Source organism: Lynx canadensis, chromosome C2 (assembly GCF_007474595.2).
Source record: "Lynx canadensis isolate LIC74 chromosome C2, mLynCan4.pri.v2, whole genome shotgun sequence".
Classification (NCBI taxonomy): domain Eukaryota; kingdom Metazoa; phylum Chordata; class Mammalia; order Carnivora; family Felidae; genus Lynx; species Lynx canadensis.
In genome coordinates this window covers 45241373-45313461 of record NC_044311.2, presented here as the reverse complement: position 1 = coordinate 45313461, position 72089 = coordinate 45241373, and the positions used below count along the sequence as shown (strand labels likewise).

Genomic DNA, 72089 nt, shown 5'->3' with positions numbered 1-72089 from the left:
AGGTGAGTTCCAGTTGCTGAGATAAATGAGACCAGGGAAAGAACTGGTTTAGGGGAGAATCTAGAGAGTCACAGGCAGTTGGTTGAATCTGGCTCTGGTGGGAGGGGCGGGGGGAGGCCAAGCTGGAGGTGTCACTTTGGGGGCTACCACCATATTTATGGTGTCTAAGCTGTGAGAGGACGAGATGACTTGGGGAGATAATCTAGACAGAGCAGGAGAGTGGGACTCAGACCTATGTCCCACAACAGCAGCATGAGGAACCAGAGCCCAGAAGTGAGACTTCTAAGAGTGGCCGCCAAGATGGGGGAAACCCTAGAGGATCTGGTATCACAAGCCCCCCACAAAAATATCAGGTTCAAGTAGAACAGAGGGGTCAGCTACTGAACATCACTGGCATGACTGTCCATTTCCATTTGCCTGACCAACCCTTAGTACTGCCCCAGTTACTGACTCCGCTCCCTGGGACAGTGATATCAAGTAAGAGGCATGCTACAGCCCAAAGGCAGAGTTTCCATTACAGCGGACAAGTGTGTGGGGCTGCTTGAGTCCTAGAGTTACAGAGGCTTCTGCTGACAAGAAGTCATGTCCCATCCAGAATGTGACACACTTGCTGCCCTTCTCCCTAGCCAACCCACCCTCCTCCCTTGTCCCCTAAGAGACTGGAGGGCATACTTCTGAGTATGTACTTTCCTCTCTCTCATCTTTTCAGCTATGCTAATGTTACTCACCTTTCAAGGCCTAACCTGGTCCTTCTCATTCAATACACATCAATCAATTGTTCTGTGCTCAGTTCTGTGCTCTACATCTGTGATATCATTTAATTCTCATAAACACCTTGAGGTGAACATCATTTTCATTAACAAATGAAAAAGGGAAACTCAGAGAGGCTAAGTCACTTGCTTAAAGTCACACAGCTGTCAAGTGGTGAACATGGGATTCAAGTCCAAGACTGTGGCCCTTCCAACATACCTGCCTGCTTGCAAATGTGGCTGGAAAACAGACTCTACAGTCTAGCACAAGTCCGTGAGCAGAAGACAAAGAGGTAAATTATTAATAACAAAATGTGCAATTACCACGACGACATAAACTATGTCATTATAAAGCAAATTACAGGGTGGCTGAGTCTGGTGAAGCCTCTGACGTTGGTTCAGGTCACGATCTCACAGTCATGAGTTCGAGCCCCACATCAGGCCCTGTGCTGACAGCTCAGAACCTGGAGCCTGCTTCAGAGTCTGTGTCTCCCTTTCTCTCTGCCCCTCCCCTGCTTGCACGTTCTCTCTCTCTCAAAAATAAATAAACATTAAAAAGTAATAAAGCAAAGTACAGTCAGAGGCTATACACATTGCTACAGAGTTCAAAGGGAGATGAGAAATGCTTCTTGGAAGAAGCAGAGTGTGCAAGGGGCCTTGAGAGTTAGGTCGGATTTTGCAGGGCTGAGGCAGTTGGGAGGATGTGCAAAGAGAAAGGAGCAGCCTGTCTCTGACCAGCCCCAATGCACTCAGTGCCTAAACCCAGCCTCGTCCACCTCCCCATCCCCGTTACAGGTTTTCTATCTCAATTTCCTTTATCCCTCCGTCCCCAGCACCTAGCCCAAGGTCATGCACCAAGAAGGTGCCTAGTGCATATTAGTTGAGCTCAAAGATGTTCTGTCTGATCTCCTAATTCTAGTCTCTCCTTTACCCAACCATCCCTGTACCAGCTAGGTTTCACGGCTAACCCTGCCCACCATTAAACCTACTCCTTCTAGAGAATTTGCCCAGTTTCTGGAAAACTCCATGCGACCGCCCAAGAACTCACACCCCCACAAACTCACAAGCTTGCCTCAGTTGATATGACCTAACCCAAGGCCAGCCCATTCACTGGCTGAGTGGCAACCGATCAGATCCTCTTGAGAGAGTAGGATACTGTCAGTGGTGTGGGCAATGTACCCACACACCCCTGGGAAGTTGGGGCTGTGCCAAGGTGAGCGTAGTAAGAGAAGCAGAGACATGGAAGCAGAGGGAGTGGCTGAGAGGTGGAGGGAGGAGCCGCACTGCCCAGCCTTCCAGGCCTAGTCCTCAGCGCCAGGAGGCCCAGCAACTCCTTTTCCAGTTTTGAGCTACCTAGGGGACAGCCTGCTATGCCTTCCAAATTAATCCCGCGTCCCTTGTTACTTTTTTCCCTTTCTCAATTTTAGACTGTATTTATTGACGCCCCCCCCCCCACTGTTACAGAAAGTGACACAGTTTCTTGCTCTGATTTTAATTCTATGATTGTTGTTGTGGAGATTTATAATGTTTTTAAAATCTTTTATTATGTCCATTTTCAAAATAAGGAAGGGAGAATAATGCGGTGAATTTGATGTACCATCACCAGCTCCAACAATTACCAACCCCTGGCCAATGTTGCTTCATCTATACCCTCACCTACACCCACAGGCGGATTTTTAAAATCAAAGCTCAGGTATCTATATCATTTCATCTCTCCTTCAGTACAGAATATCTGAAGATTGCAATTTTTATATGACAATACTGTTGTCACACCTATTAAAATTAATAACTCCGTAATAGAATCACATGCCCAGATTTCATATTTCTCTGGTTGATGTATTCTGTTTGATTTGGAATCCATGTGAGATCCTGCATCATTACTGATGAAAGGTTACATCTCTCTTAACCTATAGATTCTCTCTCCATTTTTCTTTCTCTGAAATTATTTATTCAAGAATCCAGGTTTCTTATAGTTTCATTGCGTCTTCACACTATCATTTAACATAATCTTCTGTGCCTTGTATTTCTTTTAAATCCGAGTTAAGACAAGAGGCTTGATCGAATTCAGATTTGATTTTTTTTTAATTAAGGCTGCTTCATAGGTGGTGGGGGTATTGTGTACTTCCATAACAGGAAGGACAAAATCAATCTCTCTCCCTCTCTTTCTCTCTCTCTCTCTTTCTCTCTCTCTCTCATCAGCCACTGAGCCACTTATTGGGTATTACAGAATCAGATTTCAAATCCATCACTCCATCTTTATTAGCTGGAAAATTTCTGTAGTTAGGAACGTCCCCTTTTCAACTATTTGAAGGTACATTTTAGAAGGGCAATGTAAGATATATGCTTATTTTCCTTCATGAGTTTACAAAACAGTGAGATGATTTTTTTGTCATCCTCCGAAGTAACCAGTGAGGGAACATTTTTTAAAAATATCATTATGGATCATGAATTTAAGTATTTTGTATGTATTTCAACCCATTACCATTATTATCCTTACTGACATTCATACCATTCCATCTCGGTCTGCTGAAAGCTTATTCTGCTTGATTCCTGGGTCCTTTTCATATGACTGAAATAGTAGTCTTGGATGTTCCAGACTTATCCCATTCTTTTCCTGTCCTCAACCTAGAATCAACTATTTCACCAAGGAATCTTCATTTCTTTTAATGGGAAATAATATTTCAAGATCACAGTCTAATGTACACTATACTGTAGTCTGTTAAGCATGCAATAGCCTGGTATTTAAAAAAAACAATGTACCTAACTTAATTCAAAATAGTTTATTGCCAGGGGCACCTGGGTGACTCAGTCAGACAAGCATCTGACTCTTGATATTGGCTCAGGTCATGATCTCACAGTTCATGAGTTCGAGCCCCACATTGGGCTCTGCACTGCGTAAGCATGGAGCCTGCTTAGAAGTCTTTCTCCCTCGGAGGAGCCAAGATGGCGGAACAGCATGGAAGTTTTTTATGTGTCTCGCGTCCATGAAATACAGCCATCCTGCACACCTAGAAAACTGACCTGAGGATTAACACAACAATCTGCACAACCTGAACCACAGAATTCAGCAGAAAGAGAAAAAATTCATTTTTATTTTTAATTTTTATTAAAAATATTTTTAATTTTTTTTTGCTATATTTTTTACTTTTGTGTAAATTTTTTCAGATTCTATTTTAGTTCCATCATTTCATTTTAGTCTACTTTAGTGTATTCATTTTTCCAAATTTTCAAATGATTTCCTTTTTTTTCTTTTTCTTTTCTTTTTTTCCCCTTTTTCTCTTATCTGTCAAGCCACTCTCAACACCCAGACCAAAATACACCTAGAATCTAGCATCATTTATTCGATTTGTGTATGTGTGTGTGTGTGTGTTTAATTTTTTTAAATTTTAATATTTTTTAATTTTTTCTACCTCATTAATTCCTTTTCTCCATTCAGGAGTCTTTCTCCCTCTCTCTCTGTCCCTATCCTGTGTGTGCGTGCTCTCTCTCTCAAAATAAATAACCTTAAAAATAGTTTTTTTCTTATTAAAATTTTTTTTTAACATTTATTGATTTTTGAGAGAGAGAGAGAGAGAATCTTAGCTGGGGAGGCACAGAGAGAGAGGGAGACACAGAATCCAAAGCAGACTCCAGTCTCTGAGCTGTCAGCACAGAGCCCAACACGGGGCTCAAACTCCCTGACCAGGAGATCATGACCTGAGTCAAAGTCGGAGGCTTAACGGACTGAGCCACCCAAGCGCCCCCCAAAAATAGTTTATTGCTAACAAATGCTAATTATCATCTAATCTTTCAACAAATGCTAACTATCCTCTGATCTTTCAACAAGTCATAATTACTGATCACAGATCACCATAATAATAATGAAAAAGTTTGAAATATCACAAGAATTACCAAAATGTAACACAGATACATGTATGAGCAAGTGCTATTGGGAAAATGCCACCAGAAGAGTTGCTTGATGCAGGGTTACTACAAACTTTCAACTTGTAAAAAATGCAGTATCTTCAAAACACAATAAAATGAAGCCAATAAAATGAGGTGTGCCTATCTTTACAATAGCCAAGACATGGAAACAACCTAAATGTCCATCGATGGATGAATGGATAGAGGAAATGTGGTATATCTATATACAATGAAATATTCATTCAGCCATAAAAAGAAATCAAATGTTGCCATTTGCAACAACATGGATGGACCTTGAGGGCATTATGCTAAATAAAACACAACGTATAGAGAGAAGCAAATACTGCATGATCTCATTTATATGTAGAACCTTAAAAAAAGGAAAAAAAAAAAAAGCTCATGCATACAGAGAGAAGATCAGTGGTTGCCAGAGATGGGGGTAAAGTGGGTGAAAAGGGTGAAAGGTATGCATTTCCAGTTATAAAATAAATAAGTCATGGGAATGTAATGTATAGCATAGTGACTATAGTTAACATTACTGTATTACATATTTGAAAGTTACTGAGAGAGTAAATCTTAAAAGTTCTATTTACAAAGAAAACATAATTATATATAACTATGTATGGTAACAGATTAGTTAACTAGACATAGTGGTGATCATTTTGCAACACATACAAATATCAAAACATTACATTGTATACCTAAGACTAATATGTTATATACCAATTATACCTCAATAATAATTTTTAAAAAGTAAAATGTTAAATAAAAATCACAATCTGGGAAGTAGGAGCATTCCCTTTATTCTTGAACTGGTTTGAATGGATTTTATGCCAAATACTCTTTAACTAGAATTTTCGATGCTTCCAACAAAATTAATCACAAAAAACCAAATTAGATCACACACATCTGATTTACAATCTTCCCTTGTTTTTGGACAATGATATCAAGACAATTCAATAGGGACAGTACAGCTTTTTCAATAAATGGTGCTGGGATGATTAGAGATTTACATGCAAAAGAATGAAGCTGGATCCCTACCTCACACCACATGTTAAAATTAACTCAAAATGGATCAAAGACCTAAAATGTAAGAGCTAAGACTATAAAACTCTTGAAGAAAACCTAGGTATAAATCTTTATGAGTCTGGATGAGGGGACTGTTTCCTAGATATGACATCAAAAGAACAAGCAACAAAAGAAAATCGAGGTAAACTGGACATCATCAAAGTAAAATGTTTTTGCTTCACAAGATACCCTCAAGAGAATGAAATATAGCTCACAACTTTTTTTCACAAATCTAACATCTGATAATGGTCTAGAATTCAAAATATGTAAATAATTCTTATAACACAAAAAAAAGACAACCCAACAATTTAAAAATTTAAAAACCCAAAGAATCTAAATAGATATTTCTCCAAAGTAGATATACAAATGGACAATAAGCACATGAAAAGATGTTCAGCATCATTAGCCATCAAAGAACTGCAAATCAAAGCCACAAACAGATGTCATTTCATACCTCTTAAGATGGCTATAACAAAAAAGACAGATATGAATGAGTATTGATGAGGATGTGGAGAAATTTGAAATCTCATACACTGCTAGTGGGCAGTTCTCCAAAATGTTAAACATAGAATATCACATGACCAAGCAATTCTACTCTTAGACATATATCCAAGAGAAATGAAAACATATGCCCACACAAACATGAATGTTCCCAGCAGCGTTATTCATTATAGCCAAAAAGTGGGAAAACTCAAATGTACATCAACTGATGAATGAGTAAATTAAATGTGGTTTATTCATAGAATGGATTATTATACATCAGTATAAAGAAATAAAGTATTAATACATGTTATAACATAGATGAATCTTGAAAATGTTATACTAATTGAAGGCCAGATATAAAAGGTCACATATTGTATGATTCCACTTAAATGAACTATACAGGATAGGCAAATCTACAGAGACAGAAAATAAATTAATGGTTGCCTAGGGCTGGGGATACTGAGAACCAGAGACGAGTGACTGTTAATGACCATGGGGTTCTTTCTGGAGTGATGAAAATGTTCTAAAATTGATATTAGTGATGACTACACGTCTCTGAAGACACTAAAAACCACTGAATTGTATATTTCAAATGAGTGAATTATATGGCATATGAATTATATCTTAATAAAGCTGTTATATCTATGGATATATTATATACGTGTATATGTTATATATATGTGTGTGTATATGTTATATATATATATATATATATATATATATATATATATATAACAGCTTGATATATATAAATAGATCAATATTGATCTATACATAAGTGTATCAATATCTATATTTTCACATCTCCCCCTGGTAACTTTGTGCCTCTAGGACTTGAAGCAATATTCATTCATTCATCTGTTTATTCAATACATATTTCCCAGGCAACCACTATTGAATCATTCATTTATTCAACAAATATATAGACTACCTACCTTGTGCTAGGCACTGTTTCATACACAGAAGATTCAGCAAAACATACAAAAACGCCTAGCCTTTGTGTTGCTTCCATTGTCATGAATTAAAATAGGCAATAAACAAAATATACAGGAGGATTTTATACAGCTCAATATACGGAAGTAATTGATGCTATGGAGAAAAATAAAGCAAGGAAGACATATTTTTATGGCATGGTCAGTGGGGGAATGGTAAAGGGGAGGGTTTGCAGTTGTAACTAGGTGGTCGGGGAGGGCTTCACTGAGAAGATGACATTTGAGTAAAGATTTGATGGAGGTGAGGGAGTGAACCATGCACACATCTAGAGGAAGAACGTTCTAGGCAAGGAAAATAGCAAGTGCCAAGGTCCTGGGGTGGATATGCCTGGTATGTTCGAGGAATATCTGGGGGCAGAGTCAATGAGAGGGAAGATGGAGGGGGCAGTGCCTGGGTGGCTCAGTTCGTTACAACTTTGGCTCAGGTCATGATCTCACGGTTCATGAGTTCAGGCCCTGTGTCAGGCTCTGTGCTGACAACTCAGAGACTGAAGCCTACTTTGGATCCTGTGTCTCCCTCTCTCTCTGCCCCTCTTCTGCTCATGCTCTGTCCCTTTGTCTCACAAATAAACTTTGAAAAATTAAAAAAAAAAAAAAAAAGAAGGAAAGTAGAGGATACAAAGTTAGAGAAATAAGGTGAGAGACAAACTCTGCTATTCTTTTGAGGTAGAGCCAAATGGAGTGTGTACATCAAAGGAGAGCAGAGATTATTCTGGATACTGGTCCTCTGAGGGGTGCATAGGCAGCTTGCCTGTTTTCAAGATAAGGCTACAATTACTAAACTTACAATCACCAGTTTACTGAAACTGACACGGTTGGGAGCAAATGTTTGGGGAGTCCAGAGATCCAGTTGATAAACAGCCTTTATTAAAAACCAATTCATATAAAATTACAATTAAATAAATTGTATTAAAAACAAAAGCATTATGGGAATGCAAGCTGGTGCAGCCACTCTGGAAAACAGTATGGAGGTTCCTCAAAAAACTAAAAATAGAACTACCCTACGATCCAGCAATTGCACTACTAGGCATTTATCCACAGGATACGGGTGTGCTGTTTCGAAGGGACACATGCACCCCCATGTTTATAGCAGCACTATCAACAATAGCCAAAGAATGGAAAGAGCCCAAATGTCCATCGATGGATGAATGGATAAAGAGGATGTGGTATATATACACAATGGAATACTACTCAGCAAAGAAAAACAATGAAATCTTGCCATTTGCAACTACGTGGATGGAACTGGAGAGTATTATGCTAAGTGAAATTAGTCAGTCAGAGAAAGACAAAAATCTTATGGCTTCACTCATATGAGGAGTTTAAGAGACAAAACAGATGAACCTAAGGGAAGGGAAACAAAAATAATATAAAAACAGGGAGGAGGACAAAACAGAAGAGACTCATAAATATGGAGAACAAACTGAGGGTTACTGGAGGGGTTGTGGGAGGGGGGATGGGCTAAATGGGTAAGGGGCACTAAGGATCTACTCCTGAAATCATTGTTTCACTATATGCTAATTTGGATGTAAATTTAAAAAAATTTTAAAAAGTAAAAATTAAAAAAAAATTTTTAAAAAGCATTAAATACTCCCACCTTTCAAATTATTTTGCTACATTAACTAGCACCCAGGTTGCTGAGGTTATTTGTGTCTATTGTGTCTGTATGGTGGAAATCCCAGAAAGGGTGAGCTGGGGTACGTCTCTCAACTCTACGTCACGTTCAGTGTGATGGCGCATAGGTAATTTGAAATGGGTCGTGGTCGGAGTATTTACACCACAGAAATCAGCAAATGCTCCAAATTGCCCCTTGACTTATAGTTTTGTTTTGTCTAGGCTTAAAGAAGTGAAGAAAAAATACTAGTCATATCGGTTTAACTAAAAAGTGTGTCATATCTGGAATCATTGCATCGTAAATACAGCAAAATAGGAAATATTTTTCCAGTACTTGAAAACTATTACGCAATTTGGCAAAGAAGTCACTCACATCATTTGTGACATTGATAAACTAGTGAAATGCTGCCAAATGTCTTTGTTTCTTCACTTTGACCTTGCTAGTATCAACCAAGGTTTGTGTTGTAACTACACTTGTTCGTCAATTACAACCTCAGGTTGGTACAGATAAGTGAGTGCATCAAAAAGCAATGAAAACATTCTGAGGGAATCAACGGACTATATAGAATTTACAATGAAAAGTATTACAAACATTTTTATTTGTAAATTGTATGCCACAGGTCATTGGTAACGGTAAGATGTGTACTAAGTGTATGTGTGTGTGTGTTTATATTTATTTTTGGAGAGTTGGTTGTTAAGCATTTACCAGCTCCCAGCACCCCTCTGGCTCCAATCCAACTTCGAATCAGTGATTACGGATCATAGGGACCAACAGATAGAAGGGAGAGAGGTTTCTCAGGACAGCCAATCAGCTGAAAGGGATGGAGTTATTTTGAAATCATTCTGCTCTAAAATTCAGTTAGCCAGGCTGGACCCCAGGAATTTCTTTGCATTTCTACGGATGGTAACTTTATGGTAGGTGAGTCTAGCTCTCCATTTATGGTAATGATACAGTTTCCTTTTCAAACACAAATCGTTTGAAGTACCCCCAAAAAGGTTAGTTTCCAAAAGAAAACCATTCAGTGAAGGATACAGGTAAAACACAGAAGGGGCAACAATCCAAATGGTGGGCTGCAGTGACTTAACCACTTTGGGCAACACTAACTCAGTGACTAAGAACACAGGCTGTGAAAACATGCACCTGGGCTCCAATTCAGGCATTCCAAATGACCACTGGCTTTTTGAATTTACAGCCTCGGTGTTGGCAGGGACCTGAGTCAGTGAGATTAGGGAAGCCCAGGGCCTGGCACCAAAGCCATAGCCTCCAGAGGGGACCCAGGGAGGAGCCTGGGCTGGTCTCGGCCTCCTCCCCCACCCAAACCAGGCAACGCCTTCAACCTCCTCTCTCCGACTTGTGTAATGTAAATGCTATATTCACACACACGCACCGAATTTTTGCTTCAGTAAATCAGCCCAGCAGCCAGCGCCCTCTCGCAGTGACTCAGCGTTCCCAGTGCAAGCTGCCTCTCCACTCCTATCTGCCGGAGGCCCCGACAGAGCAGAATAAAAATCCCACTGCCACAGTTTGACTTTTGCTTTTCATCTTTTTTTTTAACTTCCCAAAGTGGGGGATTAAAGGGTACTTTTTGAGTGGGTAAAATCAACTTTGAAAGATAAGTACAGTCAGACATTGGTTGTAAGAGTTTTCATCCCTCTGTATTGGCTTTGAGGGTGAATCAGAGAGCTTGTGGTTTAAATAAAACGTCCTGATGCTTCTCCCAGTTTCCTTCAGGTAGGGCCCATCAGAGTGCCTGGTGACATGTGCCTGGTCCTGTGTTATGCACTGAAGTCATAAAGCCAAAAGGCCTCTGGCCTTGCCTGCAGAGTTTTGACCAACTAGTGAGGGGAGCAGCTGTCAACAGCAGTGTGCGTTGTGATCGCCACCAGACCAGGTGGCCCCATAGGCCTCGCCGTTTGTTTTCTGATGGTGCTGGGCTGTTTGGCTTGCAAGGAACAGAAATCAGTTGAGTTCTCAGGCGACAGGCATTTACTGCAATCATCACAACAGCAGTGTTTGTGTCAGTGGGCATTTGTGCCGAAGAGACTCCACGGGCCGTGCATCCTCTCCCCACCCTTCACCACCTGCTCTGGGTCCCGGCAGGTGGATTTCCGCGTTGTGCATCCGCCGAAATGCCTTGCACTTTGGCTTCCAATTGGATTGGTCTTTGAGTGGCATGGGCTGGAGCTCAGAGTGAAGGAGGAGAGGGCTTGGGGGTCTGTGACCCCTCCGCTTCTTCCCCGTAGGGCCAACTGGCCCAGCCGCACCCTTGTCCGGAGCCCACAGTTCCTGTCCCGCCATCGTCTTGAGAGATTGCTGGGTGTCTTGTCCCTCCCCCACCCCATCAAGCCAGGAATGGTAAAGGCCCCCTGCAGGCACTAGCCCCAGGCTGCTCCACCATCCTTTGTTGGTACCCCCCCCCCCCGCCCCCCCCCCCCCCCCCTCTCCCCCCCCCCCCCCCGTCTCACCCACGCCCATTTGTAAATGGTCCCTCACACTCTCAGTTAGCCAAATGAGGGTCCAGTCCAGACCCAGACTGCTACCTGGTTAGAGAGCGTTCAACATGGGCCTGTCTGCTTTCTGCCTTTTCTATCCGTTAACTCATTCAGTCATCATCACAGTCCCATGAGGCACATACCAATACCAATATTAGCCTGGTTCACAAAAGAGGAAACTGAGGCACAGAGAGAGCAATTAATTGCCCAAGTGCACCCAGGAGTAAGCGGCAGGGCCAGCATCACACTCAGGCAGTTTAACTCCTGATGCTCTTCTGTGTTAGGGTATGTAAGGGAATAGGAACATATGTGTCTGTTTTTGCTGAGAGCACAGGCCCAGCCATACACATAGGCTTCTGGAGTCTGGAGTGTCGTTCAGAAACAGAAAGACCCTCCAGGCCACTTTGAGGATCCTTCCCTATCTCATAGCTCCCAGTACTGCCGCATCACCGTGACTCAGCCACATTGTCTCTGCCCCTCCTGTCACCAGCACCCTGCCCCTCTCTGCTCTCCTCTTCCCCTCAGCACTTCTGCCCAGAGCCTTCTCTGCGTGCCCTTTAATTTCTAACCTCCACCACCTGCTGCTGATACAACTGCCCCCCCCCCCACCCCCGCCACTGCCCGCCGCAACAGGGGGCCTGCTTGATTGGGCCAGCCACCAATCAGGTGGTCTGTTCCACTCTGAAAGTCACTGGCCTGGCCCTGGGTCAGGAGCTGCATGGTCACCACAAAGGGATGGGGGTCAGTGGAAAGCCACCATCAGCTGCGCTGCGGGATTGTTTCGTGGCTGAGAAAACAGAAACCTACACGAGCCCGTCTGCCAGGGCAGAGATATGGGCATTCCCGTGGGAGATGAAGGATAGACCTTCTTACCACTTCTAACAGTTCTGGAGACACTGGTCATGTGCTGGCTCTCCTTGAGAGCGAGAAGCCGATACTAAATAACTCCCATATACTACCACGAGCTAGGTGAGGCCAGACTTAGTTTCTCAGGAGCATGGTGGCAGACTCGGGCCTCAGGCCTGTCCCAAGTCCATCCCTGTAGATGTCCACCTCAGGCAGTAGCTATGGCCAGAGTGGATGGGCCAGCTGTACAGAAGGACGAAACCAGGCTGGTGACAGACAAGAAGCCACTCAGACCTTCTCTTCTCTGTACCTTCTCTGACCTCTCTGGGTGTCGCAAGCCCCCAGATTCTGAGACACTCTTCTGTGAACATTCCTCATGCGCCCTCCACTCCGGTGTCTCTGAACTTTCCACAGGTTCCAAACATAAAGCATTCATAACGTTCCCTCAGCCTAGAAAGTTTTTCTCCACTTTCCTCCAGCAAATTACTTTCCACTCAAGAAAACCTCCCCAGATACTCCAAACTGGATCACTTGTCCCTCGCCTGTGCCCCGACTTCTTGGTTTTCTGGAACAATACTCACCATGTCCCACCGCCAGTTTTTAGCTGTCTGTCTCCTCTTAAACCGCAAGCTCCTCACGAACAAGGCTAGTGACTGATTCCTTTTTATATTTTAGGGCCCTTCCCCAGACCAGGAACATATTAGATGGTCCCCAAGTGCTATTAAAGAAATGAATAGATGAAGATCTAGGAACATAACCAGAAAGTAGCAGATAGATAGGAGGGTGACTGTTGTTTCCCACAGGGAATAGAGGGGAGGGGGGAACAGGCAAGGAGAGAAAGCCAGCACAAGGGTGTGATATCAGCTGGTCACCGTGGGGATATCTGGGGCCTAATCCCACTGGAGGCTTCTGAGGAGTCATGTAGAAGGACCTGAAAATTACCCACCTGACAGACAGAAGAGGGGGGACTTCGCCCTTCAGTTCCCATCCCTCATTGACCAAAGTTTGCCCCGCAGCATGGTGAGTCCCTCACATACCCAGAGGGCAACCAGGAGGCAAGCGTGTCCACCCTGCAGGGTCAGGCAGCAAGTGTGTGATTCTCAGCGCGGTTCAAGTGAGAGCTGTTGGGCCGCACGTGCACAGAGCTGTTGGCCACAACAGTGGCTAGAGTGGCAACTGCCAAAAAGGATGCCAAGCATCCATGCGTGTCTACAGAAGGCATAGATATTAAGGCTAGAAAAGCAGGGCAAAGGTTATCCTGCGGAGAGTCTGGAAAATCAGCCTACGGTGTAACAAGGTAGGTTTCCCAGAGCCGTTACGAGTTTCTATACAACGCAGTAATGTATATGGCAGCACCAAGGGGTGGCCTGAGTTAGCTGTGGTCTGGTCCCTCCATGAACTAATAAGCCCTCTCCCCAGACCTCTTCAAATGAACAGAATTTAGCGAGAACCCGCGCAACTGCTATACTCCTCTTCCCATCGATCCACAGCCACGCCCAGACAGGCCCCTTGAGTCAGAAATACTAAGCGCCAGTTTGTACGGCCATCTCTCTCTCCCTCCCTCCCTCCTCCCATCACAAAATCCCCATAAACATACTTTTTAAATATTTCGTTCTTTGTGTTGTGCATCTTTAAGATCTAAAGAAAGAGGAGCTTGGGAAGCTTTACGAAAAAAGTCAGTCACGAGAGGCTTCCTTGTTGCAACCCAGCAGGGTCTTTGGCTACTGAGGAAGTAATTCTATTCTCATTTCCAAAAAGGTTTAGAAAAACATGATAGGAAAAAGAAAAAAAAAGAAAAAAGAAAACACCTTCCAACTGGTAAAGAATCAAGCAGAATACACCTGGCAAATGCCATGATCCTACTCTTTCAATTTCTTAAGCAATTCTATCAGGACAATGAGAGCTGGCTTTGGGGGGCACGGAACGCTTACACTCTGTGTTCGCGGTGTTTCTTTATTTTACCTCCTGACTCTGGTGGCACATTCATATGAATCTCCTCCAGAGTTGCTTTCTTTGTTCTTTTGACATAAATTGGATTCTTTTGAATAGTCCAAGATCAAAGGCAAGAGGAAAGATTAAGATTTTTTTTTTTTTTTTTTGGAACATGAGTTCTAGCCTGGAGTTCACCAAATGTTTTCAGTGGTGATGACACTATGCAGACAAGATTATAGAGTTCTGGTGTGACGTTTAATCAAAACTTTGTATCTGATCAAGGGCACGGTCACCGTTGGTGACAATGGAAGTTACCCATCACCCAGAAAGTCTGCTTCTGGGAATTTATCCTGAGGAACTAATCAAGAATCTGGGGTAAGATTTAGCTGTAAGGATATTCACCAGAGTGCTCTTTAAAAGAAAATTTAGAAGCAACATAGATTCCCAAAAGAAGGGGATTAGCTAAAGATAGTATCACCATACAATGGAATACTATATTCCATGCTGCCATAAATGTAAACACTGTGTGTTTACACGCACACACACACGCGCGCACACACACACATGCCCGGACATGAAGTGAAAACTAAACAATCTGTGGTATTCCTCAGATTTGGGGAGATGGGATTGAGTAGTTTAGATGTTCTCTTTGGTTCCTTTTCCCATTCTGAGCACAAACTGCTTTTGTACTATAGAAAGAATAATTAAAGAATAGTCCTACTGGGGGGGAGTCCCATGGCTCATGTACAAGCTGATCAGCATTTCTCTCTTTTTCCAGGCTCCGCTCATGGAATAGTTTAGTCCAGTAGACATCCAGCTTCCCTAGGACATGCCAAATACAAATTTCTGGGCACACAACAGTGATGGTGCGGTATGGTTCCGGGTCTTGAAGAACTCGTGTCAAGTGGGAACACACATACCTTAACAACAAGTCATCAAAAATCCAAGGGAAGCCTACGATTTCAAGCACAACTGTCCCTATCCCCCAAGATCAGATACTACAGTAAAGTGTTTGACAGGCAGCTCTAGGGGCGCCTGGGTGGCTCAGTCGGTTGAGCGTCCGACTTCGGCTCGGGTCACGGTCTCGCGGTCTGTGGGTTCGAGCCCCACGTCAGGCTCTGTGCTGACGGCTTGGAGCCTGGAGCCTGCTTCGGATTCTGTGTCTCCCTCTCTCTCTGCCCCTCCCCTGCTCATGTTCTCTCTCTGTCAAAAATGAATAAACATTAAAAAAAAAAAAAAGAAAGAAATACAAAAGGCAGCTCTATACTAACATAGGCTCCCAAATGCCTCCCGTCATAGCCTCCCCTCAGAGGGGCCAGCTCACAGGAAAAGCTAAGTCTTCTCACGAAGGCCAGCCAGCATATAGAGTGTACAGCATGGGAGAAAATGTCTAGAAGCTTCTTTATGGCAGACACATGTAGGTGGAATCTGAGTAATGCTGCGGTCAGCCTTCTAGCGGCAATACTCTTCTGATACAGTAATATTTCCCTCCTGTAGAAGAATACTACAAGACACTCTATTAAAGAAAGATGTTTCACTTTCCTTTATACTAGATGGTTTAGATCTGGTCTGCCTTTCAAGTGTGCCTTTTTTTTTTTTTTTTTAATTGCAATTACATGTTGCCCCCTCGTGTTCATTGATATTATTGCACCCTGCTGTAACAGGGCAAGGAGGAGATGGAGGGAGGTCTGGGCCCTTGACTTCCCCAGAAGGGGAAAAATGAATGTAGTGGATATGTGATAGGACTTGCCAAGGTACACAAATAACAGCCATTTATATTTAAGCAAAATATAAGCCATGGCTCTATTTTTTTTTTCTGTAACAATGTTAAATCTTTTAGTTTTTGACCCGGATAATAACAGGTAATATTTAGCGTGCACTTACCATGTGCCAGGCACGATGCTAAGTGTACTGCATATATTAACTCACTTAATGCTCACAACAATCCTAAGAGGGGAAAACTATTAGCTGCTCTGAGCTTGTGCAGTACCTCACAATTCAAGGGAGGATATACGCATGAAATGTCACATCAAAACAAAGCAAACAAAGCCGAAGGGCCCAGGACGTGCAGAGAGAGTACAGGAATGAAGAGCCACATACAGATGGCCGGGGCTGTGTTCCATAATCTCGTCACATTCGTTGTCGCTGATGCTACCTGGATGATGTGCTTTCCGTTTACCCGCAAAAGTAAGCCATCTGTTTCTTCTTAACAGCTTATTGAGATATGATCCACATATCGTACAATTCACCCACTTCAAGGGCTGCCCGTTAGCGGGCACTCCCCATCTCCCCAGCCCCCGCTGATCCTAGACAACCACTAATCTACTTTTTGTCTCTGTAAAATTGCCTATTGTGCATTTTCTAACAGTGGAGTCACATACTACATGGTCTTCTGTGACTGGCTTCTTTCACTCAGCACGTTTTCAAGGTTCATCCACGTCATAGCATTGCGTAGCTACTTCATTCCTTTTTGCCGGCAAATAATATTTCATTGTATGGATATACCGCACATTGATCACGCATTTACCAGTTTATAAACATTTGGGTTACTGGGACGCCTGGCTGGCTTCGTTGGTTAAGCGTCCGTCCAGCTCTCGATCTCAGCTCAGGTCATGATCTCACAGTTCCTGGGTTCCAGCCCCGTGCCAGGCTCTGCGCTGACAGCAGGGAGCTTGCTTGGGATCCTCTCTCACCTGCTCTCCCTGCCCCTACCCCACTGGTGTCCTCTCCCTCTTCAAATCAATACATAAAACTTTAAATAAAAGTAAACATTTGGATTATTTTCACTTTTCGACTATTATGAATAATGCTGATACAGACATTCATGCACAAGCTTTCATATGGACATGTTTTCATTTCTCTTAGGCCTATGTCTAGAAGTGGAATTGCTGGGATGTATGGTGACTCTGTGTTTAACCTATCAAGGAACTGCCGGACTGTTTTCCAAAGTGACAGCACCATTTTGCTTTCCCACCAGTAGTATAGAAGAGTTCCAACTTCTCCATTCTCCCAACACGTGTTTTTTTGACTGCAGCCATCTCAGTGAGTGTGAAATAGTATCTCATCGTGGTTTTGTTTTGCATGTCTCTGATGGCTAATGATGTTGAATGTATAAAACCATCTCTTTTTTTTTTTCAGTTTATTTATTATTTTTTGAGAGAGAGAGCACGAGCGTGAGCAAAGGAAGGACAGAGAGAGAGGGAGAGCAAGCATCCCAAGCAGGCTCTGCACTGTCAGCACAGAACCTGATGTGGAGCTCCAAGTGACAAATTGCGAGATCGTAACCTGAGCCGAAATCAAGAGTTGGATGCTTAACCGACTGAGCCACGCAGGTGCCCCTAAAACCATCTGGTTTTGATACTGGTGGTACAGTAGCCACACAGGCCAAATTCACACAATCTAGTCTGATTTTTATGAACAGCCTAAACATATTGATAAAATAGGAGTAAGGAACAATCAGGAGAGATGGAGTCGAAAATTCTTAAGATGACAGGTCATTCATTTACTTATTCATTTATTTGAGCCCGTTGGAGGTAAGAGACCATTTGGGGTGCTGGAAACAAGGCCGGCAGCCACACCCAGAATAATTACTGCCCTTTTGGAGCTTAACATTCTATCAGGGGACACTAGCCAAGCAACTATTTACATAATGAAGTAATTATAGTCATGAACGGCTCTGTGAAAGACAAGTAGGGGAGGCTCTGAGACATTACAGAGGGTCCTGACTTTGTCTGAGGGCTCAGGGAAGGCTTCTCAGAGGAAGTGAAGTTTGAGTGGAGATCTGCAGGATGAGTTCATGGTCACAAGAGAGGGTGCTGGCATAGAAGGTGCTGAAGAGGTGGGGGCCATGTGGGGCAAGGAAGCTGAACAAGTGTGAGGGACTGAGAGCTGGCAGTGTGGCCACAGTATAGACACTGAGGAAGGAGGCCAGAGGCACAAGCCAGATCATATGAGGTATGACAACTTGTGTTCAGGGTTTCGACCTTTCTCCCAGAAAGCAATAAGAAGCCACTGTTTGAAGGGTGTTAAGTTGGGGAGCTGAGTGATAGGATTGGATCTGCACTTTTAAATGATCACTCTGGCTGCCATTTAAAGAATGCAAAGATAAGAAGGAATGCAAGCCAACCTTTCAGGAAGTGATTTTAACTAATCCAGGTCAGAGATAAAGGTAACTCGAGCCCAGAATTGGGGACAGTGGAGATATTTGAGAAGTAACTAGGAGAAATTTTGAAGAAACCTAGTCAATGATTAGACTCGGGGGCCAGGAAGTGGAAGATGTCAAGGATGACTGTGCAGTTGGATAAATAGTGGCGCCATAGACTTGATAATGGGATTCTGAGGGAAGGAGCAGGTTGCAGATGGGAGAGCTCATGAGTTTATTCCAGAGAAGCTAAAGTTAGGTGCCCAGGAAGCACCAAGTGGAGAGGTGGAGTGGACAGTCTGATATACAAGTTTTGAACTCAGAGGAAAGATCCAAGCTAGATCTCAGGGAGAGACCCACGTGGGACACTCAAGGTACAGATGGTAAAGGTGGAGCCTTGGGTGGAGATGAGCTGATTTAGGGGAAAGGTGTGGAATTAGAAGAGAAGGATCCCACTGATGAGGCAAGAGTCACTGCAATATTCAAAGTCACACGGAAGAGGACTCACCAGCAGAAGAGGCTGAGGAGAGATTAAAGAGGTAGGATGAGAACTGGGAAAGTTGCTTGAGTCATGAAATAAGAGTCTCAAGAGAGAATGATCAACAATATTAGAAACAACACGATGACCACTGGATTTAGCAACACAGAGGTCACCGGTGACCTTAGCAGGATTCAATATGTTAAGTGGTAGGGGCTGAAGTCAGGCTGGAGTGAGGTGAGGAACCTGAGAGGAGACAAGCAGGCAACTCCTTCAAGAACGAAGGGGGTGAAAGGCAGAAGAGAGGGGACAGCTCAAAGGAGATGTGTGGTCATGGAGGGTCGCATTTAAGATGGCAAGCTGAGGCATATTTAAATGTGGATGAGAAGGACCCACCCTACTGACAGAGACAGGAGGATGATGGCACAGAGGTGACAAAGCTGAGCGACGAAGAGTTCGGTTTCTGAAGCCAGACCTCTTGAATTCAATTCTGGCTCCTCTATCTGCTGCCTGTGTGGCTTTGAGTGGTATTTTGGCTTCTCTGTGCCTCAGTTTCCTCATTTCTAAAATGTAGGGGGGACAAAACGGAACTACCGTTGGGAGGGTTAAATAAGAGCACTTACGGAGAGGGATGAGATTTGGGTAGAGTCACTTTGCCAACGCAGGATGTCGGAACCACACTGACCATCTTCACCAGTCACCTGAGCTTTGCTCTTAGAGACCCCCATTTGCTCCCTCAGAAATTCCGACAGCAACTACCAGATAATTCCTGATCCAAAGGGGGTGATGGTAAACTGTTTCTACAATTAAAAATAAAGCACCAACAGAACGTGAGCGTATGCTCACCAGAAGTCACAAACTAGAACGTTCAGAGAAGCAAGATTCATAACCTCCTCAGATTGGAAACTACTCAAATACCCATCAACAGAATAACCAATAAATAAGCTGGTATATTCAGACAATGAATACCGTAAGGCAACGACAATACATAATCCACCACTACACACAGCAGTGAGCATGAAGCCAGATGCAAAAGAATGTATGTTGTATGGTTCTATTTATATAAAGGACAAAACCAGACAAAACTAATCAACACTGTTAGCTACCAGGACAGGGATTTCTGCTGGGGGTGGGTAGTGACCAGAAGTGGGGGAGGTTTAGACAAAAGGGGGTTTCCTGGGGGGATGCTAGCATGCACTGTAATCCTAATTTTTAAGAAAACATTAAATAAAGGACCTATTTGGAAAAAATACTGCTGGATATGCTCTATAGGCATCTTTCAAGTTCAAGTTCCTTTATCGGGTTGGTGAAATAAATATGTACATTCTGAAACGCAAAGCGGTAACAGTTTTTGCATTGTTCCCACAAAGGCAATGACCCCAGACGCTATGAAAGGTGTTTAAGAGCCGCCACTTTGCAGAGGGAAAATCTCTCATGTTTTCTGAGGATTTGAGGTCTTTCATTTACTCCGGACATTCTGGCTGGGTAGCTTTAAAGGAAGCGTCTTCCTGACTCAGCCTCAGGGAGAGTCACAGTGGAAGCCCCGCAGTCTCACCTACTTGTTTGAACCAGCCTCTAACTGCTGACCCTCTCACTATGGCATGCTTGACTGACAGTCACTTCTCGTCGCTCGTGGAAATCCCTGAATGTTTCTGAGACAAAGCTGAGGAGCAGTCATAGCCCCACCTCACCTTCTCCTGCCCGGGTCTCTTGACCTTATTTTTCTCTTCATTCAGAGCTTTTGCCTGATTTCTGACAGAATGATTGGAGTGACCTAGCTCTGAACCTAATATCAAGATACTTACCAAATTTTCTCTCAAATTGTTCCTTCAGCTTGTTTCCACCATACTGGAACCCCTATGATCTCAGAAAATAAGAACTGCACTGCATGGGGGGGGGGGGGGGCGCCTGGGTGGTTCGGTCAGTTAAGTGTCTGATGCTTGATCTCAGCTCAGGTCATGATCTCATGGTTTGTGTGTTTGAGCCCTGCACTGGGCTCTGTGCTGACAGTGCGAAGCCTGTTTGGGATTCTGTATCTTCCTTTCTCTGGCCTTCCACCCCCACCCCCAACCTTCTCTCTCTCTGTCTCTAAATGAATGAATGAATGAATGAATGAACACTAAAAAAAAACCAAAAACTGCACTGGCTGAGTCACATGCTGCCTGGGACTTGACTTGAGGGGTGGCCTCCTCCCTGGGTCTTGATTCTGTCTCTCCTGATCCCTCATTTCTTGTACTCTTTATATTTGCTCTCCTTCCCATTTTCCGAGGTGCGTCTTCTCATGTCCTGCTTGGGGCCGACTGTGACACTACAGGGTTAAAAATGTCCCCTCTCTCTTTCCCCTGCGTGCCTGCTAAATGCCACTTGGAACTGGAAAGAAAACAATCCACACTCAGCTAAGCTGCACCTACCTATCAATCATCAAAAACAAAGCCGCTAAGGGGCACCTGGGTGGTGCAGTTGGTTAAGCATCTGACTCTTGATCTCAGCTCAGGTAATGGTCTCACAGTTCGTGAGTTCAAGCCCCACATCGGGCTCTGTGCTGATACTGCAGAGTCTGCTTGGGATTCTGTCTCTACTTCTCTCTGACCCTCCCTTACTTGTGCTTTCTCTCTCTCTTTCTCAAAATAAATAAACTTAAAAAAAATAAAATAAAAAATAAAGCCTATAAATAGGTTCCTTCCAGTTTTTGGTAATTTCCTCAGGAAACAATTATTTTCAAATTGATATGCCTTTGTTTTTTATTTCATTCTGTAAATTGGTATGTAGAAATTCAGCTACCTCAAGAAAGGGAGGAAGCAAATAAATCAGCCATGTTCCTTTTTGTCCTGAAGAACCCAGTCCTCTATTCATAAAATTCTCACTAAAATATAAACAGCTATAAAAATAACACACTGCACGTATCTTTGTGAAATAAACAGACAGTGAAATCTGCTTATCAGAGATACTTCAAGTGAAGGGGTTTAAATGGCTTTCCAAGATATTCTACTGGAATTAGCCTGGAGAAAGAAAAAGAGTATTAGGAAATCAAAAGTAAAGGGGTTACGCTCATCTTTGTTAAGGAGTTGAACGAGTCGAAACTACAATTATCTCCAAAGTAATACAACGGTGAAGGATTCCAGAACTTGACAACTGAAAACGTAGGGCTCAATTATATTATTATTGCTATACACACTTGTCTTTGTCAATTCTTACAAACAAAACCAATCCAAGCGTGTTGGCACAGATAGAGCGTTCTCAATGTTTAATTCCTGGACCAGTAACATCAGCGTCATCCAGCAAATTGTTAGAAACAAAAATTCTTGGAACCACCTCGGACCCACAGAATCAAAGCTCTAGGGGTAATGTCCAACAATCTAGATTCTGACAAGCTTTCTAGGTAATTCTGATGCATACTCAAGTTTGACTTGAATTCATTTTCCCCTAACACACAGAAACACCAGGTACCCCTACTTTTGTGTGAAGTCATACTGGTATATCTCCTCCTTGTCCCATTAGCCCTACCTGGGTATGAGATGTCATTCTCTGCCTCTCTTAACTAGGACCATGACAGAAATTGCTAACAGTTCCTCAGGATCCATTCCTTCCTTATGCCTCTTACTATTACAGTCATCGCCCACCCCATTCCACCACAACTTTTAACCAGCCAAAGGGCTTTCCAACAAGAACTTACATATCTGATCCTCTCTTACCTTTAGATAGGACTAGGCAGATAATTAGTTTGGATCAAGAACACATGGATGGAAGTGATGCGGTCAACTTCCAGATTCTATCTTTTTAAAAAATCCCCAACTACCTGGTTGCCCTCCTCTTTCTCTTGCCCACCCCCATCCCCAATCAGAATGCTAATATGGTTCTTTGGCTCTGAGGGTGAGGACCACATTGCTCTGGTGAAGCAACAAGGTATTCAACACCTGGGTCCTTGAATGCTTCCGGATCAGAGCTGCCTCAAGAACCTTAACTGCCTTCTTTTGGACTATTGTGTGAGAGAGAAATAAATACACTGTGATTTTATTTGAACTGCTGTATTTCTCTCTGTTACAACCTAGTCTGCACTTCCTCAGTGGGTAGGGCTTCCTTCCCAGAGCTTTAATCTTATTTCCTTTCCTAAGGCTGAGACTTCATGCACTCAATCCCATAAATCCACCTTCCACATATATATTCCCACCCAAGACAGCTGACGCTTTACACAAAGGACTTCTTCCTCTAGTAATGACGGGCTTGGTAATTTGGACCAACTTGCCCACTGAGGACCTCTACAAAAGCCAGACATGTTCATATAATTTTTTAAAAGTCTACTTAAAGTCACCAAAGAGGTAACAATAACAAGGCAGTTTAATAACTAAGTTAATGGAGAAGAGGGAAATCCAAAGTAGTATTTTTGGGCTTGCTTTTTCCCTGAGCATTTGCCAATTCTAGGAGAGGTGACTGAGAGGATGAGAAAGATTTCTGACAGCCTTGGGGGCACCTGGGTGGCTCATTCGGTTAAGCATCCGACTTTAGCTCAGAGTTCAGCTCATAGCTCGTGAGTTTGAGCCCCGTGTCAGACTCTATGCTGACGGCTCAGAGCCTGGAGCCTGCTTCAGATTCTGTCTCCCTCTCTCTCTGCCCCTTCCCTGCTGGCACTCTCTCTTTCTCAGATATAAATAAACATTAAAAAAAATTTTTTTTAAGATTTCTGATAGCCTTGAATGGACTAAGGAAATTTTAAAAAGTGAGAGAGCCCATCAAGTATGGGAGAGAGGTGCTGGTAACTCCTACACTTGAGACTGGGACGCTGAAGGCTGCATTCCAGGCATAGGATGAAATGGAAGTAGAATAATCCTTGTTAAAGGGTGCCTCTGTGGCTCAGTCGGTTAAACCTCAACTTCGGCTCAGGGCATGATTTCATGGTACGTGAGTTCAAGCCCCCCATTGGACTCTCTGCCGTCAGTGCAAGCCTACTTCAGATCCTCTCTCCCCCTCTCTCTGCCCCTCCTCCTCCTCTCTCTCTCAAAAATAAACATTAAAAAAAAAAAAAGAAGAATCCTCATTAGCGATGCAATCTAGCTTTGAATCACCATAATCACTGAAATTGGATTAAGGTAATCCTGGATTATGAGCATTCCTAGGTTTCCTCTTGGAGCAAATGGAATTCCTCTCCAGAGAAAGATTGTATTATATAAAAACCTCACATTACTTCTACGATTTTTTCAAATAGCAATGTCTGGCACATGATAAAAAAAAAAATAACCAGGTATTATGGTGACAGATGGTGGCTACACTTGTGGGGAGCATAACATAACATATAGTATATTGAATACATAGTATATTGAACAATATAGTATATTGAACAAATAGTAATATTATACGCCTAAAACTAATGTAACGTGTGTGAACTATGTAAAAAAAGAAAAAAAAAACCCAGGTACTTAAAGAGACAAGACTATATGACCGATAACAACAAAATGAGGAGAGAAAGAAACAACAGAAACAAACGTGGAGGGTTCTGAATATTGGAGCTACTGGACATAAGCTTAAAAATAACTATGCTCACAAGGTTAATAGAGACCAGAGGCAGGCTGAATTTCAAGAGGGGATCTGAAAATATAAAAAAGGACACAGCAGAGTCTGTTTCTTTTTTCCTAGAATTTCTAGAATTCTAGAGTTTCCAAAAAGAATTCGGGATGTCCAAGGATTAGGAAACTGTGGGCTGACTCCTGATCATGGAGAGAGATTTTGAGGTCATCCCCACCGAAATCCCAGGACATGGGTTCTCCTCAAGAAAGACGAGTAGAGGGGCGCCTGGGTGGCGCAGTCGGTTAAGCGTCCGACTTCAGCCAGGTCACGATCTCGCGGTCCGGGAGTTCGAGCCCCGCGTCAGGCTCTGGGCTGATGGCTCAGAGCCTGGAGCCTGTTTCCGATTCTGTGTCTCCCTCTCTCTCTGCCCCTCCCCCGTTCATGCTCTGTCTCTCTCTGTCCCAAAAATAAATAAACGTTGAAAAAAAAAAAATTTAAAAAAAAAAGAAAGACAAGTAGAGACAAGGAATGTCGGGTCACCAATAACAATCATTGCCCACCCGAAAGCTTTATAATGACAGTGACAGAGAGTGGATAGCTAATAAAATTAAATAAGGGGACATGGAAACTTTCAGGAAGTTTCCAAATTAAACTCATCCCTAGTAAAGAACTTCAATGACCTATATTTTCCTCTCTACTTAGCCATGTTTTTTTCCTACACAGCCCCTGCTTTTTGTTTTCTGTTTTTTGGTCCCTGGAAATCCCAGACCCCGTCTGCTCTCAACTGCTGTGCACTCAAAACCTAAGCTCCCACAACTTTCCCACTGAGTCATCCAGTGGAAGGAACTTCTGACTCCGCAAATGGGTTGATCGAACAAGCCCCTGGGCACTCTCTCCCACCCCAGGCCCAAAGATCTGAGGTTATTTCCTGACCTCTGGAAAGAGCAGAACACATTTCTACTCCTTCCTCCTCCTCTCCTTTCTTCCACTGCTTCTCTCCACCGCCCCACACCCACCAAGGGACACAAGGACTGAAGGGGCGCAGAGAGCTTTCCAAGGCTTCTGTGAGGCCTCTAACATTTAGGCTTATGGAGAGGATCTCCTCCCATCTCCTGAGGGAAGGAAAACCCCATAGGGCTGTGCTTGAGAGGGAAGGGGACTGGGTCCCCCAAGCCACAAGTTGGGGACATAACAGAAGCTCCTCAGCATGATGTGGGTATTTAACTTTAAAAATGACCCAGGTGGTATTGTAAATGTATATTTCTTCCAAAAATATCTATATAGAGGTGAATACAGAGCTAAAGTTTAAAGGGCTTCTTCACTCTCCCCACCCCCAACTCATTCCTACTCCTCAGGGGTATTTGTTTCTAAGATTAAAAAAAACCAAGCCCTCTCCCATATGTATGTGCATACACGTGTTTATCTCCATCCATACTTCGAAGCTACCATATCTGACGGGTGTCAAACGTGCGTTTACTTATTTCTTTCGAGAAGTTCCAACTACTGCACTATTAGGCTACAACAGAAAACCACTTTTAGTTCTATTGCCATACAACAAACCACCGCGAAACTTAGCGACTTCAAAGCAACGACAGACTCACCATTTTAGCTAGTTCCCGGTAGCTCGGCTGTGCGGGGCCAGACGATACATCCCCGTGGGCAGCTGGTGGGTGACCAGAAGTTCTCCTTCACATTTGGCCGGTTTGCGGGCTAGCAGGTGCAAGGGCCCTCAGCCGCACCAGCTTGTCCCAGCTCCACGCGGTCTCACGTCCTCCAGCAGGCTAGCCCAGGCCTCATCACAGGGCGATCTCAGAGTTCCCAGCGGCAAAAAGTGCCAAGCTGCCTAACGAGGGCTCTGGGCTTCCTTCCACGCACATCGTGTTTGCTAACGCCCCATTGGCCAAAGCAAGTCACACGACCAAACCCAGATTCTGGAGTGGAGAAATGGACGCACTGCTTGCTGGGAGGAGCAAAATTACATTGCGAAGGAGTGTATGGACCCGGAGGGAGGGACTTTGCAGCCTATTCAAGCCACCAGACTCCCTGAGGGCACGTGGAGGGTACCTGGGAATTCCTCGAGAGGTCTCTCCTGGAAGCTGGATCATCTGGTCAGAAGCGCAAGCAGCTCCGATGTCGAGGGGAAAAGCATACCCTTCTTCAGATCCTTTGTGCTCTGGAAAATGTCTCTCCTCAAGTGCCAGACTCAAGAGAGAAGGCTGACAGGAGTGCTGGGTCTGAGAGGTGCTGGATCCTGGGACCTGGTCTGGGGCCGTTATGACGGAATGAAGGGGCTAAGAGCTGTATGTTTATGAATTTAAGTAAGGGGCACTTAACCAGGGAGTGGATTATCCTCTCTGCAAAGCCCAGGGAGGCAGGCTCTGTCAGGTGAGTTAATTTCAGGGCTTAAGTGATTAACTGGGAAAAGAAAATGTGACCATTTTCACAACAGGTTTGTGCAGTTTATACTAATTATACATATTTTAGTTGACTTTTCATCATTAAAACTTGTCCTAAGGGCACCTGGGTGGCTCAGACGGTTGAGCATCTGACTTCAGCTCAAGTCGTGATCTCATGGTTCGTGGGTTCCAGCCCCATGTCGGGTTCACTGCTGTTGGCACGGAACGTGCCTGGATCCTTTGCCCCCTCTGTCTCTGACTCTCCCCATCTCTCAAAACACACACACACACACACACACTAAAAAAAAAAAAAAAAAAAAAAAAAAAAAAAAAAAAAAAAAAAAAAAAAAAAAAAACTTGTCCTGATGGGTTAACTTTGAGAAATTTGCCAAGGTGTACACTTATCATTTGTACACATTTCTATGTGTACATTTTAATTACAAGCTTGTATTTTTTAAAAATTGCCCCCAGGTTGAGCATAACAGTGCTAAGGACATTTTTGTGTTTTTGTGAAGATAATATTGCCCTGGGAACCAGATGACTTGAGTTGTGGCCTTCATGTTGCCACTAACTAGTTCTGGGAGGAGAGAAACCACCAAGCTTCTCGGAGCCAGAGTTGTTCACCTGTAAAGTGAGAGATTACAAATCATACCTGAAACCCATTTAATTTTATGTGATCCACCTCCTTTTATTAAAAACCTACTAGGCCATCAGGACACATCGGAGGATAAGACAGATACGTTTCCTGCCCTAATGGGACTTACAACTTAGTAAGTACAGACAGAGAAGTACACAAGCAGAAACTGCCTGTGATCCGTATCATCTCCTGAAAGGAGTAGCACAGGGGAATGGGGGGGTGGGGGAGCCTTGTGGAAATCATGAAAGATGAGTGAGGTGAGTGAGCTAGGTGAGGCACAGGGGAAGAGCACACGGGTAGTGGGAAGAGCATGCTACGGGTCCCAAGAAGAGAGAGATGACAGGACGAATCTAAGGAACGCAAAGACGTTGGGTAGAACCTGAACGCGGGGGGAGTGGGTAAAGGTCTTACAAGACACAGCTGGAGAAGCAGGGGCCTGCAGCTCATTAGATCAGCCTGCACCTGAACCCTAGCTGACCCGTTCGCCAGCAGAAGTCCCTCACAGGATAGAGTGAACATGTAAACACCACCCAGAGACCCGAAACACCCTCAAAGGACCTCTTTGATACAAAGAGGCCATATGCCTTACTCCCCCCCCCCCATTAAACCCACAGTAGGAAATAAAGCAAGATTTTGAACCCCATGGCAAGCTACTGCTTGCATGTGTAAGGCCTGATGCATTATCAACAGTTACTTGAGTCAACGGATGAAATAAAAACAGTAATCCAAAAAATAATGAGAAAACCTGCCCATATCTCCCCTGCTCATAGATGTTGTACCTCCACAATTTTCCTGCATATAACATTCATCTAGGGTCAGCTGACATTTATTAAGTCGCTCATTTGCTAAAAACCACTGGGACAGGAAGGAATTAACAAGTGGATGAGAGTCTGATCCAACAAGCAGTTTATTATCAACCTGCCACTTCCTTCTCAGGCCATAAATACGCTTGAGTATTTATTATCTATACCTTTAAATCTCTCTTTTCTTGACCTCAATTATTTTTCAGATCACTGACAAGCTTTGAAAGAGGCATCTACATGACTGCCCCCACCCACAAGCTGTTACTGCATTCTAATTGCAAGACTAAAAATGTAAATAGAGGGGCGCCGGGGTGGCTCAGTCAGTTAAACATCTAACTCTTGATTTTGGCTCAGGCCCACATCCAGGCTCTGAGCTGACAGTGCAGAACCTGCTTGAGATTCTCACTCTCTCTCTCTGTCTTTCTCAAAAATAAGTAACAAATTAAAAAAAAAAAAAACTTTAAAAAATGTAAATAGATAATGCAATATTTACAATGTGCCAGGAGCTGTTCTAGCTTATTACATAATTAACTCATTGAACCCTCATGACTGGCCTATAAAACAAGTATGAAGCATATTAGTGCCCACTTCATGGGCTTGTCAGGAGGATTAACGATCGCTCCTGTTCATAGTTAACAGTCTCCGTGTGCAGACTGAGGCATGGAGAAGATAGGTGTCTTAGGTCACGCAGCTGGTCAGCTCCAAGGCGATGGTTTAAACCCAAGTAGTTTTGTTCCTCGAATCCATGCCCTTAGCCATTTTGCTATTGTGTTTCTCAGTAACACCACCTGCCAAGTGTTCTGCGGAGCTCCGAAGAGTCCTCTAAGAAGGCCATGCCTAGGTTCCAGGAAAGGAGTCAGGGGGTATTATGAAGGGAAGGCAGACTTAAGCGCGGCCATGACAGCCATGAAAATGCCCTGCTCACTCCCTGCTGCTAAGGGAGGGGTGGAGGGTGGCAGACTGATGGCTCCAGCTGCAGCACTGTGAATCCCATACCACAGTCACCGTAAGTCGTACCTCCCAGCCAAAGACTGAGTGCAGTAGGGATACCAGGACGGGCCTGTTCCTGCAAGATGCAGACTGCCTGACAGTCAACATCGGCTCAGGGACTCCCGTTGGCTTTGCCGAACTTCCAGAGAATTGTACTGCTGGCTAACAGTCTTCCACCTAGCCTGCCTGCCTTCCTTCCCCATCTCCTGCACAGGGTTCACACCTGCAGTATAATTGGATGACTCTCCCAGCCTCCTCCGGCTCCTTCTTCCCTTTTCTTCTCAGACCTTTCCCCATCTTGGTGTTTACCTCTTGGAGAATCCAAACGAACACAAAGCTCCTGAAGGATGAGCACACTTCTGCCATGTCCCTGAAACTGCCCTTACAAACATCAGTAATCTAGTCACCAAGATCCAGTAGTCTTTTCTCAGGCCTTGGTCACCACCTCTGGCACAACGGCTCATCCGAAATCTTGGCTCCTTTGTTTCCTTCAAGGTAGATGTTGTGGACTATTTGTGCCTTCCCCAAATCCCTATGCTGAAGCCCTAATTCCTGATGATATCTGGAGATAAGGCCTCAAAGGAATCAAAGCTAAGTGAGGTAAAAGGGTGGGGCCAGGGTCCAATAGGATTAGTGTCCTTATAAGAGGAGACACCAGAGAGCCCGATCCCACTCCACTGTGCTCACGCAGCCAAGAAGAAAAGGCCAAGTGAAGACCCGGGGAGAAGCAGCCATCTGCAAGCCAGGAAGAGGGCTCTCACTAGAAACCAAATTTGCTGACTCCTTGGTCATGACTTCTAGCCTCTACAACTGTGAGAAAATTAATTTCCGTTTTTTCAGCCAACCACTCTGTGGTATTTTATTATAGCAGCTCTAAGTGACTGATATGGTGGGAAAACCTAGTCCTCCAGTAGGTGAGAGGAGAAGGCTTTCCTTTCTCCCAGGGTCAGAAGTCTGAAACGAATCTTCGGGACTAAAGTCTGCCATGTTGGCAGGGCTGGTTCCTTCTAGAGGCTCTAAGGGAGAATTTGGCAAAAATAAAAGAGGATGATGTGGTGGAGGCCTGGGGGTGCCACTTGAGGTCAGACACGAACGAGGAGGAACCACACGTGCAGAGAGCTGAGGGTAGGGTGAGAGCAAGAGCCCGGAGGAGGAAACAGCTTCATGTATTGGTTTCCTGTTGCTGCTGTAATAAATTACCACAAACATAGTGGCTTAAAAGACTACTGATTTACTATCGTACAGATGGAATTGCTTGTTCTTTTTTTTCATTCTTTAACGCCTTCTTGTAACTTCCTTCCAGAATATAAACTTCATGAAGGCAAGGGTCTGGTCGGTCTTACTCCCAGCTGTATCCTCAGAGACTAAAGCACCGAGATCAAGTATTTGTTGGATAATTCTCTAACTGGATGCAAAAAATTAGGGAGTCAACTGAGGTACATCTACTTGATGTAATAGAAAAATTAAATGATGAGAATGTTTACGACATCATGTTAAAAGGATGGAAAGCATGATACAAAATTACGTATACTCACAAGATGTAAAACAAATATATGAAAAAAGGTGACCGAAAGAAAATACCTCTAAATGTTAATAGTGTTTGTTTCAGGTTGCTAGAAATATGGATAGGATTTGTTCCCCCTTTTGTTTTTATTTTCTGCATTTCCAGATTTTTCTGTAGCAGCATGTATTGTTACTTTTCAAATGTCTGGGGTTCTGGGTTAGATATAATCTACCAGGTCATACCGGGTAACGGCTGCCTCCTTCCTGAGTGTCTCCTGATTCCCCTCCCCTTGATCCCTACCCAGGAGCAATCTGGTCAAGCTCTAGGACATCCTCTGTGCCTGTCTGGCAGTAGGCTACTTGTTTCAGCTTCTGATATAGTTATTTGGGAACTTGTCACATCTCCCCTCTGTCTCTCCTTCCCAAAGGCAGAAGCCTGCCTTACTCGTTTCTGTATTCCCTGCAGTATTTCTTTGGCCCTTGGGCTGTACTTCAAACATACTGCCCATCACCATAACCTTTTATCTCTCCTTTTTCTCTTCTCCCTGATCTTGCTCTCCCATAATCTGTAGAGTCTAGCAGTCTAGTCTAAATGTAACCACGCCTTGCTCAGAGCCTCCAACTGCTCCCCATCTTCCTCAGAGGAAAAAGACAAAGGCCCTTAACAATTGATCACTTGCTTCCTCCACTCCAGCCACACTGCCCCCCTCCCCTCTCCCCACGCCTGAAACACTCTTCCCCCTCTTTCCAGAGATCCCCCTGATAGCTCCCTCGCTTACCTCAGGCCTCTGCCCTTCTAGAGAGGTCTTCTGTGCCCACCTCCATAAAAAGGCAACTATTCCTGCCCACAACTCTGCACCCCTCCTACACACATTCACTTTATGTTTCTCCATAGCGCTTATGACCTTCAGCCATACTATTTATTGTACGGTCCTCCTCAATCTAAGCACCATGAGTGACAGCAGAAACCATCTACACTGCTGCTTCCCCAGGGCCTGAAACAGTGCCTACTCTACAGCATCCCCTCGATACATATTTTTTGAATGAGTGAATTACTGAGTATACTGAATGAGAATGAATGAATGGATGAATGGGGAGTTGCGTAGGAGGCAGGAAGGAAAGGGATGGCCCAGGAGTGGTTAATTTCACCAAGGAAGGGCGTCTCCTGCCCTGTAACTGCAGGGACAGTCCAGAGACAAGAAACAAGAAATAGAATTAGGCTTACAGATTGAAAGGGATGGAATCAAAAGGGCTATAAAGCCAGGCTTGACCTCAAAAGAACACAGTGAGAAGATATGAAGCCAGGGAGGAGAGGGCAGGAGGATTTAGGGACTTAGGGGTAGAGAAAGTGTTTGCTACGGCACATTTCCCAAAGGCAGTCTCTGCAGCATGCATAGCAATCGGGGAGAGTGTTTGATATAAAATATTAAAGGGAAAGATAAAGTAGACGTCACTGCTAATTAAAAGGCATTAAACATGCTTTCAGAAATCATCTTGTGAAAGGAGCTTGTGGGAAAGGAGGGGGGATCTGACATTTACAAAGATGCCCCTCATAGCTCATTATTATGGTCTGAATGCTGTGTGCTCCCAAAAGATCCTATGTTGACATACTAAATAAAGCCCAATGTGATGGTATTAGGAGGTAGGGCCTTTGGGAGGCGCTTGGGTCCTGAGGGTAGAGCCCTCGTGAATGGGATTTGTGTTCTTATAAAAGAGACCCCCACAGAGCCCCTTCCCCTTCCAGCACCTGAGGACAGAGCAAAAAAATCAGAGGTCTAGAAACCTGGAAGCTGGCTCTCACCAGGCACCAAATCTGTCACTGCCTCAAATCATGGACTTGCAATGTTTAGAACTATGAGAAATAAATTTATGTTGTTTTAAGCCACTCAGTCTGTGGTATTTTGTTATAGCGGCCCAAATAGACAAAGACACTAATCAGCCCTCATCAAGGCTGTGGGTCTTTGCTATTGTTCCTTCACTGTGAATGAGAGCGATGCTTACCAAAAGCATTCTGAAGAGACCCTGTGCTTTCTTTCTGAACTGAGAGCTATCTTTGCATGCAAATATTGTTTGCACTGGGCAAAAATTCTCTCTTGCCTTTCTCAGTGTGGATGTATTCATGGCAGTCTTCAGAGACACAATGGTAAATAGAAAGAGAAACAATATACCAACTGATGACAAAAGAGAACAATTACATAGAACTATATACTTTTGATAGGAGGAAAAAAAGTTTTAAATCAACTTAGCATTGGAAGCACCTAAAACATTTTAGAGATTACATAAAAGTGACAGTATTTTCTAAACAAAACTATGGGGGCCTGAAGGTAAAATACAAGATTCATTCTTAATAAGAAAATATTTTAATGACATGCATGTAATATAATAACAATAATAATTAAAGTTTATCTCAAAATAGCTCTGTGAATAAGGCAGATCAGAAATCTCAGATCAGGGGACCAAGGCTGAATAAGCTGAGTCAGTTAGTGAGGGGTGGTGCCTGGTTCTCAAATCCCAAGCCCCCAACTCCAGTGAGGAGGGGGGGAAGGGGAAAGGGGGGAGGGGACCAATAACGGCTCAGTGTCATCTTGTCTCTGATTGGCCAAAAGAGGGAATGATGTTTCATTACAGAAAATAAATTGTTCTTTGTAGAGTAAGTGGATCCAAGGGAAGGGATTCCTAAGACTTTCAGAATGGCCTTAACAGAGGGTCTACATATGGCTTCCTTAAAAATGAATTCACTGCACAGTTGCAAAGATGCTATAGCAGCCACAGAACCAAGCTGGGGGGGGGGGGGCAGACAACTCATCATAAGTGCAAGCGCTTTTACCCTCGCTCTCTCCAGCCCCGCAACCACACCCACATACTGATTTCCATTCTGCTCTCTGAGGACCCTGGGAACAAACAAGCTTGCCTCCTCTAGAACAAATCACTTCCCCATGTACAAGTAGCTGGTGAATTTCATGACCTCTAAGGTCCCTTCCAGCATCAAAATGCTTTTATTGCCCAGAAAGGGTTGGGCTTTTTTTTCTTCCTTCCTTTCTTTTTTTTTTTTTTAATACCACTTAACTTATTTGTACCTCGACCTCTCTACCGCACCTCCCTGTGCTGGCCCTCTTTCCCTGCCCTGAGCCTGGCTGGAATGCTTTTAAATGCTTTTTCCCTCCTCTCCAAACACCCACACTTTATCCTTCCTTCCAGAGCTGCTCAACGGTCTTCTCTCATCTGTACCAACTGCTCTGCTAGCCTACGAGATATCTCCTTCTTCCAACAATATTCTGTGCATTTTCTCTCTGACTCTCTAGAGCACATGGTTGGTTTTGTGCCTTCACGTGACCTGCTCTGCCCCAGCGCCCCACAGCTTGCCAGACTCCTGCTACATGCACAGGTACCCCAAGAGGTAGTGAAGAACCATGCCTCTCCCATTCACTGCCATGGCCTAGCACCAAGCAGAGGGCTAGCTCATAGTGCTCATGAAATATTGGACAGTCATAAAATATTGCTCAGTGATTGCAGACACCTAACTTCTCACTTCCTGCTCCCTTGAGAGCCCTGTGAGTACAAGTCTTCTGGGCTGGAAAGCTCACACATAGAATTCCCTGATGCCATGAACCGACCCAATATTCACAGCTAGATCTCATTATTATTACAAGCTGGTCTGACACAGCCAGGCCATTTGGTTTTCTTGTTGGACAGAAACACTCTTGAAGAATAACAACCTCAGACAAGATGCTATAGTCTGAATGTGTCCTCTTAAAATTCTTATGCTGAAACCTCATTTCCATTAGGTTTGGTATGGTTCCCATCAGGTGATGGTATTTAGAGGTGGGGCCTTTGGGAGGTGATTAGGTCAGATGGGCAGAGTCCTCATGAATGGGATTTGTGTTCATATAAAAGAGGCCCCAGGGAGTTTCCCTTGTTCCTTCTGCCACCTGAAGACAGAGCCCAAAGACAGAGGTGTATGAGCCAGGATGCAGATTCTCACCAGACATCACGTCCGCCCGATCTTGTTCTTCCCAGCCCCTAGAATTTCTGTTGTTTATAAGCCACACTGCCTATGGCTGCTGTAGCAGCCCAAACTAAGCAATACACAGGTTACTGGGACACCATGATAAAATGAAACAAAGCCACTTCATAATTTTGTCTAAGCATAAAAATAAGGTCACTGTGCCACGACCGAACACTCCATCGTAGAATTGCCCCCACTTTGACAGCATCCAACTTAGAGCAGAACCCTGCTTGCTTAGACCATCTCCCAAATCATCTAACCAAAGCCTAGACCCTGGAGGTTCTTTCTACCGTTTTCTTACTAAGACACCTTGCTGTAATAGGGGATAACTTATTTAACCACCTGTGTGTTCCTGGTGGTCTTTGGCTGAAATGCACTGACAGTTGTAGGCTGTCATTTCACATTCACGGATACCCACAAGCAAGTTAGGATACCCACAAGCTAGTCCCAATTTACACAGAGGGAAAGCGAAGCTGAAAGACGTCAGGTGATTTAAGAGCTCATACAAGGAGACTTCTAGGCCTCATACTGTTCACTTAACCTAAGAATCAGTCCAGGCCCTTTTTACAACACCCAGATATCTTCAGCCACAGAAAATCTTTGCTTTCTTTACCTTAGAGGTGAAGTCAAACAGCAGCAACACAATCCCTCCCGCCAGGAACATTTCTCAGTCTTGAAAGGCCTTTGAAAGGAAGCTGAACTCTGCACTGAACATGTACATTCCAGCCCGGGCGGTAAGTAAACAGATGTCCATTATACCTTATACTGTGTTCCTCTTTGTGTGTGTACAAACATTTTAACAAAAATACAGTGAACTGGAAACAAAGACCCAGAAAGACACAGGTGTTACCTAGGTAGCCAGATGTCTCAGGCCTTGCAACAAGCACGACTGGGTCTAGAGGGAGACACCCATCTCGGGCACAGAATTTAAATGGCATCAAAAATCTCATTAATCAAGATAAATAATGAAGGCAATGTCTTAAAAAAATCAAATCAGCAAACTCCCACCCGTGCCTGGTCTTATTATAAAGTTTTATCGTTAAGTTTGAATAAGCATGTGTCTACTGGAAAACCAAAGTCCAGCGTCAGCAATACCAACTGGCCTAACAGCGTCCATCTCTGGTAGCCTCTACCCCTACCCCAAAGAAACAACGCTCCAGAGGAGGGAGGAGGAAAGGGAGATCAGTTCGCCACATGCTGTGAGGGGTCTCCGTGACCCCGGAAAGGAGGTGAGAAAGAAGCTTGCAGAGGTCCTGGCTCCTTAGCGGCTCTCTGCCCCGACGCCCTGGTCCCCAACCCTCGAGTTCTGCGCTGCCGCTTTAAATCCCAGAGGCTTGGTGGCGCGCCGCTGGCCGTTGCCCCGGGAGACGGGAGACGCGCGCACAGTAGGGAACCTGACTGGGACTGGCGGCCGCACCTGCCTCTGCGCTAGCGGCGACCCTGCTTCCCCCCAGCCATGGCCAACCCGCACCCGCGTCGCGGCTCCAGAAAGCAGGAGAAGGAGGAGGTCCAGGAGGAAGAAGCGGAGGAGGAGGAGGAGGAGGAGGAGGAGGAGGAGGAGGAGGAGGAGGAGGAGGAGGAAGAGGAGGAAGAGGAGTTGTTGGTGGAGGAGAAGGAGGGAGAAGCAGTGGAGGGGAAGACAGGGGACGCGGAGGAGAAGACGCTGGAGGTCCAAGGGACGTTCAGCGAAGAGTACTTCTGGAAGATGATGGACATCGATGACAGCAGTGACGAAAACTCAAAGGACTTCCTTCCCCGATTAACCAGCATCACCAGCCCCAGCCTGAGCCCGACCCCCACGCTCAGCGGGACGCTGTGGAGCGAGACACCGATCTTGAGTTCACACTTGAGCTCACAGGAGACTGGGAGCGTCTCCTCCCAGAAAAGTACATCCGCTGCCCGCCCCTTCCTCTACGGCTTCCCTGGCCCTCGGACCGCTGGTCCCGCCACTCCAGAGCCTTGGTCTACCTGAGTGTCTGGTTTCTAAACACATACACCACCCCACACACAACCCAGTCTATCTTGGTCCCTTTATTCAAAGGCACTGAAATCTTGGCTGAGCGTTCTGTTGGCTCACGATTTAGGACATCCGTGTAACGCTTGGTGAGACTGGAAACTTGGGTAGTGCTTCACTGAGTGCATTTGCAATACGTCTATGTGCATTCAGGCCATGATGCTGTTCCCTCCCTCGGCCTCTCTCTCCCCACCCCCTCCCCTCTGTCTAGGCCTCTCTCGCACCTCCCTCTCCCTGGGTCTCCCCCTCTGTTCCTGTCTCCCCTTCCCAGTCCCTCTCTCTTTCTCGGAAACACACACAGGAACATGCCGCTCCTGGAAGAGCGGTCCCTTCAGGGTGTTGTGCTACCAAGACTGTCCCGTAAAAAAAAAAAAAAAAATTGTGTTTAGGTTCCTATGCTAAAACCACTTCAGTCACTTCCTTAAAAAGAAAGACAGCACTTATTTTGAGTGTTGACATTTCCATCAGGACCATCTTTGTTGAGTAGAAGGTGGGAGGGGGTATCCCTGGCATTATAGGATGTTTTCCAGTATCCCTGGCCTCTAGCCCTGGCTGTGCCGTGAGCCCCCACTCTGATCTGGGACAATCAAAAATGTCTTCAGGGGCGCCTGGGCACCTCAGTCGGTTAAGTGTCTGAATTTGGCTCAGGTCATGACCTTAGGTCATGATCTGAATTCGACTCAGTTCAGTTCAAGCCCCGCATAGGGCTCTTTGCTATCAGCACAGAACCCACTTCCAATCTTCTGTCCCGCCCCCCCCCCCCCCCCCCCCGTCCCCGCTCACGCTCGCTCTTTCAAAAATAAATAACCATTAAAAAGATAAGAAAAAAAATGTCTTCAGAGTTGCCAAATGTCTCCTGGGGGGCAGAAGTTGTCCTTTTGAGAACCACTGATTTAGAAGGAGTGGCTAAATTTTTCAACGTTTCATTCAACAGGTTTTCCTAAGATATTCCAGACATTTAGGAAAGACATGTCTGAAGTGGATTTAGATAGGTAAGAAAATGTTTTGTTTTCATACGATTTTTGAAGCTGATGATGTTTACTTTTACCTCGTGCATAAATATGTCTGGAAGTAGAGTAAAAATAATCCAGGGCACTTACAACCAATTTATTAAAAAAGGATTTTTAAAAATCTATTACTGTTACACACTTTGGGGATAGAGACACAGTCCCTGCCCATCTGCAGCTTATTATCTACCTACAGAGAAGGCATGCCCACTTGATATAACATGAAATAATAACACTATACAATAGCAAGTGCTCTGAACGTTTAGGACATGGGTCTCGGGGAAATGAGACCGTGATTAGACACACCTCCTGTGAAGGAAAGTGGAAATTATGGTCTTATTTTTTTCCTCTCTCTTTTTCTTGTTGTTGTTATTGCTATTAGTCGCCAAGCACAGGAAGACACCAGAGAAATACCTTTTGGAACATCTTTATAAATCTTTATAAAGCTGAGTCCACGATCTTGAATTACTGTTCACTTAAGCTTTGCTTTTACAAGCAACTTTTAAAGTCCTAAGCATAAACAGGATTGTTCTGTCCCGCTCTTATGTTTTTATTTATCCTTTTAATTCAACTTAAAAAATAATATATGTACATGGTTCAAATATTAAAGTATACAAAGGTGTAAAATAAAAAAAAAATTCCATGCCCTTCTTCACCCCCACACTCCCACCCACCAGGGTTAACATATTGTTAACAGCTTATTTTGTTTCTAATTTTATGTTTATTTATTTTAAAGATTTTATTTTTAAGTAATCTCTACACCCAACATGGGGCTCGAACTCACAACCCCAAGATCAAGAGTTGCATGCTCTACGGATTGAGCCAATGCCCTTCTACTTCTATCTTTCCTCTCACCCTTTCTTCTCCCAGTTAACAGCAAATTATATATTTTATAAATATATGAATAATGTATAGTCATATAAAGTCATATTACTTTGCCAAGTTTTATTGTATTTGTATTATGTTTTATAATCATAATTAACTCAATACAGGTTAATTCTGAAAATTGAAAAACAATCAACAATACTCACAATTTCATGCTAAGAAGCCAATAATGTGATTGGATTCTGCACAAAACCCCAGATTCCTATGTCCATAAAACTTGACTCCTAAAAGGAGAACTTTTCAACTCTCAGTTTTTAATTGTCTTCAGCTTTCCTGATTGGGGTTAAATGGCCACACTTTCCTGATTCCCATATTGCTTTCTTCCTTTTATTCCCTTTCTCTTTGCTGGAGAAACTCCACAGGTAATTATTTCATGTAGATCTCATGGGTAGTCAGATTCCTGAGTTCTTGCCTGTCTGGAGATTTCTTCATTTTTACCATCATACTTAATTAATAACATAACCTGGCATTAAAGAATACATTTAAAACCATTTTCCTCAGAGCTCTGAAGACATTGCTTTTTTGCCTTCTAGTATCCGGTATTGCTGATCAGTCTGATTCTGAAACACTTTTGATGTTTATTTCCTCCCCTTCATGTGTCTTCTTTAGAACTCCTACTAGATGGCTATTGGCCCTCTTGGATATCAAGATTTTTTGTATTTATGGTAACATGCAGCCCTTGTACAAAAGTTTTTATTTTCGTATTCATATTTGTAATTTCCAAGAACCCGTTCTCACTCTGATTCTTTCTGTTCGAATAGTTATTTTTAAATCTCTTTTAAGGGTACTTTTATACTAAGGTTCTTTTTTGTTGTTGTTCTTTGAAGTTCTTTTTTCGGGATTAATTCTGTTTATCTTGGACTTTCTCTTTTATGCTATTGATTGCCCTTAAGTAACTGGCAATCCTTCATTATCAATTTGTATTTATAAATGAATGGCCGGTAGGTAACCAGAATGGACTCCTTCTGCAGCCGAGTAGCTCTTAACAGGGTGTATCTGGAAGGTTGACTGTGTCCTACGTGAGTGGATGGGGGATGTCAGAGGCGGCAGCTTGTGGAGCATTGGTAGGAGGCAGGCAAGCTGCATACCCCACTATTACTGGAGTTTGGATAAGGACACTTCCCTGTGTGGTTGGAGTTCTTCACGCATTTCACTTCTGGGCGGGATGTCCCCTCCTCCTTTCTCATCCAGGCCTATTGGGCAGCTTCTGTGTAACCTCATACTATGCTCTGCTTCTCTTTCACACCTACAACGTCCTGAGATAGGCTGCCCACTCTTTGTAGGAAGCAGCTTGGGGGGCTTTATCTAGAAATAAAAAGAACAGCTGCCTGGCCAGCTGCTCTGAGGTGACTCCCTGAACTCCTCTGATTGCAGTCTCCAGTCCCCTCCTCTCTGCATTTGGTTGAGTCTGAGCTAGGGACTTCCCAGAAGAATTTTACTTACTTCTCTTGCTTTGAGCTGCGGTGTTCTCCACCCTGGTTTTCCATCAAACTAAAGCCATTTATTTTCGTTCTTTTGGGACTTCAATATTACTTGTCTACCAATGACACCTTTCTTATTTTCCAGGGCTATTTATTTGTTTATTTGTTTGTGTTTGTTATTTCAGTAAGATCTGGGAAAGGAAGGGAAGGAGAATTGGGTGCTCAACTGCCATCTTGACCTGGACTTCCTATTAATATGGGAGCCTCTCTTTACTTGATCAATTTCTTAATTTCTCCTCATAAATCTTCCTAAGATGCTTCTTTTATATTTCAAAGCATTCTCTGGTGAATTTGGTGAGATTGTGTTTTGAAGGAAATCTATCCTTAAATGTCATAAAAATCAATCAATATTGGCTCACCTTCTATGTTTTAGTGCCCAATTACTATTCTGGTTGAAAATGGGGCCAACTATACATGGCAGGTAAATACGGAGAAACACAGGTTTTGAAGCCAAACAGGCCCAGGCCCCATTTGCATCTGGCACAATACCGTTTTTCAGGGGTTCCCTAGAGTCTCAGTTTCCTTGCCTGTAGAGGAGGGAAGATCGATATATGCCTTGATTAGTCTTTGTTAATATCAATGAAATCATGTGAAGAAAGCAACTACTACGAATGTACCACTACACAGTCAGTTCTCAGGAAATGTTCATTTTGTTAGCCTCCGTCATCTCGTCATCTGCCATCCTTCCGCAGAATTTCAGAAACAATCTTTAGTGTCGGTTTAAGGAAGGCAGAGAGACCTAGAGGAGCCATGTAGGTCTGATTTTGTTAACCACTGAACTGGAAAAAAGGCCAAACGTTCAGTGTTGTCTAGGGATCGCTCCTTAATATTCTTTTTTACCCTCGGTCCCTGTAGCTTGTTTGGGAAGTTAGACAAACAGGACTCCCCCAGAGACTTGCACAGGTGGCTTTGGCTGAGTCGTTCTTCGCTTATTACAAGACAGAGTCATTTTGGAACTAAAGCACCCCGCCGATGCAATGTGCCAAGGAACAAAGCACCAAAAAAGGAAGGTGGAGAAAGAACTAAGAAAGGTGAAAAAGTGACAACCCTAAAATTGATTCAATCATTTGAAAAAATGTGATAATTTTAGAAGATCCAGCAAATCATCACAATTTGCTAATCATGCAAAATAATTGAAATTCAAAGAGGCAAAGGAACTTGAAGCACTAGTTATTACTTACTTGTTACCAGTAACAGTCATTGTAACTAGTAAAAATCAATACATTTCTGCCTTCTTATCATGTCAATGACAACTCAAGTAACTGAACTACTTGCAGAAAGAATAAATAATACAAATTGTTTGATTACAGCGCATTTCACTTCAACTCTTAAAAAAAAAAGTTTGGGTTATTTTTAGGCTACTTAATTGGGTCGCCTGGCTGGTTTAGTCGGAGGCACATAGGGCTCTTGAACTCGAGGTTGTGAGCTTGAGCCCCATTTTGGGCGTAGGGATTACATAAATAAATAAAACTTAAAAATACATAAAAATAAAATGAATAATATGTCTCATTTAAATTCAAGTAAATGTTTAAACACACACACCATCACCACCACCATCAACACACATGCACGGACATAGTGGTCGTAATTTACTCCCTGGAGGGAAAAATATGGTATCGGGAGACTCCGGGACTTAGAAAGGAGTACTTTCCCTATAATGCAAACACACTGTGCCTGACTTTACTGAGAGGCAAGAATGGAGGAAAATATTTCAAAGAAAATAGAAAGCCGGATCTTCAACCTACGTGTGTTACTTGATGGTTAAATGTGCTATATTTGGAAGAATGGCTAACAATTATGTAGGCACACTCACAATTAAGATTTTGTCTCAACTTCAGGACTATGTATCACAGTTTGTATCCAGGAATTCCAACGTCAGTACAAACAGAAGAAAGCTGGCTTCAAAAATTTTCTGGCAAAAGGCAGCCAAGTGAGTAGTTTGATTTCTTAGCTTTTGCTCAGAGATGGGATTGCACATCGGAAAGAGCATGGCTGCAGGCACTGGGGGAGAGCCAGGTTTGAATCCCAGCCCAACACAAACTGACACGGAGATGAGGGCCTCATGGAGTCCCAGGTTCTTCCCCTGTCAGTAATAATAGTAATACTTTGTCACAGAATTTTTATGAAAAGCAAAATGAGATTAAATATCGAAACCCTTTGGCATTTCGTCTGTAATAAATGCTAATGTTTATGTTCTCATAAAAAAAATCTGCCATTTTATTTTGATGCATATCTTCATTTTTTATCAAAGCAGTAACATGCACGCTGTAGTCTAAATGTCAACCATCAAGAGATAGATAATACAAAAATTAAAATTTTAATTTATCCCAGTATAAGGATTTATGAATAGACTTTCCTGGTAAGTTTTGTATTTGTTTTATGTCACTTATTCATCAGATGTTTATTGAGCACCTATCATATACCAAGCACCCATCATAGTCCAAACCCTGTTCTAGGGAAATGGCAATGAAAACAAAAACAAAAACAAAAAAACGAAAACGCCGGTCCTCGAGATCTGGCATGAAAGTGTGGAGGGTGGAGGTGATGGTGAGAGAGATCATAAAAAATACGGAAAATAAGGAAATATATATAATATATAATTAGGTGATAATATATGTATTATGTATACATTATATATATTACATATAATACATTAAGTGCTAAGGAGGAAAAGCAGAGGAAAGGATGGAAAATGTTGGGTGGGAGGGGTAAGTTTACACAGGGTGCTCAGGGAAATCTTTACTGAGAAGCTAAACTATTTGAGCAAAGACCTCAAGGACATGAGACAGTGAGCCAGGATGATCTTAGGGAAAGATTATTCCAGGCACACGGACTATCAGGTGCCTCCCCCTAGAACAAGGAGGCAGTTGGTGTGGTTGCGGTAAAGTGATCAGGAGGAGAACTGAGGGGGGGATAAGTTCAAAGAACTAACTGAAGACCAAATCTTTTTCAATGGGAATGAAGTAGAAAGTTCCCTGAGGATTTGCACAGAAGAGTGACAAAATCGAACATAAAAAGGGACCAAATATTAGGAAGATGCTAATAATTCCCAAATTAATCTACACAGTGTAATTCTGATGGGATGTTTCAATGGAATTTGACAAGTTGATTTGTCGCCCTTGCTTCGCAGTGTTAAAAGACAAACTGAGGTATTTTCAGATTTCTAAATTTGAGCAAACATGAATGGAATGGAGCAATGCCAAACTGGAAATAGGTGGGAGGGCTTCCCAGACAACAGTAAGGAGATTTTTACAGAGAAGACACCAGAGCAAAACGAGGAAATTTTTTGATTGGCTATGGCTTAAGGGGTTGTATTACTTGGGAAAGCCTGGTTGGCTGTTTGTGGTTGGCTGTTCCTAACCTTGAGGCATTTACAGAAATTGACTCTGGCTCAGGTTTCAGTTTGCTTTCCTAGGCTACACACGAAGGCATTAGGGCCATCTCATCTGATGGCCACTTGATTACTTTAACAGCAGGAACCTAGTGTACCTCTCCATTTCTTTCAGACCTTCTTTTATAGTCCCCCCCCCCCCATATAGGACTCGTGCAGCTCTTACTATAGTCTTGTATTAATGTAACAATTGGAAACTTTTTTCCTGTTATATTTACTAATTGATTATTGTCAACAAGAAGGAAATTATTGATTTCTATATATTAATCTTGTATCGGACCCCCTTGCTGAAATTTCTTATTCTAATAGTTTCTAAGTTGAAAGTCTAGGAAACAATTATATTTCCTGTATCGGCAACTTTATCTCTTCTCTAATTCTTTTACTTAGCAGTGTATCATGGATATCTTTCCATGTCAGGAAAGATTGATCTAATTCAATGAAACAACTGCATAATATTCCCTTATATACAGTTATTATGGCTTATGTAATAAAACGGATTGCTAGGTATTTCAGAGTTGGTGTGGTTTGATGTTTTGAGCTCGTCCCTATAACAAATAATGCCTTAATAAACACCTGTGTGCGTTAATTTTTTCATACCTATACTGGCATTTCTGTTGGACAACATGCCTAAAACATATTCAAAATTTTTTCAGGTACTCCACATAGGAAAGCACATCACTTTCTGAAGCCCACCTCTTTCTCCAGTAGCAGTCCTTGCCGCCCATGGCTCTGGGAGGAAATGGGCCAGCTCCCCCCCCTTTACCCCTGCCCCCACTGTAGGTTGATCTCACTGGTTTTCATCATTCCAATTCTATCAGCTTAAATCTCCTAGACGGTTATTCCAAGTTGCTGATGTCCGCCTTCCCCATTTCTAATACTGCCCTGGAATCTGTGGAGGGAATAATCCTCCTGGTTGAGTTAACGGTCTTGAATTAGAACCTCTAGCACCCTTCTACCTGAAAAATCTTTTACAAAGTAACAGGTAGAAGGTAGACACCATAGTACTTTTAAAAACCAGAAAATGGAACACCTCGGTGGCTCAGTCGGTTAAGCATCCGACTCTCGATTTCGGCTCAGGTCATGATCTCACAGTTCATGATATCCAGCCCCGCATCAGGCTCTGTGCTGCCAGTGTGGAGGCTGCTTGGGATTCTTTCTCTCTTGCCCTCTGCCCCTCCCCAACTTGTACTCGCACACACACACTCTCTCTCAAAATAAATAAGCTGGAAAAAAAAAAGCAGAAAACATAAGAGTCTGCACCAATGTTTATAGTCAAGTGAAGTATGCATCTCTGTAGTATGTTAGGACTAGAAAGGAACAGGGAAACCTTTTTGGATGTGATAGATCAGTGGTGCCTTCCCTCTGTTCCTTATTGTTGATAAAATGTTATTTGGAAAGGGCAAAAAAGTAAAAGGTCAACAAACACAAATAAGGGTACTTACTTTTCCAAAAGGCATATTTTCTTTTGTATTAAACTTCTTTTCTACTTTGTCAGGATTGATGACAAGTGTATGCTCGTTTTACAGGGAAGAAAGCACCCTCTGTAATTAAGGAACCTGAACATGAAAATCTGGCTTCTAAGTTAAGAGGTAAATAGATAGAGTCCTTCCCTCTGCCAGCAAAGGCAAACCAGCCTTAACTCAGACAGTGCACACCCCCTCTAGAAAAGCCCTCCCCTAAGAATATGCTCAAGAAGGTGGTGAAAAGGTTTCAGGGCATTTAAACTGTGTGTGTGTGTGTGTGTGTGTGTGTGTTTGACATGGGGTAGTGGGCTAGGAGAAAATGGAACACACTGTACTAAGGTTTTAAACTTCCTTTCTAAACCGATGCTTTTCTCTGCAGAAAAATGGGTAATTAATCCAGAAGAGCGAAAACTGAATGTTTTATGTGAGTTGGAGGTAAGAAATGTTTAACAGTCCAATAGTACACAGGGTTCGTTGTAAATACCACTTATTCAAACGTTGATTCTCTCTCTCTTTTTAAAAATGTAGTTTAAAGAAGACTTCATAACACTGTTTGAGCCAGCTCTGAAAACACTGCCCAGCATTGGGCCACCATCCATTCTGAAATTCAAACAAGAGAGTTCCAATATAGGCATTAACTTCAAGGTGATTTTAATTCATATTATTTTTAAATTTGAAAATGTTTTTTATTGATAAATGATGTCATAAGCCACATGATGATTTGCACACAAGACAGTGAACATGCTTTTTAAAAAATACACGAAGAGCTCATTTATTTGGAGTAGCACTTAGGGTGGCTGTGTTTGTTTCCTGGGGCTGCTGTATCCAAATACCGAAAACTGGGTGGCTTAGAACCGTAGCAACTTGTTGTCTCGTCATTCTGACGGCTAGAGGTTCAAAATCAGTATGTCAGCGAGTCCAGCCTGTAGGGGAGCATCCCTCCTTGCCTCTTCCTAGTTCCGGTGTGGCCATCAACCCTTGGCTTTCCTTGGCTTGTGGCTTCTCCATTCCGGTCTCTGCCTCAGTTGTCCTGGTGTTCTCTGCATCTGTTTCCAAACGTCCCTCTTCTCCAGGCACACCACTTAAATTAGATTATGTAAATTATGTAGATTATGTAAATTAGTTACAACTTCAACCTATCTTTTCAGGGGACAAAATTCAACACACCAGAGCAGTGGGGGACCGAATGGTGGTATGATTATTTGCAAACTCGGGTGACCTGGCCATGTGGAGAGAACAGCATGCTCCCCAGATTGGGACCCCCTTATTTCTTCTGGGGTCTGCTAAAGGTGCAGGCTTATCCACTGGAAATAAGAGCCATCAATTGTTTGAGGCTGTGCCCCACAGATGTGTACGCAGGGTCGATGGGAACGCTGTGTGGACACAATAACGTGCTGCTCATTGCCGCTTTGTGCAGCACATTAAACTATGCAAGTCTCACAAGGAGTTGCACACTAAATGTCATGTAGTATCAGTCAATATTTGCTCTTTATATCTGTCCATGTTTCTAAACTTTATGGCCACCCTATAGACTCTTCAGGCTGAAATTCTTTTATTCAAACCTAGCTCCTTTCTCTTTCTGAACCACAGAAGTTTGTAGTCAAGGAAGTGTCTTGAGTTTTCTTCTGCTGACACCCGGAGATGGTCCTAAACATGAGGAAAGCCTTGTAGCCTTTCTTCCAGGGAGTTGTGCCTGCATTGGCACCAAGGCAGGACTGGCTTCTCCTGGATCTTGGGCAGATCCTTCAGGTCCGCCTAGATGGGGCTTTGACACTAGTGTAGTTCAGGGGCGGCAGTAGCTGGCTCGCCAGCTCTCCTCTCCAGCTACACACTCTCCAGGAGCAGATTCCAGCCCCCCTCATGGTCTTTGGAAGAATCTCCACCTTGCTTCCCCCACAGGTGAAGGGGTGAAGGGACCATGGGCTGAGGAGCTCATTAGCAAGACCCTCATATGGAAGGGTTGTGGATGGCCTGGAATCACCACACTCTTTTTCTGCCTGCTCCGTCACTTAGGTGACAAACTACATGTGTCACCGCCATCTCTCTATGGTGGGGCTTTACTCTCCAAGGGTTCTGCTGTCAGCGATGTGCAGTACTTGCCATTGGGTAGTTTCGGTAACCTCAAGATACGGGCCATCACTCTGGTGGTGAATGCCTGGCTGCACAGGCCTCCTCGCCACCCTTTGGCCCCACAGTGGCCATTTTGCTAGTCCCAGAGAATGGCAAATTACAGCTGGCTTGGTAGTGTTCATGACCTGCGACTCATACATGATGTGGGTTTTTCCTGGAGGCCTGTGCTAAGGCTGCTTGCTTGCCCAAGAACCCCTGCAGTCACAGTCGTGACCTCAAATCATAAATATGGCCATAGTGCACCAACCCTTGAGCCCCTAACTCCCCTCTGTCCTGTTGCTTCTCCAGGTCTCCCCCACCCCTTCTGAATTACCTTCACAGCACAGTCAGGAGAATCCAGAGCCCCAAGCTGGGGCTAACGCGTTATCCTCTGTCTCGTGCCTCTAGTTACACGCCATAGCGCCCCTCCCCCATGAGGAACTCCGCTGTCAATAGTAAAGTCATTTGTGCAACTTTCTTCTTGCGATGAGGAGACATCCTAAGGATCCACAAGCTCCTGATGGGCTCAGCTGTGCTCTGGTGAACGGTGCCAGACAGAAGCCCTCAATATACCACCTCAGCCTCTTCAGTGCTCACCAGCCCTTGAGTAGAAATAATGTCTCATTACTGGAATACACAGATCTTGCTAGCGTGGTGCCTTCTGGTAGAGGATCTTAGCCCCCTGAAAGTTCCCCACCAGCTAGTTCAGGGGGCCCCCAGGGATTCCGGCAGGAGTTCTCAGGCAGGTTGGCACACAGCCCACCAGCCCTGCTCTCCTTCTGGACTTTTGCTGGCCCTGCCCAGAGTCCCAGGAGCATCTACTGCTCCCAGGGGCTCTGGGCCCTCTTGTGGGCACTCATTTATTCTTGTTTTCCTCTCTCTGAAGGAAGAAGAGGAGGAGATATCGCCCACGTGTGAATTTTGTGGAGGCGATCTAAAATCATTTCTTTCCAATATGGATGTTTACTATGACGATGATAGCTCTAAACCAATAGAAGATGTGAGTTCTAATGCAGGTTCACTGAGGAAATGGTGTTATTTTTAAACACACAAAGTGTTTCCTCCCCCCGCACGGCAAGTCTTAAAAGAGTTACATGTTAGCTGTTGGGGAAATGCAAATCATAATCACAATGGGATACCATTCCATACCCACTAGGATGGCTATAATTAAAAAGACAGATAATAACAAGTGTTGGCAAGGATGCAGAGAAACTGGTACTCTCATATACTGCAAAGGGGGAATGTAATACGGTGTAGCCACTTTGAGAAACTGTCTGGCAATTCCCCCAAAAGTTAGAGACATAGTTACCTATAGCCCAGCAGTTACACTTCTAGATATATACTCAAGAGAACTGACAACATATACCTACACAAAAACTTAACACACAATGTTCATAGCAGCATGAGTCCTAACAGCCAAAAGTGAAAACAACCCAAACATCCATCAACTGATGAATGGGTAAATAAATGTGATATATCCATACAATGGAATATTATTTAACCATAAAAAGAAATGAAGGGCTGATACATGCTACAACATAGAAGAACCCTGAAAACATTATGCTAAGCAAAAGAAGCCAATCACAAAGTACCACAATTGTATGATTCCACATATATGAGCTGAACAGAACAGGCAAATGTATGCAGACAGAATTTAGCTTAGTGGTTTCCAGAGGCTGAGGGGAGAGATGGGAAGGGTTAACGGATAAGAGTTCGTGTTCTAAAAGTTGGCCACAGTGATGGTTTTGCACAACTCTGTGAATACACTAAAAGCCATTGACAAGCACATTTGAAATGGATGAATTGTACGGTATGTGAAGTCTATCTCAATCAAGCTGTTACTAGGAAAAAGCTACCATAGATTGTTATCCAAATTTCATTAGCCATTTTTGCCCCCTGTAATTATCTTCCTCTAGGACTAATGAGATGAACATGACCTCTTTGTTTTCCAGGTCTCCTGTTGTAGTTATTTTCAAAATCTGATTGACTACATCTATGAGGAAAACCAAAAAACCCAAAGCTCTAAAGCTGAATTAATCTGTATTGACCCTCATGCAGCCCATGGCAGTGAAGTTGATAGACTCAAAGCAAAGGAAAAAGCCCTGCGGAGGTAACATTGAGCCTTTGATATTGAAACTCAGGCCCACTTAAGCTTTTTGTAAATGAACCTTGTTTTTTTCAAAATATTTAATTTTGAAGATGTGTTCTCAGTAATGAAATAAAAATTGGCCAAAGCAAACCTATAAAAATTCCTGGTGGGGGGCGCCTAGGTGACTCGGTTGAGCAATCGACTCTTGATTTCAGCTGAAGCCAGGATCCTAGAGTCATGGGATCAAGCCCCACGCTGGGCTCCAAGCTGAGCCTGGAGCCTGTTTGAGATTCTGTCTCTTTCCTTCTGCCCCTTTCCCCAATTTGAGCTTTCTCTCTAAAATTAAGAAAAAAATTTAATTTGTTAAATAAAAATAAAATAAAATTCCTGGTAGATGTTATTGAGATTCAGAAGCTCCCAGAAACTCTGGAAACTCACCAATTCAAAGTAGAAATTTACCAGGGTGCCTGGTTGGCTCAGTCAGCGAAGTGTCTGACTCTTGATTTGGGCTGGGGTCGTGATCTCACGGTTGTGGGATCAAGCCCTGCATCAGGCTCTGTGCTGAGCATTGAGCCTGCTTAGGATTCTCTTCCTCCCTCCCTCTCTCTGCCCCTTCCCTGCTCGTGCTTTCTCTCTCTCTGAAAATAAATAAGCATTTTTTAAAAATAAAAATAAAATAAAGTAGAAATTTACCAATTGTGGGGCACCTGGGTGGCTCAGTCAGTTAAGCGTCTGACTTCGACTCGGGTCATGATCTCATGGTTCATGAGTTTGAGCCCCGCGTCGGGCTCTGTGCTGACAGCTCAGAGCCTGGAGCCTGTTTCAGATTCTGTGTCTCCCTCTCTCTCTGACCCTCCCCTGTTCATGTTCTGTCTCTCTCTGTCTCAAACATTAAAAATATATATATATAAAAAAAGAAATTTACCAATTGCAAATTCTCAGGGCAATTTGGAATTCCCATATTGGAGAAATTTGTTGAATTTGTTGCCTGAAGAGAGTAGAAACTTATATGTATGGATTAAATGCCTGGATTCACAAGTAATAATAGATAAAAATAATAATGGATAGTATGTAAACAGTTAAAATTTGTACTAAAATTCTGTTTTAAGCTTCAAACACATTTTGGATTTATACAGCATATTTTTTAATTTTGTAGAAAACAGGAGCGACAAATGGCCAGACAATTTGCACTAATGACAAATGAACAGACTAATTTATCTGAAGACGGTGAGTTCCTCAATGCTGGTGTTATGGGTCAGTTGTTCATCAGAAAGCTCAGATGTTTGACCAAAAGCTACAATTGGTATTTTAAAAAATATATTTAAAATGTTCATTTCAGTCAATGTAGCAGTTAAAATGGCTCAGAAAGGCTGGTGTTTCAGCTTTCTGGCTTTCGAAGTTTTTAGTCTTCAGCTTACTATTGTTATTGACTGAAATAAATTAGCAACATCTACAGAACACTTTACAGATAGCCGAAAAGAGCTTACTGAATTCATTGTCTCTTGGTTTATTAAGCACACATTCCCTTCTGTTTTCAAGCTGGGATATGGAAAAATCCGTCAAAAATAAATCACAATTGTTTCTTCATATGTGGACCAGTATGGCTATAGTGTGGGTGAAATGGAAAGAGCACTGATTTTTAGAATCAAGTTCTTGATTTATGTACTTGCTTTTCTCCTTATAGGCTGTCCGATTTGGGGCAAAGTATTTAATCTTTCTGAGCACAGGCTCCTCCTCTACCACTCAGAGCTATTGAAAAGTACTTAGAGGGGCGCCTGGGTGACTCAGTAGGTTAAGTGGCTGACTCTTGATTCCAGCTCAGGCCATGATCTCATGGTTCGTGAGTTTGAGCCCTGCATCGGGCTCCAACTGACAGTGCAGAGCCTGCTTGGGATTCTCTCTCTCTCTCTTTCTCTCTCTCTGCCCCTTCCATGCACTCTCTCAAAATAAATAAACTGAAAAACAAACAAAAAAAAATTTAAAAAAAAGATACTTAGGAAAGACGGACATTTGTTTTGGTTTAAACTAAATCCCTGGTACAAAGTTCCTTAATATTCAAGTGTTTCCTACTAAACACAAAGCCAGAAAATTCCACTTAATGAAAATCATCATTCTTTGCTTAACAAGGGAATGTCTTTATTTTTTAACAAAAGAACACACTCACTTTAATTTAATGAAAGCCTCATTTTTCTGCCATTAAAAGAAGTCTGATGAATCAATACATTTGTAATAAGGTTTGCAATTTCATTTTAGAAGAGAGGTTTTGGAAAATTTAAAACAAATATGTGATTCTTTTCCCATTAGAGCCAAAGCACTTAAAAACAATTTCTTACCAACTTTCCGTGGATATTCCAGAAAAAGAGCTATTTGATGACAGACTACTTGATTTCCAACTAGAAAACAGAAACATATCCATTGTTTGTTGTGATGCTAGAATAGCATGTGGAAAGGTAATTATCTTGCCTTTTTTTTTTTTTTTTTTTTTTACTTGCTATTCTTTAAAATCAGTTTTACCTGAAGTTGTAAAAGCTGTCATAATGAATACAACAGGTTGGCTACATGACACATTTAACTCTTTGTCAAGAAGAAATGGTACAGATGTGGCTTTTTAGCTTCTACTAGACTTTAAAACAATGTTTTTACATGTTTTATGGTAGTCTATTTTGGCTAAAGCCTTTTTATTTTAAAATGTGATTGTTGTACATTAAAAAATGTTTGGAACGCTTAAAAACTAAAAAAGAAGGGGAGAAATATCACCAAAACCTCAAGCACTTTCCCAAAATCATTGTTAATATTTCAACATGAACAAACTGGAAAACACCAAAGGAAAAAAAACCTTAAAAGCAGCATAGAAAAAGAAATTCTGTTTATATTTAAAGGAAAAGAGTTAGAGGGCTGCCTGCGTGGCTCAGTTGGTTAAGCATCCCACTTTGGCTCAAGTCATGATCTCATGGTTCATGGGTTCGAGCCCTGTGTCAGGCTTTATGCTGACAGCTCCGAGCCTGGAGCCTGCTTCAGAGTCTGTGTCTCCCTCTCTCTCTGCCCCACCGCTCACACTCTGTCTCCCTCTCTGTCTCAAAAATAATAAAACATTAAAAAAAAAAATAGAGAAACTGTCAGATAACCTCCCAACAGCAACACTGGAAGTCAGAAGACAGTGGAATGTCTTAAAGAAAATAGTGGTCAATCCAGAAGTTGATAACCAGCTAACATATTTTTCAAGAAAATATGGCCCCCCAAAACACTGTCTGGTAAAGTCAAAGATAATTTGTCACTCTTAGCCCTTCATTAAAGGAAATTCTAAAGAATGTACTTTGTGTCACTAGATGGTCTGAGATTCAAGAAGGATGAAAAGAAAGTGGTACATAGTTTTTATGGATAAAACTAAAAGTTGGCTAATAAAACAACAATAATAATAGCTTGTGGCACTTCAAAAAACAGAAAAGAATAAAAATACATTTAAAAATAGTACATGATGGGAAATAGGTTAAATGTAATTATGGTACTATAAAGCCCTTGGTTTGGGAGAAGGGCAAATATTAAACCTTAACTTCAGACCTTGATAAATTAAGTTTGCTTGCTGAAATTTCTAGAGTAGCCAGAAAAAATAACAGAAGCAGAGAGTATAAGTTCCAAATGCGTAGAGACAGAACAGAAAATAGGATTATATATTTTAATTACCCCCCTCCAAAAGACAAAATTGCATAAAGGAAAAAAAAACATAACAGGGAACATACAGAAAATATCAAGGAATGTTAGTAATTATATGTAAATAGGCTAAATATTCCAGTTAATAGACAAAGAATGTCAGATTAGTTCTTTTTTTAGGGAAAAAATTCCAACTAGATGGTTTATAAGAGACACATCTAAAATATAAGGATACAAGAAGATTATAAATAAAAATGATATATCATGAAAATATTAAAGAGTATTACTAGAGATAAAGATTACTTCATAATGATAAAAGTTTTAATCCACCAGGAAGATACAACATTACAAAATATTTTTCCCAGTTTAAGATAGGCTCAAAATATGTAAAGCAAAATTTCACAAGAGGAAAAACCTTTAAATCCATAATTATAGTGGGATATTTTAGCCTATCTGTCTCAAAAATTGCAAGGGTTATTAGATTAAAAAAGTAGTAATACAATAGAATATTTGAACAATCCATGTAATAAATTTGACCTAATATTTATGGATTGAAAGATTAAATATTTTAAAGATGACATCCTTCCCAAATTGATTTATCCATCCAATGCAACTGCAGTCTGTTGAAGTATAATTTATATACAGTAAGATTCACCTTTTTCGGATGTACAGCTCTATGAATTTTGGCAGTTATGTAACCACTACTACAATCAGTATATTGAATCTTTCCATTGGGCTAGAGCTGGTTTGTAGTCTCCCGTTTTGTTTTTACAGTAAGATGTGAATAAGGTAAAAATTAAAAAAAAAAAAATTCAAACAGATATGTAATGTCAGATCCCTGCCTGAAAACTTTTATCAAGTTATCTGCAGGGGTTAGGAATACTCTTTAATGATTCCTAAGGATTATTCCCGGTCACTGTTGCAGGGCCAAAAATTTATTTATTTAAAAAAATTTTTTTAATGTTTATTTTATTTTTGAGGGAGAGAGACAGAGTGTGAGTGGGGAAGGGGCATAGAGAGGGAGATACAGACTCTGAAGCAGGCTCCAGGCTCTGAGCTGTCAGCACAGAGACTGACACAGGGCTCAAACCCATGAATCACAAGATCATGACCTGAGCCGAAGTCAGACGCTTACCCAGCTGAGCCACCCAGGTGTCCCCCAAAAATTTTAATTAAGAAATACTTTGTATCACTGTCTAGCAAGCAAAGGATGCTTGTTACTATCATAATTGATGTGTTATATCTGGAACAATTAATGGTTAAGGGTCCTTTCATTTTTCGTGGTCAGATCATGAGGAATGAGCTCTTAGAGAAGCACTACAAACATGGGAGCAAGTTTCTGACTTCATTTCCAGATGGAACAACACAAATATTGTATCCTTTCAACAAGTTATTTTTATTAGTTTTATTTCTTTACAAAAATGATATAGAAAAAAATATATAGAAAGCTATAAAGAAAAAAAAAGTTATACCCCAAATCCCACCACCCAATGAAAAGCTATTAACATCTTATATAACTTTCCTATTTCTTTCTATGAGCATATATATATTTTTTTCATTTTTATTTATTTATTTTTGAGAGATAGAGTGTGTGCACAAGCAGGGGAGGGGCAGAAAGAGAGGGAGACACAGAATCTGAAGCAGGCTCCAGGCTCTGAGCTGTCAGCACAGAGCCCAATGTGGGGCTTGAACCCACAAACTGTGAGATTATGACCTGAGCCAAAGCTGGACACTCAATTGACTGAGCCACCCAGGTGCCCCTATATAATTCTTTAAAAATCAATTCTTCAACTAGCTATTCATATTTTATAACTTTCCCTTTCTGCATAATATGTAATAATGTTATGAGTATATAATATGCAATAAATATAGAGATACACTGCCATTTTTATAACCATAAGGTAGTTAATAATGGGGATGTATTACAATTCATTTAACCTAACCACAAAGGTTGTTTCACTTTTTTTTTTTTTTTTTTTGCTACTATATACAACAGCTAAATGTACAGCTTTGTGCAGACTTCTTTGCGTACTTATCACTTATTTCCTTGAATTAAATGCCTAGATGCCTAGGGGTAGAAATTCTGGGTAAGAAATTACAGATATTTGGGGTGCCTGGCTGGCCCAGTCAGTAGAGCATTTGACTCTGTATCTCAGGGATGCGAGTTCAAACCCCACTTTGGGGGTAGTGGTTACTTAAACACATACACACACACACACAAAACCTAAAGAAATCTGAATAAATTATTAAAAAAAGAAATTACAGGCATTTTAAAACTTTGGTAGACTTTCTCCCCCCAGAAAATATGTACCGATTTACACATCTGTGAGCAGCACATTATTTTTTAGTACAAAAATTCAGTATCTGTTTTATGAAACGCTAAGTGATTCATCACTTGAACTTCTGCCTGATGGCCAAGCCATTTGCTATTCTGACATAAAGGCCATTTAATACTTTTAGGAAAGTAAAAAACAAACAAAACTATAAAATGAGGTGGGCTTTTTGGTGACTAAAGGCCCCAATTTTTAGGAGAAAGTCATGTTTAGTCATAGTTTCCTAAAAGTCTAGTCAAATCCCAATAATCAACCAGAAAAATAACTTTCATGTCATAGGAATTATAATGAAGTTTTAGTCTGTAGGCCCTATGAGAAAGAGTGTAAGTTTTGTTTTAAATAAATACATTTAAATAAATACAGTACATTTTAAATAAATCTCCCCTTCTTTTATTATTATTATCAGTTAATTCCCTGGCTTTAATTCTTGAAGGCCATGGCTGCTTTTCAAAATGATTCAGAGTCAATCTTGTGTTTACTTCACCTCTGGGCTTCTGATCAGCTTAGATAGGACTGAGTATTAACGGTAAATTATCCTCAGTAGACTTTATTCTTTTTGATGCTATTGTAAATGGAATTATTTTCTTAATTACACTTTCAGTGCTGCTAGTATATAGAAATACAATTCACTGCTAGTATATAGAAATACAATTTATTTTTATATGTTGGTCTTGTAGCCTACAACCCTGCTGAACTTGTTTGTTCTAATATATTGTTTTGTGGATTCCTTCGGATTTTCTAAATACAAGAGCATGTCATCTGCAAACAAAGTTTTACATCTTTCATTTGCAATCTGGATGCCATTCATTTCTTTTTCTTGCATAAAATTTCCCTGGTTAGAACGTTTAGTGTAATGTTGAGTAGAAGTGGGGAGAATGGACATTTTTGTTTAGTCACTGATCTTAGCGGGAAATCAGTCTTTCACCATTAAGTATGATGTTAGCTGTGGGTTTTTGTTAGACATTCTATTAGATTGAGGAGTCTCCCTTTCATTCCTAGTTCACTGAGTTGTTATCATGAAAAGATGTAAGTTTTTGTCAAATGCTTTTTCTTTTTTTTTCTTTAAAAAAATTTTTCTTTAATGTTTATTTATTCTTGAGACAGAGACAGAGCATGAACAGGGGAGGGGCAGGGAGAGAGGGAGACACAGAATCTGAAACAGGCTCCAGGCTCTGAGCTGTCAGCATAGAGCCCGACGCAGGGCTCGAACCCACCAACTGTGAGATCATGACATGAGCTGAAGTCGGACGCTTAACTGACTGAGCCACCCAGGTGCCCCTCAAATGCTCTTTCTGTGTATACTGAGATGATTTTTTTTTCTTTTTATTCTATCAATATAGTATATTTCATTGATGGATTTTTAGATGTTAAGCCAACCTTGCATTCCTGGGATAAATTCCTCTTTATCTAATACTATATAATCCTTTTTATATGTCACTGGATTCCATTTACCAGTATTTTGTTGAGGATTTTTGTGTCTTGTAAATATACTTTGATCCCATAAAAAGCATAAAATCCTTTGTGTAATAACAGTAACTCCCATTCTAGGATGGTTTCAAAGGGCTCTCTCATAAATTTATACCCAGAATAGTCAAGGACCATTAGAACAACTCAAATAACCTTATCTAATCTCAGCTACCCATCTGGAAACCTAGCCATCATCCGAGTACCCAACAAAATAAATGGCTTCACTTGTATAGTCCAAGAAGACACGCCCACTGACCCTGCAATTTTAGCATTGCTAGATTCTTCTGGCAGAATTTCCTGCTATCATCCCAATGGAAATGTCTGGTAGGCTTCTAAGTTTCTCTTGCTGCCATTTGGCGGGGGGGGGGGGGGGGGGGGGGGGGGGGGAGGGGGGCGGTGGGGGTGTTGTGAAATTTTATTTTTTCTTTTATTTTTTCCAACTCTATTGAGATATAATTGACATTCAACATTGTGTAAATTAAAGGCATAAAGTGTGTTGATTTGATATACTTGATATATTTCAAAATGATTATCCCATTGCATTATCTAACATCTCCATCACATCACATAATTACCATTTCTTTTTTGTGTTGAGAACATTTAAGATACGCCTCTTAGCAACTTTCAAGTATATATACAGTATTACTAGCTATAATCTCTATGTGGTACATTAAATCCCTAGAACTTATTCATCTTATAACTAGAAGCTTTCTTTTTCCTTTGAAATGATAAGAATGGCTTTAAGATTTATTTAAGTTAGTCTTTGGCAGTAATGTTCAACTCAGAGAAATTTTTTATTTATGTCATTCCATTTGCTTCCCAGTGGAAAAATCCCAGGCAACTATGTAAAACAAAGCTCATCATATTCTTTCTATAAACAGCAAGAAACATGAACTATATGATTTCAATATTAGAAAAAAACTCTCAATAAACTATATGGTCACCCTAAGGATTTGGGATATGAATCTAGTGATCTTCCTAGAGCCTGTGCCCTGATAATGTTATACTGACTCATCTATGGAAATAATTTACAATGGATAGCTGCTACACTGTGTTGTTATAGTTTGTGTTTGTGTGTGTGTGTGTGTTATTATAATTTGAGATATATTTGTAACTGTTCCTATATTCCTATAGCCACAACCAACAATAACATACAAACAAAATCTCTAAAGAAATTAAGATCCTGATCCAATTTTGACCTACTAACTTATATACTCTATGACTTCACATTATTTCATTCAACCTGAAAAAATTAAATTTGGGTCTTAATTTCATTTATTTTTATTTTTTTAATATTTATTTATTTGTGAGGGAGAGATAGCGTACGAGCAGGGGAGGGGCACAGAGGGAGACACAGAATCCCAAGCAGGATCCAGGCTCTGAGCTGTCAGCACAGAGCCCAATATGGGGCTTAAACCCACAAACTGGGAGAATATGACCTGAGCTGATGTCAGATGCTTAACCGACTGAGCCACCCGGGCTGACCTTCAAATGCAGTTCAAACTCTTTGAGTTTTCAGAAAGAGATATTCTCCCCCCCTTTAAATTATTTACAGGACTAGCAATCTCATCTTGAGAAATTCTGTCAGTAATTGACAAAATTAGGACATTCTGCCAGTATTTGAAAAACTTAGGACATTTGTGGGTTTTTTTTTTAATTCTTTTTTTTAATGTTTATTTATTTTTGACAGAGACAGAACGCGAGTGGGTTAGGGGCAGAAAGAGAGGGAGACACAGAATCTGAAACAGGCTCCAGGCTCTGAGCTGTCAGCACAGAGCCCGACGCGGGGCTCAAACTCACGAGCTGTGAGATCATGACCTGAGCCGAAGTCGGACGCTCAACCGACTGAGCCACCCAGGTGCCCCTGTGTTTTTTAAGTCCAAAGCAGCACTCAGTCCATTATCCCTATTTGTATTACTGGAGAACTTCTACTCATCCTTCCGGGTTTAATAAAGCGATGCTTTATTACGTTTGGTGAGGTACTGTATTGTCACCAAATATTCATTGGTTTCTAGGACTTTTCCCTTGTCTGTGAAGTCCCCTGATCCAGCAGCTCAATTCCTGGTGCTCTGATGGAACTTCCACATCCTCTCACAGACCCCTTCTAGCTGCCTCTTGTGCAGCAAGCCCATCCCCCTGCTGGACTGATGTTCTTTGCTTTATGTTTTTTAATTTTTTTTTTAACATTTATTCATTTTTGAGAGCCAGAGAAAGAGAGAGAGGGAGAGCACAAGCAGGGGTGGGGTAGAAAGAGAGGGAGACAGAATCTGAAGCAGGCTCCAGGCCCTGAGCTGTCAGCACAGAGCCTGACGTGGGGCTCGAACTCATGAACTATGAGATCATGACCTGAGCGGAAGTTGGACGTTTAACTGACTGAGCCGCCCAGGTGCCCCTAGAAGGGTGTTCTTTGAAGCCACATTCTGAATCCTTACCACTACCAGCATGTGTCTGCACTCACAGAATATTTATCAAATGAACAATCTATGTACATAATTTTAGCCAAATATTATTTTCATCCCCATTTCGAGATGAAACCAAGCCTTCCTCCTCCCAGATACAGTAAGATAATTACCTCAATTTCTCATTTGCACTTTTGTTATTAGATCACTACCACTAATCAATAGTGGGGAAAGAAGGTGTTAGTTATCTTACTCTAGGGGCCGTCATGGCCAACTCGTCTAGTTAAAAAAATAATAATTTGTTATCAAATTCAGCCAACTCTCTAAATACCCAGAGCTCAAGAAAGGGGTGGTGATCCAAGTTGGGAGAAGGTGAGAGGGCATGAGGTAGAAGGGCAGTCATTAGTGCCACCAGATCGCACACTTGGTCAGGCTTGATATGTATGTAATGACGTAAAATGTAGTGTTGGCTATGCTGAGAGACTGGAGAGGCCCCATTAGTCTAACTTCCACCTTGTGCTCCATCACAGGGGTTTTCAGCTGCGCTCTGAGCCATCTCAGAGATGTTCCCTGAGCCACTCCTACCCACACCCGGCCCTGATGAGAGCCCTCCTGGAAGGACTCCGGGCTCCCAGGTGCTGGGTGCTACGAAAACACACCCATCCTGTACTGAGGCCAACTAGGCCTTCCCCCGCTGCTCTGCATTTCGTCCTGGAGAAAATCCAAGCACTGTTTTTCTCCCCTCTTTCAGGGATCGCCTGGTGTCCTGTATGTCTGCTCGTCCAGACTAATCCTTTCCTGCTTCCCCTTCATTCTTCCCAGCGCATAGTTTTCCAGACCCCTTTACCATCCTGGTTCTGCCTTTTGGACCCAGTCTGGACCCACTACTTCAAATTAGCATAAAATTCAGTGGCGGTATCACCATGCCAAAGGTTACCTGCGGTTTTGCACTCTCCATATGCTACTGGCTAGCATGAACTGTAGCTCCCCTTGGCCAGCAAATGACAGGGCTAATTTCAAGGTTGGATCATAACGTTACGTTTATAATTTTTAATTTCCTTTCTGCCCAGGGTATACATCAATATCTTGGGAGGTCAATATTCAGATCAAGCTGGCAACAGAGTAAGGGCTTGGAATTGGTCCAGTTCTGCCCCTACCTCACCCTTTGTGTCATTTAAACCTGTCTTTCTGGCTTTGAATCATTACATTGGAGTTCGCATCTTAGAACAAGACAAGATTTCAATCGCCTTTCTGGCAATGGGCCAACAGGCAAGAATCAGTGTCGGGACCAAAGTGAAGGTAGGTACATTTTTGAAAACAGTTCAAAGCACTTAGAATAATAAGAGTAAATGGCTTTTGTCGGTGTTATTACTCAGATTATACTTGCGTGTAATCTACGGCCTATTAAGAGTTTTGGAATTCAATGAAAAAAAACACATAGTGAAAATTTCAGGTGGAAATGAGGCAGCCTTATTGTTTGTTCTTCAGAAATTCCTTTTAGTTCACACTTAGATCCAACTAACATTTACTGTGTTTACTCTGAGACCAAGTAGTGTTGCTTTGGGGGTTTGGTTTTAGGGTTTTGTACCGTGTTTGTTTCTCCACTGTGCTATAGTAGAAAGCCCTGGACTGAGTCAGGAGACCTGGGTTCTCACCATGTGCAAGACCACACATATGTGCCATCTCCTTGGAGACACTTCCCAGACCTCCTAGTCCTTTGCCCAATCACGGCCTTCTCTGGGTCGTGCACGTACTGCCCTTGGTCCCTATGCTCACTGAACCATGCTGCCTTACCTGCCCTTATGGCTGCCTTTCCTACTGGATGGTGAGCTCCGGAAGCACAAAATCTCTGCCTTACTGATTCCTCTATCCCACCCAGGGCACGGCTCAGAGGACATGCTCAGCGACTGGCAACAGTTAATATCCTGGTCTTCGGGTTACGGGGATGTAGTTTCATACCTCAACCTTGCCGCTTAGCTTAGTGGGTGAACTTGAACTTCACGGCCCTTCTCTATTAGATATGGATAATGCTTCCCACCAAATAGATGGCTGTGAAGATTCAAAGGGAATGCAAAGTACTTGGTGTGGTGCTTGGCACCGACAAAGTACTCAGTAAATGATAGCTCTCTCTGTTAGTCAATTATACCTCAATAAAGTTGAAATGTAGATAGATATAAAGAGAGATCTATGGGGGACACTGGGTGGCTCAGTCGGGTAAGTATCCGACTTCAGCTCAGGTCATGATCTTGCAGTTTGTGGGTTTGAGCCCTGCATCAGTGCAGACCCTGCTTGGGATCTTCCTTCTCCCTCTGTCTCTCTGCCCCTCTCCCACTGGTGCGTGCTCCCAGGCTCTCGCTCCCTCCCAAAAAGAAACATTCAAAAGTATGTATTTAAAAAAAGAGAGATCTATGTAGCATATCTAGTGTGCGGCTCCAAACACGCCCCTTCACCTCTGAGACCTTTCATTTCATCAATGATTAAAGGAAGAGATTGCTCCAGACCTCAAAGGTGTTGTCAACCTCTAAAAATTCAACACTTCTCAGTAAGTGGAAATAGGACCTCCATATTCAGTACAGGCAGGCCTATCTCATACACACCAAACAGAAGGGAGACTTCAGATCCAGCCAACAGGGACTGAGGATCTACGAAGTGCTCAGCACTATCCCTGCCACTTGCCATCAGTCCGGCCACCGCAGTCAGCTGTTCAGGCTCCCAACTATCCAGCGGCTTCTAATCCTACTCAGAGTAAAAGCCAAGGTCCTAGAAGAGACCTGCAATCCTGTACAGGCTCTGGACTTCCTTAATGTTCCCTCTGTTCTGCTCTCTCCTCCCTCGGCGTGCTCCAGCCACGCTGGCCTTCTCACTGTTCCTCAACAACACCCAGCATATCCCTGCCACAGGGCTTTTGCACCTGCTCTTCCCTCAACCTAAAACACCCCTCCCCTACTTAGCACACAGCTGCTGCGCCACTTCTTTCAGGTTTCTGTTCAGAGTCCTCTCTCCAGCACCCAGTCTAAACTAGTAGCGCCTCCTCCCCACCCCCACCCGGCCCTCTCTGTGCCTGTCTGGCCATATGGAGTCCTCTGGTTTTCTTTCCCTTCTAAATAGTTTGTCCTACTTTGGTTTCTTCAACTCCGTAGTTAATTGCATTTTCAAATAGATTTTTACAATTTGCCATCCTTCTCTTGTTCATTTCTACATGATCAAGGAATATGGCTTGCACTGTTTTCCCTGCTGTTTGAAATGTATTTATCATTTTTATTGGTGGCCGAGTCCAGAATTTTTGTGACTGTTCCATGTATATTCGACCCCCCAAAAAAGTGCACTGTTGTCACAAGCTTGTGTATGTCTACTGGTCCCACTGACACTTCTCTATCCTTTTCTTTTTATATTATTGGCTTACTTCTTTTTTAATTTTTTTTTTTTCCAACGTCTATCTATTTTTGGGACAGAGAGAGACAGAGCATGAACGGGGGAGGGGCAGAGAGAGAGGGAGACACAGAATCGGAAACAGGCTCCAGGCTCTGAGCCATCAGCCCAGAGCCCGACGCGGGGCTCGAACTCCCGGACCGCGAGATCGTGACCTGGCTGAAGTCGGACGCTCAACCGACTGCGCCACCCAGGCGCCCCAATTATTGGCTTACTTCTGAGCAAACTATGAAAGATGATTGCGAACTTGTTCCTTTCTCCCACTATTCCTATCAGGTTTTGCTTTCTGTGTCTTTAGAAATATAGGTTAGGAAATTACAGATGCTGACCATCTTCCTGGGGTTTTCCTCGCTTATTCGCTCTTCAGCTGTGCCCATTATGTGAGTTAGTGTTATCAGTGAAGGTTTTTCTTTTTGACAACAACAACAACAAAACTGTAACATTATCAATAGGTGTTATTCCCAATTTCCCTCCTGGCGACCTTTGCCTTAAATGCTATTCTACATGGTGTTAAATTGCTACACCTGCTTTCTTTTTAGTTAGCATTTGCTTGGTACATTTTTTTTTCATTCTTTGATTTTCAGTGTTTTTATACAGTTTTAGACGCGTCTCTTGCAAACAGTATATAACTGGATTTCGTTGTTTTCCTCAGCCTATTAGACTCAATCTTTTAATACATTGTATTTTAATGGTCACTCTAAAATTGTTAACACAACTTTTTTTTTCTATGTGCATAGAATTAATTTCTAAGTCTTCTAGTTATTTCTTCTCTTTGACAACCATTCTCTCAAAGTCCTCAGAAAATATTAACCACATATATTCCAAAGCCTCCCTCTGGCTACGAATGCTGTCTCCTTGAGTATTAGTATCCCTTATAAGTAAATCTGTCCTCTCTTTCACGGCCTCAATTTTCCTCAGATATTTGGTGATTCCTGGCCATGTGTTCATTTTGTAATTGAGGATCCTGGCTTTCCTGCATGTTCTGCTTACTGAAGTTAGTTTGTGGGGACTGTGGGAAAGTAAAGGTACTGCAGAGGGGCAGAAGGCTGGCCCCAGTGCCAGACTTCCAGCCCCAGCCTGGGGGCGCCATGGTTCAACGTGGAGGGCGAGGTGAGGGCTGGCTCCCAACTGGTCATCCTAATATTTACCTCAGGGCCCCTCCTGCTTCTCACTTTTATTAATGTTGATCTCAGATTGTGTGTGTTTTGGGTTAGTGGTTTCATTTGGTCATTTCTCTCTCTGTGGATATGGTCCTGTTTGCTTTATGATTTTCAGGAATTCAATAAGATTATTCCTGCTGATCAAATTCTTTTCTATTTCCTTTTTAAAAATTTTTTTTTATTTAAAAAAAACGTTTTTTAATGTTTGTTTATTTTTGAGAGAGAGAGAGAGAGAGACAGAACACGAGCGAGGGAGACACAGAATCCGAAGCAGGCCCCAGGCTCTGAGCCGTCAGCACAGAGCCTGACGTGGGGTTCGAACTCATAAACCGCAAGATCATGACCCCAGCTGAGGTCGGACAATTAAACGACTGAGCCACCCAGGCGCCCCAAAAATCTTTCCTATTTCCTATAGCCATTGTCAATTTACTCTCTTAAAAAGTTTTCTGTCATCTTCCGGAATTTGGGATTGAAGGGAAATCAAAAATGCTGGTCCATTCCTGTTATTCATCCATCTCATATTCCTCTGTCCCTCCCTCCCTCCTTACCTTCTGATGCAGGGAGGGATGAAAATGCTGTGAGTTCTTGTATCCCTTGCAGGTAAGTGGTCACTCTGCTTGCAGGACGTAGCAGTTCAGCTTGTATTTAGCCCACCCACTGAGGCCGGCCCTGAATCCACGCCCTGGAAACATTCAGGCAAGACCGTCCTACAGAGCCATTTCCCTACCTGCAGCTGCAAGGAGACCATCAGCCTGAATCACCAAAGGCTGTGAGGAGGGGTCATGGAGAGATTAATGTGGAATGGCCTCCTGGTGGGAGGGGCACGTTCTGGAAGGAAAGGAATTTCAGCCATCCGGGTCCTTCTTGAAAACTCAGCTCGGCTGCTACCTTCTCTGAGGAAGGCTGCCCACTCAGTGCCTTTCCTAGCTCCAGTCCAGCACGGACCATGCTCTCCCCACGGGGCATCTCCCGGGGAAGGGGCTGTGTTTGCGGCATCTTTGTGCTCCCCTCAGCATATGCTCATAAATTACTTGCATAAATTGTAAGCCCTTGAAAGTACCCAAATTCTATGTGCTCTGGCCTGCTCTGGTCTCTCGTATCTCCACGGCATTTCAGCCCCTTCCTCCTCCGGGTTAGAATAACACCACCACGGCCCCCTTGTGTAGCTAACGAGACTCGAGGGATTCCAACTCCAAATTAGTACCACCCCACACCTCCTCCTGCCTCCCGGTTTCCACAGATGGACCCTGAGCTTCTCTTCTCTTTCTCTGTGCTGAAAAGCTACCTAACCCTGAGGAGATTCCAGTTCTCCGATACCTGAATGGGGATGACCTTCTTCTGCTGGCCCATTTAATAAAGATTCGACGCCTGTTTCACAAACTTGAAGGATGTGCGAATTTCCCCTCCAGCCAGGTTTGGGAAAAGTTGAAGCTACCTTCCTACCTGTCTTCACTTTCTCTAAAACTAATTGACCTTTGTCACAATTCCGGTGTAAAGCAAGATACAATAAGAACAATAGAGGCTATAATAAACGAAAATATTTAATGCTGGCACTCCCATTTGTTTTGTTTTTCGGGGGGAGGGGGTGTGTGCGAGATTTCAAGTAAGTGTAAGGACCAGGAAATACCAAGAAATATGCTCTATTATACATTTAGAATACGGCCTGAGTCATCACTGGGTTACATCTGTAGTTGGAAAATGAAATCCGCTCTTCAGGACGCCAGAAGAGGAGCAAACAGCACCAAAGCCAACAGCACCAAAGTGAGAGGCAGGAGCTCTTCGGGGCGGGCTACAGCCTCACCCAGGAGCGCAGGGTCACAAAGTGCCATTTACCCCACGGGGGCCCCGCCTGCCGTCAGCCAGGCTGCTGCTTCTCTCCCACCTAGCAAACCTCAGGTCTCTCCCCAGAAGTCAACAGAGGTGCCTAGACTCATGGCTTGATCAGTGTTAGATGCCTCTCTCTCTTTTTTTTTTTTTAACTTTGCCTTTTCCCCTCTCTTTTCACTCGTGAGTGAACTTCCAGTTTCTATCAAGTGAGACAAATATTAAACTAATTGGAATAATGTGCATCCATATAGCTCTGGAAAAATAGCACACAACAGTACAACGTCTAACAGTGACAACAAAGCCTTCACTGAATCTGTTTTTGGGTGCGGAACCCATAGTGGATACTGAATAAAGCCTTGGTTAATTGGAGACCGGAGAGAGAACGAGATGCCATGTTTTCCCTCGTTGCTTCATGTTTAGTGACAGAATGTTATTTAAAAGTATCTTTACTTTAGGGCCATCTGGGTGGCTCCGTCCATTAAGCACCCAACTTTTGATTTCAGCTCAAGTCACGATCTCAGGGGACCAAGTCCCACGTTGGGCTCCCTGCTGAGTGTGGAGCCTGCTTAAGATTCTCTCTCTTTCGGGGGGCGCCTAGGTGGCTCAGTCGGTCAAGCTTCCGACTTCAGCTCAGGTCATGATCTCACGGTTCGTTAGTTCGAGCCCCGCGTCAGGCTCTCTGCAGACAGCCCGGAGCCTGGAGCTGCTTCAAATTCTGTGTCTCCCTCTCTCTCTCTCTGTCTGCCCCTCCCCTGCTCATACTCTTTCTCTCTCTCTCAAAAATAAATAATAAACATTAAAAAAAATTAAAAAAGATTCTCTTTCCTTCTGCCTCTTTTCCCCACTCATGCTCTCTCTCTCTCAAAAAAAAATTATCGTTACTTTAAAAATGATAATTACATGTAATAAAGAAATTGATGCTGCTTCTTTAAAAATGTATTAAAAATAAAAATGTTTCCAAGTGAAAAATAGTTGTATCTGTATCTACTATTCTATTAGGGTCATATTTCAAGGCAGTTTTATTTAAAGGATTGAGTTGTTAAAAATAATAATAAATCTTATTTTGAATATCTATATATATTGGGGTATGCCACACATTTTATGTATCAGTGTCAGCTTTTCTATATGTCTATTTTAGGTAATCTCAGTTTTGAATAATCCATTCTGCTAAATCATGGGTTGTTTTTTCTCTTCTCAGTTTTTCACAATAAAAGCCTCTTCAAAAAAATTAAACTCTTAGGGCCACAAGGTTGTCATATACTAGTACTGCACAAATTGAGGGAGAAGAAAACACTTTAAATGTGTAGGTTTCTCCAGATGTAAATGTTAAAGAAACTACTGATGTACTTCGAGCTTAAAGCAGTACTTCAAATCTTTGTCTCTCTTTATTCCTGACCTGAGGGTTACTTTTTTATTTTGTTTATGCATAGTTCAGATCTTACACATTTTTTGACAGATAAAATGATCACCTTTTAAGAAGATACATATATGCACTTCAATGAAACTGGTACGTAAAGGGATTAAAACACTCTGCTCCAGGAAAAGTTGGCCGCAAAGTGTGCTCAGCAAAGCCCTGCCGGGATCAAGATGTAAAAAAACATGTCCAGAGTATTAGCCTAAGCAAACCTTTTCCACTGTATGAGCCAAATATTTTAAAGTACATTTTGTTGGTGGCCTTTTATGCTAACACCATAAATGGTTAAAGTAACACCATCTCCTTGTAGAAAATTTGGGAGATTACAGAAAAGTATAAAGATTTTAAACGTGCTCATAATCCGACCACATGGTGATGGCCATCTCTAATATTGTGCTCCATTTATTTCTAGGCCCTTATCTGTATTCACGTATGGATGTGTTTTTGAAGAAAAAAAAAATTCAAGCAGAGAAATCAGTCATTGCCAATAAGAATTTTGAAAGATAGGAAGAAAACTAAATTTCTACTCCCCAAAGAAAGTTATAGAAAATTAAACTCTATTTAACAGAGAGATACCAAATAAGCCAAATAAATTAAATGCACATTATTTGTTAGTAAAGAAACAAGTATCTTCTGGAACTGTTAGTATTTCCATTTTCACTTATAAATTTTCCACCAGCTTATAAAAAAACTAAATGAACAAATAAAGCAAAATCTTTTAGAGTCTAACTTTTCACGGAGGTGCTAAATAAAATTGGTAACATTTGGGATGCCAATCACATATTTACGAGCAAATGTTATACTTAATAATTTTTTAAAAACACAGAACTGCACTGCATTTTTCTCCAACTATGTTAGATAATACACAAAAGAAGATTTAAAAATAGACTTTCATTCGAATTAATTTATTATGATTATTCTGTTGTTTCATTTTCCTACAAGACAACAAATATTGTGTGTGTATATTCCACGCTCTACCTTATTCCAGACACAAGGTATGGAATCCTTCAGGAATATATTCAACATAGAAAACTAAAATCATTTTAAAGAACATAAATACGATTGAGGCAATACGGAATGAGTTGAACTGTTTCAAACACACCTCCCCTAATCCCCTTGCTAAAGCTGACACAAGACAATCTGTAATGAAAAGATAACCCTCTTCAAATTATGCGTTTCCTTAGAGGGAGGGTCTTATCAGACACTACACTTGATCTTAGCCAAAAGGCTCAGAAGCGATGGGGACTGTCTTTTCAGTTTTTCCACTACAGCACAGAGTGAAATCCGGAAATGAGGAATACCCGCATTTGAGCCAAACTAGCAAATCAAAAGCAGGCGATAAAAAGACTGTATGTGTGTCCACAGCCAGAAAGAGAACCCCTGAAGTTTCTCTGTCACACTTCGTGGTGACCCAGCAGTAGACAATGCACACAAGAGTGTGGGCGGAAAACAACACCGCTATTCGCATCCACTCTTTACATACTGCTCTACAGGACTGGCCCTGGGAAACGAAGATGGCAGTGCCACGTCCATCCATATTCTTCAGAGATGATGCTCAGTTGAATCACTGTCCAAATAACACAGACGCTTTCTCTGTGTCACACTATGAAGCAAAGTGACAACACACTGCTTCTTGCTCCCTTGTTCACGTGAAAACATATAAACACTTAACAAATGTTGACTGAATAAACAAAGTGAAATCTCTGCCGGGGATGTACACGGGGGTGGAGCAGAATTCTGGGCGTCTGGTCACTGCTCGACCCATGCCTGATAGTGCGGGATGAGGACAGACTAACGGTGCCTCATTCAAAGTCTGGTTCTTACCTCAGCAGTCTGTGGAAAACCTGGTTTTCTCTGGAGCTGAGCGGCCACGGGTTACAAATTCCTGTCAGACACACGGCTGGCACTGTCTCTCTAGACCCTGGATGTCTTAATAAACCAGGTTCTCATTCCAGGTCTAGAATTCATTCCATCTACTTATTTGTTCATCTGCTTAATAAACACTTATTAAATGACTACTGTGTGCCAAGCACTAATGATACAAAGCTTAAAAACATATTTCCCTCTCCTCAGGGAAAAAGAGACCATGACAAACAATGAGGTTAAGGGCAGCGACTGGAAGTAGTACAGGGAGAACGCCAAAGAGACCGCCTGTCCCAGCCCAGGAACGAGGTGTCATGAGGGGTGGAGGGCACAAAGGTGAGTGAATCAACTGATCAGTCTCAGAATAATCATCGTATTTTCTCCCAGAAGCAACAAGTAATCCTTTAGGAGGTCAGCTGGATTCAGGAATCACAGGTGATTCAAGTGATGCTCACAAAGTCACCACTACCCAGATGATGAGTAAATGCATATATGCTCGGCCCCTTGAGGAGTCTTCCACACCATCAGTTGGCAAGAAAGGGCCAGAGATGACTAAGGCAAACCCCATCCTCTACCAAGCACTTACGGAAGCCACGATGACCTCCAGAAAGACGGAGAGAGAAGGATGGTAGTCATCAGTTCCAGGCACTGAGGCTAGAGGGGGATGGTCTGACTTTAGTCCAAAGAGAAAGATTCAAGGGCACCTGGGTGGCTCATTTGGTTGAGAGTCCCAACTCGATTTTGGCTCAGGTCATGATCTCACAGTTCATGCTGAGAGCAGGGAGCCTGCTTGGGATTCTCTCTCTCCTTCTCTCTCTACCCCTCTCCTGCTAGCGCTATCTCAATCTCTCTCAAAATAAATAAACATTTAAAAAAAAGAAAAGAAAAGAAAAGGAGAAAGATTCAACTGTGGATAGATTCAACGCCTGAGATCTTGGGACGTCTCAGAAGGGCATAAATAGCACTAGACAGGGTGTCTATATAGGATACTATCAGGGTCCTCTACATTCACCCCAATCTATACACCAGTGGTCAGCAAAATACTGGGACAGTGAATGCGAGAGAAGCGATAAGAAGGGGTAACAAGTTACCAAGTAGAGAAAGCGTCTATTCATTCACTCAGTAAAGATTTGGCACGTGTCAGGCATTGTTTGTGGCTCTCATGGCATTTACATTCCGGTGAGAGAAACAAAGTAAGCAATTTCAAATTGTGATAAATACAATGAAAAAACACACAGAGTAATGTGAATGAGAGCCATGGGGTAATTAGGAAGACAAAGACGGGGACTCCTTTAAATTGTGTGGTCAGAGGAGGCCTCTCAGAAGGGCTGATTTTTAAAATTTTCTTTTTTTTTGAACGTTTATTTATTTTTGGGACAGAGAGAGACAGAGGATGAACGGGGGAGGGGCAGAGAGAGAGGGAGACACAGAATGGGAAACAGGCTCCAGGCTCTGAGCCATCAGCCCAGAGCCTGACACGGGGCTCGAACTCACGGACCGTGAGATCGTGACCTGGCTGAAGTCAGACGCTTAACCGACTGCGCCACCCAGGCGCCCCAGGGCTGATTTTTAAAGGTTAAGAAGAAACCAGTCATGCAATGAACTGGGAAGAGAGTGTTCCAGGCAGACAAAATGAGTTCTGAGGTGGGAATGAGTTTGCCTGTATGTTCCAGTCATAGAAAAAAAAAGCCACCCTGAATGAGGGGGGAGGCCGGGGTGGCCAGGTAAGAGGAAGCCAGATAAGGCAGGGCTGTGTATGCCATGGTAAGGAGTTTGGATTTTATTCCGCAAACACTTGTCCTTTTCTTTAAGGACAGTTTCAAGTCTGCAGAGTTGATCTAACTGCTCATTGCCCTGTACTTTTTCTCTGTCCTACCCAGTAATGATAGCTGGGAGCAAGGTTGAAACGCAGTAACACTCAAATACCTTTGGAGAAAATGTAAATTGGTGGCATCATTCTGGACAACAATCTACACTACCTAGGAAAGTTGAGGATGTGCGAACCCAACACATGGAAGTTCCAGCCCTACACGGATAAATCCTAGAGAAACACACATTTACACAAGAGGACAAAAAACAAGCTTGTGCTTGCAGCATTGTTTGTAATCACAAAACAAAATGTCCACCGACAGAAGAACAGGTAAACTGTGTTGTTATGGACTGAATGTTTGTGTTCCTCCAAAACTCATAGGTTGAAATCTAATTCCCAGTGTGGTGGTATTTGGAGGGGGTGGGGGTGGGGGCTTTGGAGATAATTAGGTCATGAAGATAGAGAGCCCTTAAGAATGGGAATAGTTGGGGGGCGCCTGGGTGGCGCAGTCGGTTAAGCGTCCGACTTCAGCCAGGTCACGATCTCGCGGTCCGGGAGTTCGAGCCCCGCGTCAGGCTCTGGGCTGATGGCTCAGAGCCTGGAGCCTGTTTCCGATTCTGTGTCTCCCTCTCTCTCTGCCCCTCCCCTGTTCATGCTCTGTCTCTCTCTGTCCCAAAAATAAATAAACGTTGAAAAAAAAATTGAAAAAAAAAAAAAAAGAATGGGAATAGTTGGGGCGTCTGGGTGGTGCAGTTGGTTAAGCGTCTGACTCTTGATCTTGGCTCAGGTCATGATCTCATGGTTCATGAGATCCAGCCCCACGTTGGGCTCTAAGCTGTCAGCACAGAGCTCGCTTCAGGTCCTCTGTCTCCCTGTCTCTCTGCCCCTCCCCACGCTCTCTGTCAAAAATAAATAACCATTAAAAACAAAACAAAACAATGGGAATAGTACCCTTATCAAAAGAACCCAGAGAGTTAGCTCACGTTCCTTCCTCCACGTAAGGATGAAAGGAGAAATCAGCAGTCTGCAACCCAGAAGACAGCTCTCACCAGAACCCGGCCATACTGACACTGTGATCTCAGACTTCCCAGCTTCCAGAACTGTGAGAAATAAACTCATGTTGTTGATAAGCCATCTAGTCTGTGGTGCTTGTTTTACCAGCTTCAACTAAGACATGGTGTATTCATACAGTGGAATATCAAACAGCATTGAAAGTGAATGAACTAGACTACCTGAATCAACACAAATAACCCTCAAAAACGGTCTCACTTTGAAGGAAAAAATCAAAAGGGCAGAGGAATACTTCAGTATTATTCTATTTATATAAAGTCTCAAAACATGCAAAACAATGCCATATATCCTTTAGCTAGACACACCTATGCAGGAAAGTATAAAGAAAGGCATGGGAGGGGCGCCTGGGTGGCTCGGTCGATTAAGCGTCCGACTTTGGCTCAGGTCATGATCTCACGGTCCGTGAGTTCGAGCCCCGAGTCGGGCTCTGTGCTGACAGCTCAGAGCCTGGAGCCTGTTTCAGATTCTGTGTCTCCCTCTCTCTCTGCCCCTCCCCCGTTCATGCTCTGTCTCTCTCTGTCTCAAAAATAGAAATAAAACGTGAAAAAAAAAATTAAAAAAAAAAAGAAAGGCATGGGAGTGATAAGACATCAATTTTCAGGCTGGTGCTACCACTGAAGCGTAGGTGATGGGGACAGGGGGGACAGGAGCTTTGACTAGCTCTCAAGCAAGGTGCTAATAAGTTCATAGGCCCTCATT

At 42.7% G+C, this 72089-nt stretch overlaps 1 protein-coding gene and 1 non-coding gene across 2 annotated transcripts; both read left to right on the top strand.

Annotated features, from left to right (window-relative positions):
* The first annotated feature begins 15110 nt into the window (after nt 1-15110).
* Nucleotides 15111-15195, top strand: TRNAR-UCG. Its single transcript has one exon. It is a non-coding gene; the product is annotated as a tRNA-Arg (tRNA).
* A 20390-nt stretch (nt 15196-35585) lies between these two features.
* ERICH6 (glutamate rich 6) lies at nt 35586-64961 on the top strand. Its single transcript, XM_032594581.1, has 15 exons — nt 35586-35780; nt 36035-36416; nt 37479-37536; nt 41756-41847; nt 44835-44897; nt 45151-45206; nt 45300-45416; nt 47767-47880; nt 48833-48990; nt 50126-50196; nt 51274-51419; nt 53906-53991; nt 56586-56741; nt 59887-60115; nt 64687-64961. The coding sequence occupies exons 1-15, from the start codon at nt 35586-35588 to the stop codon at nt 64948-64950; spliced, it is 2187 nt and encodes a 728-aa protein (XP_032450472.1). The 3' UTR covers nt 64951-64961.
* Nucleotides 64962-72089: the final 7128 nt, after the last annotated feature.

Bases quoted from the DNA above. Each gene is read 5' to 3' on its own strand.
- ERICH6 (XM_032594581.1), top strand. From the start codon at position 35,586: ATGTGTCTACTGGAAAACCAAAGTCCAGCGTCAGCAATACCAACTGGC. The intron at 51,420-53,905 runs GTAATTATCTTG...TTTCGTGGTCAG, and splicing joins CTAGAATAGCATGTGGAAAG to ATCATGAGGAATGAGCTCTT. The intron at 60,116-64,686 runs GTAGGTACATTT...TGTGCTGAAAAG, and splicing joins GTGTCGGGACCAAAGTGAAG to CTACCTAACCCTGAGGAGAT.